The 60,948-nt window shown below is 36.8% G+C and overlaps 2 protein-coding genes and 1 long non-coding RNA gene across 3 annotated transcripts; 2 read left to right on the top strand and 1 right to left on the bottom strand.

The window, feature by feature from the left end:
- The first annotated feature begins 6,645 nt into the window (after nucleotides 1-6,645).
- LOC107791265 (uncharacterized) lies at nucleotides 6,646-7,402 on the top strand. Its single transcript, XR_001649214.2, has 2 exons — nucleotides 6,646-6,867; nucleotides 7,165-7,402. It is a non-coding gene; the product is annotated as an uncharacterized LOC107791265 (long non-coding RNA).
- A 753-nt stretch (nucleotides 7,403-8,155) lies between these two features.
- LOC107828257 (coatomer subunit zeta-1-like) lies at nucleotides 8,156-15,654 on the bottom strand. The gene is made up of 6 exons (XM_075231178.1): nucleotides 15,427-15,654; nucleotides 14,295-14,454; nucleotides 13,843-13,990; nucleotides 13,668-13,745; nucleotides 9,341-9,425; nucleotides 8,156-8,466 (listed from the first exon to the last, which is right to left on the bottom strand). Exons 1-6 carry the CDS (start codon nucleotides 15,445-15,447, stop codon nucleotides 8,407-8,409), a joined length of 552 nt encoding a protein of 183 aa, XP_075087279.1. The 5' UTR covers nucleotides 15,448-15,654; the 3' UTR covers nucleotides 8,156-8,406.
- Nucleotides 15,655-28,201: 12,547 nt separating this feature from the next.
- On the top strand, nucleotides 28,202-35,687 carry LOC107766833 (putative phospholipid-transporting ATPase 7). Its single transcript, XM_075231177.1, has 11 exons — nucleotides 28,202-29,032; nucleotides 29,694-31,624; nucleotides 31,729-31,839; nucleotides 32,191-32,467; nucleotides 32,791-32,879; nucleotides 32,977-33,064; nucleotides 33,151-33,360; nucleotides 33,457-33,582; nucleotides 34,229-34,327; nucleotides 34,488-34,679; nucleotides 34,762-35,687. The coding sequence occupies exons 2-11, from the start codon at nucleotides 29,841-29,843 to the stop codon at nucleotides 35,398-35,400; spliced, it is 3,615 nt and encodes a 1,204-aa protein (XP_075087278.1). The 5' UTR covers nucleotides 28,202-29,032; nucleotides 29,694-29,840; the 3' UTR covers nucleotides 35,401-35,687.
- Nucleotides 35,688-60,948: the final 25,261 nt, after the last annotated feature.

Here is a 60,948-nt window from a genome sequence, read left to right as displayed (position 1 = left end):
CAGCCGTCACCGAAAAGGGATTATACGAGCTAGAAAATCAAGATGGAGTCAAATTGCCGAGCACCTAGAACGTGACTCATCTCAAAAGGTATTACTGCTGATGGGCACCGCTTGTACTAAAAGTATGTGCTACACTCTTTTTCCCTTCGCCTAATTTTTCTCCCGATTAGGTTTTTCTGGCAAGATTTTATAACAAGGCAACAACGAAAAACATACTACAAAGAAAACGTCATCAGCAAAGATAAGACCTTTAAATGACAAGTCATTGAAGCAACAAACCATTACGGGGTGGTTAAATAGTCTTTGACTCAGTGGCGAATTTCTAATGGGAAGCAAAACTTGTCATCGGACCAAAAGTTATTCAACCGTTCATAAATATTTTCCCTACAAGCTACTGGGGTGGTTATATAATCTTTGGCTCGATAGAAAAGTTTCTAAAGGGAAAATAAGCTTGCTATCGAACCAAAGATTATCCAACCATTCACTATTGTTTTTCCTTAAAGGAGCAAGACTTTCAGTATTCCAATTCACATTCTTCGCATTCGAACACTAGGGGGAATAGTATGAGAATACGACAACCTGATTGCCACGAAAATCGGTACTACAAGACCCCGGAACAAAAATGTCTCACAGGGACCGGGGATTACACAGCCAGCCCCGTAGAAACAAGTTGTACAAATTAGCCATATATAATGACAATTTCTTTTCTTTCAGCAAACGAATGCTTATGTACTTTTGAAGATAGAAGGAATAAAATAAAGTCCTTTTATTTTTATCTTGTTTCTTGTCCAAACGATGAATTGATTTTATCATTTAAAAGTTAACTAAGTACTTCAAATGCTAGTGCCGGAATGAACAGGATACGTCCTCTTCAAGAGCACCATAAACATAAGAGGGCCCTCTCTTATGAAACTCTCATAGTAAATAGTTGGTTCCAAAAGAGTTTATGCCCGGAACCCAAATACTATTGGGGAAAATTACACCTGAAGCCTTGTCTAATTTTACACAAAAAGAATAAATTTTGTGCAATGCTCAAACAAAAAGTACTTTTATTTATTAAACGTTCCAAGCAGCACAAGTACAAAAACACAAAAGGAAAACAACAAAGGAAAAGAAAGCAAAAAGCTAAACTACACAGCCACCAGAATTCAGGGGAAGAGAAACATTTGCGCCCTCGGGAGAAGTAGGCAGATTTGCCGCCGGTTTAGGATCTTGGCCTTCATCGTTATTAGGGATGGGCATAAAATCCGAAAAACTAAATTTCGAACCGGACCGAATTAATTCAGTATTTTGGTTTCAGTTTTTTCGGTATTTTTGTATAATTCAGTATTAAATTTTTGGTATTTTGGTATAACGGTATGGTCCTCGGTATTAAGATATTAAAATTTCGGTATACCGGAATACCGAATTTATAAAGAATTTAATATGCTTCCTAATTTCTATCCTAGTCCTATACTACCCTAGCCTAACCCAACATTTTAAGTTTGTGTCTCTAGCTCAATAAGACTAGGCCCAAATCCCTTACTCTCTTAGTTTCTTTCCCTAGTTTCACTATAGGAATTAGAATTAGGTTTCTCTCCACTCTCAACTCTCAAGTGTCAAAGAAAGAAGTGAACATATCGGCTGTGACTTGTGAGCCTGTGACTGCATCTGCGACTACGGTCTGGGAGTGCGATAGAGATGGCGTCACGGCGTCACAATGTGACTGAGCAAAATAGTGAAGTCACCACGTGATTCAGGGTATTTGCTCTGCTCATTCATCACGAACCTTGTTATGGTCATCAAATCAGTCCTATGAGCATCCGCTGCTTGATCCATGGCTAGCTAACTCTTCCTTTATTGATTAAAGTATTATCTGTTGATTGGTATTGGGGTTTTAAGATTATGGGAAGCATTAAAAATGTGTTACTGCACTCAGTTTTCTTTAAGGCGTATGTTTATTTTTATGTTTATTCAAAAAGTATAATTTTTTAGTGGAAAACATCCTCAGCTAAGTTGCAATGCTTTTATTTTTCAAAAAACTAGATCCTTGATGCTTAAATGTATACTTAATTCCTATTGAGAGTTTCATCTTTTGCAGCTTTCTAGATGATAAATTGGAGAGTAAATCTCACAAGTTGAGATAAAGGAATCTTAAACGATTAAAGACATCGGTGTAGATTTCTTGTGCTATCCTTTAATTTTTTATATCCTTATTTGCTACTTCAAATATATTCCTCGGACTTGCGATCTGCTGAATTGTCTTTGAAGAAGAACTATAAAGTCTTCATTGTGTCATGAATCGTGGAGTCTTCATATGTACAGTTCATACTTGTTTATTTGAAGAAGAACTGTAAAGTCTTCATATGTCTTTGAATAAGAAATGTAAAATCTTCATACTTGTTTATTTGTATGACATATTTGGTCGAATTATCTTTAGATATGGAAAATAATGGAAGCACTACTAGCATTGTTTGATGTATAGTTGTAACTTGCAACTTGAGTCGTAAGTTTATTTTTGTTTGCTTAATACTTAGGCTCTTAGCACTTAGCAGTACGTGACACATGAATATGTATTAAACCGAAACCGTACTGAAACCGTACCGAACCAAACAAAGAAATACCGAACCGTACCGAACTACTTTGGTACGGTATTTGGTATACACAATTGATAAACCGAATACCGAACCAAAATTTTTAAATACCGAACCGAAAACCGAATGCCCACACCTAATCGTTATTCTTTTCAAGTTCCTCCTCGGTTTCTGAGTAATCAGAACCGAAACTAGAAGAGTTTGTTGCATCAGGCTGAGCTGGAGGCGTTCTCGAGCAGTCAACTCCAGCGCTTGGGCCTTGGCGATCTCATCATCAATATCAATGACTCCTACTTTCGCCTATTTCAAGGTTTAACTCCTCATATGATATATAGAATGTGTTTTTTTGATGATGAGGGAATCCCCTCGGCACTGAAGTTCTGATTAAGCCGATCAACCTCCGTCAAAAGGCCATCTCGCTAGACTCATGGCGCTAAGGCTAAGATCGAGATCACAGATAGTGGTTATATGAACCTTATTATGTTCCATGATCTTCCTATGCCTATCCTTCATCTGGGAACGCTTCTCATCGGAGCAGCAGCCTCTTCAACCTTGGAATTCAAGGTTGCCTCTAAGTTATTCACTCTCTCAATGGAGGCAGTCTCGCGCTCGGTAGCGGCAAGCACGGCATCTTGAACTTCAGACCACTTAGCCTTAGCTTCTTGGAATTGAACATTTAATTGAGAAGCTTCTTGACTAAGGGCCACTACCTCCTATTTGCTAAGTTGTAGTTGGGCCTCAAGATCACTCACTTCAGCGGCCTTTGTTGGTCCTTCTCGGCCAACAATTGATCCCGCTCGGAATTAAGTCCCTTTTTTATCGAGGATCAATTTCTGAAGACCCTCAGAAGCAAGGAAGCTGGAATGCAAAGCAAATACCCAAGTTAGAAACCCTGTCATAGCAAGTCAGGCAGTAAAGAGAGCAAGTACAATACCGTTGTTGCGTTGTGCATTGTATTATTTATCATATACTCCCCCGAAAGAGAGTGTATTTTCTTCTTATCTTTCTCTTAAGCTAGCTCTTCAGATAATTGGCGAGTTCCACCGACCTGGACAGTAGATGGCACTCTGTGGACACTGAGAGAGAGACACTCCTCCCCTGGGGATCTGCAAAAGGGGGCGAGTAGTTGTGCCCCAAATTCTCGTGGTCAGGGGACTAGGGAGGAGAGATCTTCCTCTCGGGCGTCTATGGCCGATGGGGGAGATGTAGCAGTTGCTGGTGATGAAGGTACAATCGGCATGGAAGGAGATGAAGACAATGTTGTTGCAGGTTGAGAAGCAGTTGTGGCAGAGGCAATGCTATTTGTTAATTTCTCACCAACCGAAGGTGGAAGAGGCCTGGTACTCGGCCTCATAGTACCGGGAGTAGCAATTGGGGCCGAAAAGGGAGAATTAACATTCTCCACTAAGTCAAATTCCCCTAGAGCGCTCGGGCAACGTCCTCGGTTGGGGTTCTAAGCTCTTCAGATTGAGCATTCGGTTGAGCTGATGAAGATAGTTGTCTCCTTTGAAGGGAAGCCTATTCATCACTAGCTTCCCCATCATCATCAATAACCATAGTGGTTGTGGCTGGCTCGGGTGCGACTTTCTTCATTTTCTTATTTTTCCCTTGACCGAGGAAGAACGCCATCTTTTTGGTTTCTTGTTCTCTGGTCGTGGACTCTAAGAAGAAGCACCTACTACCGGAAGCAGACCCGAGGGCACCCGTTCAGGTGAGAGCCTCATTCAACAGCCTCGTAGCCTCTGCGGGATCGACCAAAACATCCTCCTCAAGGATGGAGACAGAACCCTGAGGGAGACCTGAATTAAACAAAAAGGTATGGTTAGATAGTTTTCTTATGTACAAAGATGGAATGAAGGTTGAATCAGTTTACAGTGGTTCTTGGACCTCCACCCGTATTTGGGGTCCAATTCCTTCCACCGGTGGGTCTCTGGCATGGTGATATCCAGAATCTTTTGAATCCACCGGTCAAGGCCTTCAACCCTCGGAGGTGTCCACTGAGTTGTTAAAATTATTAATGAATAAGGGTTAACAATGACATAGTGTGCGTTTGGACATAAGAATTGTAAAATTCCAAAAACAAAGTGAAAATGGTATTTGAAAATTAGAGTTGTGTTTGGACATAAATATAATTTTGGGTTGTTTTTGAAATTTTGTGAGTAATTTGAGTGAAAATTTTGAAAAACAGCTTTTGGAGTTTTTCAAATTTTCAAAAAATTCCAAAATTTATTTTCAAGTGAAAATTGGAAATTTTATGTCCAAACACTGATTTCGAAAAAAAGTAAAAAAATTTTTATGTCCAAACGGGCTCATAAATCAGCCTATTTTCAGAGAATAAGATAAAATGTGAACTTAAGTGAATGAGTCCAGGACTCGGGGAAGGATGGAGTTGTAACCGTGATGATATCCCTGGTAGCAACGACGACAAACCACTACATCCATCCATGGTGATTGTCATCATCCATGTTGGTAAGCAATGCATGTCGGCAACGCTTACTGAAGTTTATTACTCCTCCGCAAAAGATTTTGGGGGAGTAGAGATTCATCGTATGAGCCAAGGTGAGGGGATCCTACATCTCCTAGAACAACCGCCACAGACAGGCCACCGTTTGCCACACCGAGGGGCCCACCTGAGCCAAACAGACTTGGTACCAGTGGCATAATTCCAAAATCAGAGGGTCAAGTCCCCTGCGCAAAGAAAACACACCCAAAGTGAAGGGGTACGTGTAAACGTAAGTGAGGCCCTTCTTAGTGAAGGTTACTCGCTCCACCAGATCGGGAGCAATGATGTTTAGGTCGTGGCAATCAGAGTCCTCCTTCACAGTAGGAATACTGGAAGGGCGAATAGAAGAAGGATATTTACCAACAGCCCAAGTTCGAGAGTTTGAAGTGGGAAACTTCTCTTCGAAGTCCTTGGCTGTGTTGAGATACTTGGGGATGATGGTGCTCACCGTGGGAGGGTCAGCATCAACATCAACCTCTCTCTTTGCTCCTCTTCGGGCCCCCACCGAAAAGAAGACCAGAGTTCTTAGAAGAGTTAGCATAAGAAACCATAATGATAAGAAGGTGATAAGAGTTTTTTAGAAGAAGATCAAAGAAAGATAAGGAAGTTAAAAGCAAAGAAGTTGAGAGAGTTTATGAAGATTGTTAGGAGTGAAAGAGGTAGAATGAGACGTAAAAGTAAAGTTATACGCGGCGGAAATCGTGGCCATGATTACCTCAAGAACCAGCGAAAATATTGCTAAATCGTGGAATAACATATGTCCGGAGTATTAAATGCGAGGAGACGTGCGCCTCATCAAGCGTCCGAAACTTTTCAGAAAGGTTCAAAAACTTTCCCGCCAAGAAAGGAATCTTTACTAACTTCCAGGTGACACAAAGATGTGCCACCAGAAAGCAAGGGACTATCCGTATAGGGTAAAATCAGTTCATATTAAATGCTCGAATGAGAGAGTGACATGTGGAACCGGAGGGTAGACGGAAGATGAAGAACGTGGAAACCAAGACCGAGGACAGCGACTTCGGTTGGCACCAGGTAGATCCCGAAGGGAACATTATCAGCGGGAGCAAACAAATATTTGCCACCAGATGACATTCAATAAAGAATATTCCTCAGTATTAAATATGCAACTGTTACAGAGAATTTTAGCATTCAAGATTTGTCGTTATATATTCATCAATAGCCCCATTATTGTCATTTAAGAGGGGCTTGATCCTATAACTTTGTTCCCTAGGTATAACTATAAATAGTGGCTTCAACAACCATTGTAACTAGGGGTGAGCATAAAATCCGAAAAATCGAATTCTGAACCGAATTTAATTCGGTATTTCGATTTCGGTTAATTCGGTATTTTGGTACTACTTCGGTATAAATATTTCAGCAATTCAGTATTTCGGTACGGTTCTCGATATTGAGGTTTCGATATTCCGGTATACCAAAATATCGAAATATTAGGTTTAATAGTTTATCCCAATTTCAAATAGTCCAGGGCAGCCCAACACAAAGATGATACCGTTGAGCCCAAATCTAATTTGTTACCCTTAGGCCCAAGTCCAACCTCATTTAGACTAACGATAGAAAATTAGGAATTAGCATACCTAGGGCTGGATAGGAATTTTCAATTTCTCACCTTTCTCTCAATTCTCAAAAGCTCTGTTGCTGACCCGCTGTGACCTGTGAGTTCGAGTTCGAGCCTTCGACTGCCGATTGTGCGACAGAGACCTCGGCGATGACGACTTCTCAGTTCTCTCATCGGCGACTGACAGTCATTGTTCAATCTTCATTCTTCAACAGGTTTACAACTTCTCGCCTTCTTCATTCTTCAACTTCTTTATTTTTTCTTGAAATTTTGATAGTGATTTTATTGCCCTTGTAAGCAGCAGTTGAGGTGTTGAAATTTTGATAGTGATTTTCTCAGTAAGCAGTAATATAAGGCTACTTTATATCTTTCTCTTTAATGGACCAGACGTCTTGAATATTTTCAATTAAGTTGTTCTTCTTCATTTATTCAGGTGGGTAGAATTAAATACCAACTGGATTTGTTATCCTTAAAAGAGATGTGTAGTTACTTATAGTTATTTGGTCTTGTAGTTGCAGAGGATGGAGGAGTCATTTGGGAGTTCGACAAATGAATCCTTGAATATTTTGCACTTGCTTCGTTTGCTCCATAGTTTTCCATTTTCTCTTTTCACGGCGAGTAGTTCACATTGGCCTCTATAGTTCAAAATTTTGTATATAGGATAATACACAATTTATTTTCTAGCTGTACATTTGAGGAGCAGTGACTACATTGATGTAGTTAATTAATTTTAGTTACATATTCCTCTTTTATTATAGCATCATATCCTAACACATTGTTGTTACTACATTTTAGAAGCTTGAACAACTTGATCGAAGTAAGATTTAGCTCAAGAAGAGACGTTTCACGTTAGGCATAATCTTAATTCTTGGGAGATTTGAAAGACTTTGGTATGATACAGAATCGTACCGAACCAAATAAGAAAATACCGAACTACTTTGGTACGGTATTTAGTACGCACAATTGATATATCGAATACCGAAGTACCGAACTACAGTTATTAAATACTGAACCGAAGTACCGAACACCCATCCCTAATTGTAACATTCGAAAATTCTGACAAACTTATGCTACACATTGTTCCCAAGCTAAATAATACTTTATTTTCTGTCTAACGTTATTCTTATTGTTGTCTTCGGAAGCCTTGCTCCCGGAACCAAGCTATCTGTTATTTATCTCGATTTCAACTCTAAGTCTTGCATTTTATTTAATTTATTTATCATTTTGAGATCAAATCGATTCGCTTGTCTATAAATCACGTTATAAATTAAACTGTACCGTTCTGCTATTTATCTCGATTTCAATACTATGTCTTGCATTTTATTTAATTTATTTATCATTTTGGGATCAAATCGATTCGCTTGTCTATAAATCACGCTATAAATTCAACTGTACCGTTTTACGGACAAACAGAATCAGCCGTTGGCATTAGGTAGCAATGTAGCATGGTTCTATCACAAGAACTAAGAAACGGAAAAGAAAATCCTGGACCGCACAGTAACGAGCACAAAAATTTAAAAATTGTCAAAACCTCTATCACTATTGGCTGGCCTACTGCAAGTGCCTAAATGACATTTGGAGTAAAAGGCTTAAAACTAACAGAAATAAGATATTCTATATGAACTTAAAACATGAATCGACTTAAAAGGATGGACAATATTTCCATCCCGAGGAAAAACCAACTAAAAATTTTGGGGACAAACACTTCTAAAGAATGAAGTCAATTAATCTCTTTTCACAAGCATTGAGATGCTTCATCTGAGAAGCGATCTTGTAAAATGCTCACGAGCCGTTGCCAAAGCTTGACTGATTGTCTGAAAATTATAGAACACACCAAACATGCAGGTTAATAGCTACGCAACATGAGAATAAATGCCTCCGAAGTATAATGAACGCTGTAGCTCTTTTAATATGTAATAAGTAGGTTCCCTTTTAGGTACTTACAACAGTAGAAACCAAAAGAATAAAGAGGTAATGAGGTTTTCAACTAGAATATGTGAGAAGCTTCAGAAACTGAGAGTTCACTTGCCAAATAAACAACTCAACAGAACAATGTTTTGCATGAGATTTTCAAATAAAGTTACCCATTCAACAATTTTAGAACAAAGAACACTTTGCATGAGATTTGGGTTTGTCAAGATTTTATCCAAGCAAAGAAGATGAAATGCTTTTATTTTTAATTTCTCTAAGGGTTTTGCTACAGAAAAATTAGATTAGCCTCCCAAGAAAAAGAATCAGATATAACGGATATAACCTATGTTCCAGACAAAGGGATAGTTGATTGATTAAACGAATACAACCTAAAGAATTGTCTCACTTTTATTTGTTCTTCTGGCAATTAGAATTATACATATGGCTCATGCAATTGACATGATTCGGACGTTCTAAAATAACCCTTTAGAAAGGGTTGCCTCCTAAAAGGTTCTAACTGAGTTCAGTGAATCAGATGTCTTAAACCATCGCCCAACCAGCAAAACAATGTTTCAATCTTGAAAACCAGGGTCCATAGAGGAACCTGGTTTCTAGACCCTCAAAGGAAGGGGGTGTCATTCTATTGGTCCAAGAGGCCTAATATCATACTTTTACGATCATCCATCATATTCCTGAGGTCCTCTCATAACCTAAATCTCCAAAAGATTGAATATTGTCTAAAATATGATTCAGCAAATATAAAGAATTGTTGCTTACCTGCTCGGAAATGGGTGACCCATCATCCATATTATGACTAGCAACTTTGCCAGCAATGACACTACCATCTGTTTCAAGAATCATCCTGCCAAATTATTTAATAACACCAAAAGTTTTAGGTAAAAGTTCTCCCATGTAAAGAGTTTCTGGCCTTCTGGGTAAAAAAGAGGAATTAGCTTACGTGATTCACAGAATATGAACTTTAAGCAAACTAATTGTTAATTGTTTACTTATATTAGCTTTATCTAATAAGAGGACTATGCCTCTATCAAAAAACTTGAGGTATGCTTTCTGAATTTCCTATCAGGATGAAGAGTATTTGAACCAAAATGCTTCTACTACAGTTCTGATATGTACTTTTAGTTTATGCAAACCACTAACATCACATTAGTCCGTTGGCTTAAAGAGGAAACAGAAACAAAAAGGGGGGGGGGGGGCGGTTGGGAGGCTAAAACTTCAGTTTTGGCACAAGGGATGCAGTTGTATTGGGCACATGCATTATATGAGAATAGCTTAACCTTTAGTAGCCAAAACCTATATACATCCTCCAACTGATTCAGTTTTCGCTTAAAGAAAACTTTCTGCTTGATCCAATTTCTATGAAGTTGTGATGACACAATATGTCATCTTTAAATTTAACATTCAATTATGTGCTCCAAGACCTCGAATAGCAATATCCAGCATTCCTCGACTTGTGTGCGCAGTCCGTATACTCATTTAAGTTGACTTCGGTCAACGTTTTGAGCAAACGGAACCGGATCAGTATTATGACGGGCCCGGTGAGTTTGTATCATGATTTGGGACTTGGGCGTATGCCCAGAATCAAATTTGGAAGTCCCTAACTCGAATTATCGCCATTTGACGGAAACTAGAAACCTAAAGGTTAAAGATTTCCAAAGTTTGACCGTAAATTTGACTTTGTCGATATCGGACTCGGATTGAGATTCCGGTAGTTGGAATAGCTCCGTTATATCATTTGGAACTTACCTGCAAAATTTGAGGTTATTCCAGATTGATTTGACATGCTTCGACGCGAGTTATAAAATTGAAAATTTCATAAACTTATAAGTTTGAATCGAGGTGTGATTTGTAGTTTCGACGTTGTTTGACGTGATTTGAGACCTCGATTACGTCCTCGTTATGTTACAGGACTGGTTGGTATATTTGGACGGGGTTCCGAGTGGCTCGGGTGAGCTTCGGACGTGATTCGGATCGTTTAGAGCATGTTGAATGAAGCTGGTTCTGGGCAGTACCTGGTGTCGCACCTGTGAAATTGTGACCGCAGATGCGCGTCCGCTTCTGCGAGAAGTTGGTCGCTTCTGCGACGTTTGAACATGTCCAGTGGAGTCGCTTTTGCGGAAGGAGGACCGCAGTCACGCGATCGCATCTGCGGAAGGCCTATCGCACATGCGATATTGAGGCTCCAGGTCGTCCACTTCTACGATATTGTGGTCGCTTCTGCGGAATCGCTGAAGCGATAGAAGGCTCGCAGGTGCGAAGCCTGGACTGGGCAGTGAAGGCCGCAGATGCGGTAAACAGCCGCAGATGCGAGATTCGCAGAAGCGAAAATTGAGTCCGCAGATACGAAAATGCTGGACAGAATGCATAAATTCGGGAGTTCAACATTTTTGCTCATTTTTGAATTTTAAGTCTCGGATTTGGACGATTTCAGAGAGGTTTTTCACAAGATTGAACTGGGTAAGTATTTTTTATCCTAAATCATTTATATTTCATGATTCCATACTTATTTACATCATGAATACGTGAATTTAATTGAAGAAAATGAGATATTTATAAAATCTTCCAAAAATATAAAATGAAGATTTGAAAGGCAATCCGATGTCGGAATTCGATAATTTTTGTATGGTTGAACTCGTACCGGAATGGGTGTTCGGATTCCGTAATTTTTCGTCGGATTCTGAAAAGTGGGACTTTTCCGAAAATGACTTAAATTAAGTCTCTTTCGAATTGTGAATAATTTCTAAAGCTCAAATTGAATTGTTGGTAAATAAATTGCTAGGTTTGGTTGGTTTAGAGACTAATTCGAAAGGAAAGGTCGTGGTCGAGTGATCACTTGAATTGCGAAACAAGGTAAGTGTCGTGACTAACCTTGACTTGAGGGAATAGAACCCTTGAACTATGTGTTCGTGAATTTCATGTGTAGCGGCGTATAGACAAGGTGACGAGTGTCTATATGTCGTCAAATTACTTGTTTCCATGTTTTTACGCATTTCACCAATTGTCTTATTTCATGAATTAATTGTTATATTAATTGATTTCCTTATTTCCATTGCCTACTATTATGCCATGATTTCATGCCTTAATTGCTACCTGCTTATTTGACTTTGGCGTCATAATTGCTACTTGACATTTAGCATTTTATATATTAAATTGTCTATCTCCTCCTTGATTCTACACTTATTTATTACTTGTCCCTACTTGTTTCCTGCATAAAACATAATTGTTGTATACCTTGTTGTCTTATAGTTTCATATTAATTATGGCATTTATTGAAGTAGTCTTACGTATAAGAATTGGTAATTATATTATTGAGGAGCGGGTTGCACGCCGCAACAGAATTTATTTAAAGCTTATATTGTGGGATCGGGTTGCATGCCGCAACAGAATTAATTGAAAGTTTATATTGTGGGATCGGGTTGCATGCCGCAACAGAATTAATTGAAGGTTTATATTGAGGGATCGGGTTGCACGCCGCAACATAATTTAATTGAAAGATTATATTGTGGGAACGGGTTGCACGCCACAACAGAATAATAAAAGAAATAATTGATTGTGACTGTCGAATTGGCTTCGAATGTTGATATGAGTAACATGTTTTACCTCTATTTCTGTTATTATTATTATTATTATTATTATTATTATTATTATTATTATTATTATTATTATTATTATTATTATTATTATTATTATTATTATTGTGTACAGGTTAATGTAAGCGACCTGCCTTAGCCTCGTCACTACTTCGTCGAGGTTAGGCTCAGCACTTACAGAGTACATGGGGTCGGTTGTACTCATACTACACTCTGCACTTCTTGTGCAGATACCGGAGTTGGTCCCGGCAGCGTACCATAGACTTGCTCGGATTCAGCTGCTAAAGGAGACTTGAGGTATAACTGCACGACGTTCGCAGCTCTGAAGTCCCCATCCATTTTATCTTAGCTGTGTATTTTCTTTCAGACATCTTTATTTTTATTCAGACCCTTATTTGTATAATTACACGACGTTCGCAGCTCTGAAGTCCCCATCTATTTTATCTTAGCTGTGTATTTTCTTTCGGACAGCTTTATTTTTATTCAGACCCTTATCTGTATTATTCTAGAAGCTCGTGCACTTGTGACACCAGTTCTGGGATGGTATTTAGACATCGCTATTAATTTGGCTTATTCACTTATTTTCAGACATTATTTTTGCATTTGTTTCTTTGTTATTAATTAGTTTAAAATTATGTTAAAATGGCTAATATTATTCTATCGTTGGCTTACCTAGCAAGTGAAATGTTAGGCACCATCACGGTCCCGAAGGTGGGAATTTCGGGTCGTGACACTTTGCATTTTTTTGAAATCTAGGGTTTACCAGAAAGCAATGGAGCAAGAGTATGACAGTCAAGTCTGATAAAGTAAAAGCCCTCGCGAACTATATTCAGTTGTACTACCCCTTCCCCTTGTTTCCATCTCTTCTCTTTTTTGGGGGGGGTGAGGGGTGGGGGTGGGGGTGGGGGTTAAATAAAAGAAGAAAAGGAAATGCAAACTATTGAAAGCAGTAAGACTCTTTGGCAATACACCACAGGATATTGGAAGAACACTATCTTCCACTGGCCTAGATAAGCATTTTGATCTGTGTCATTAACCATCATCTAGTATTCAAGAGACGACTTTCTCCTGGCTCAGCATACCATCTGAGCCATGGATGAAGCGGTGTTGAACAGAGTACGGTAGCCTCAAAAGTCAAAAAGTGCCTCCATAGAACAAATTACTGCTAAAGGTAGAAAAGCATAACCACCCAAATGCTTAAGTATGAAAGCTAGTTACCTCGAGCATATTGTACTGTTGTTCAACCTAAACTTATATGCATCCCTCTATACAGCAAGAACAACTTTTGAAGCAAAGACTTACTTGCAGAGGATGTAGTACTTAAGTAGCACGAGATGACAGAAATAAATTGCTAAAGGATGACTGTAAGAGCTTCTAGCAGTACAAAATGGAAAGAGAGAAACGGAAAAGAAAAAATGAAAAAGAGATGCTAAGTAGAAAGAAAACACTGTAATGTAAATTCTGTTAGGACATCATTAGAGAACCACATCACTTACCCTCCATCCACAATCTCATCTAGGCACAAAAGCACCAAATCTAAGTTCTCAAGAGCCTCTCTCTGCTCAACATTACTCCTGCAACAATTGAATGATCGTTTAGACAGCAAGTGTGCACATCTGAAAAGATTACAGTACAAGACTCAAGATAGTTTAAGGATTTGGCCCATTGTACCTGAGAAGAACGGTAACTGCATCAAAGAAGCCCTGGAGAACAGTGGCTAGAATTAGTTCATTTTCATCATCACCTCCCGTTACAAAGAAGTGAAGGTCTTGCACAAACTTATAGACAACAACGCTATTATCAAACATTGCTATCTCAGCTGCAGATCAATACTTCAAAAAGTAAGCAAAAAGAATGAAAATTAGAGAATCCTACTAAAATGAGATCCAGAATACAAGTATATAAAGAACTGGCTTTATTCCTTATTTACAAAGTAAACTAGAACACAGAAAAAGAAGGTCCAATAAACATAAAACCCCATTTCTCATGGTTAAAGAAAATCAATTAAGCAAATACAATTTCAGCACCAGATCATTTGGTAATGGAGCAAAAGAATGACTTTGCATAAGCATACAAATATGCAGCCATAAAGATTAAAGAGAAACCATAAGGTTGAGCGGTACCTTCAGTGCGAGCGTTTGTCTTTTGAGTCTTGGTAAAAATAGCCTTCTCAAAAGCAAGCTTGGCACTATTTGCCGGCCAGTCATCGCAGTAGTACTTAACAGCTACACGCTTTCCTTCCGAATCCAAAAGAAGTATATTCTTGACCACAGGGCAAGAACCCTACAGCAATCATATGATCATTCTACCATGAGTAACCATTAAGCCATTGTACGCAAGGGGGGGCTAGTAAGGAGCAAGGACGTTCAACTGAATTCACTTCAGCGAAAAAATATATTGTGAAAATAGGGTAAAAATAATATTATTTTTTTAGCATTATAAACTGTTGAATCCTCTTTGACTTAAAGAAAATTCTAGTACAGTGATAAGGGGTTTCCAAAATTGCGTTATGTCAGAAATTTGTCCCAACTATGACATTCTAGCATGTTTTGAACACTCACACACACACACACACACACACACACACACACACACACACACACACACACACACACACACACACACACACACACACACACACACACACACACACACACACACACACACACACACACACACACACATATATATATATATATATATATATATATATATATATATATATATATATATATATATATATATATATATATATATATATATATATATATATATATATATATATACACACACTAAGTTCACACACGTTTTCACAAATACATAGTGAGTGCAGTGTTACTTCGCATCAAGTTAAGAATGATGGGATCAAATCGTTCAAAACCCGTTTTGGACCAGATTTGATCAAATAAATGACACGTAACAAATACATGAGTGTATGTCGCGAGTGATACCTGAACTATGCAATGATTATAAAATGATGAGCTAGATCAGCTAATATTACCCCAAGATTTTATTATTATTTTCTCTTTTGATGATTAATCAACCAACGATTAGCTAAATCCAATCAATTATACACAGATCAGATATGTAATACGAGTGAACAGAAACATGCAGAAATATTTCGAGAATCGCGCATCGTGATCGACTAATAAATAGATTATTAGATCTTTGAACTTAATTGAAGAAATTAAAGCGTTTTTAAGGGGAAATGAAACTGCAAAAGTAAGTTAAGAGGGGAAAAGGAAGAAGACGTACGTAATGGAGAGGAAACGCCATTGATGGAAGAAGTGATTCACAGAAGAAATTGTTCCGTCTTGATTTGGAAGCTTAACTGTTGGCTGGTAAACAGGTATTGTATTTTTATTTTTAGTAAACAGGAAATTACATCTAATTTTTAGCCTTAATTCTTTTTACCTTCACTTGTTCTAAGGATAAACTTTTAAGATCAAAATTAAAAGTATTACTCATAAATAGAAGTGTAAAATGAGCGGCATGAGTTTATTTTGAGCGGTCAAGATAGATCTATATATCTATAATAGAGGTACTTTGGCACGGTGACGTAGCACTCTCCTAAACAAGGATTTCAAATTATCTTTTTTCTCCATTTTTTCACATTTCTAAAACTCATTCTTTTTATTGTAATAATAATTTAATAATTATATAGGAGTTCAAACGTCATGTCTTTTGAAAAAGAATTTCAAAAGTCATTACTATTAATAAACAACCGTTTTCTTACATAAGAGAACCCAAGGGCAAAATTTTGAAGGACTTATGGCAATTATATATAGAATCTAATGCCTGTCATAATGGTGAGGAATTTCTACATCATGTATGTTGAAAAGGCAACTGAAAATATTTTTCGGATTGGGCTTTAATAACCATTTGTCATCTTCAAAGCTTTTGTCCATCTCTATGGAGTGGATGCATCATCTCTTTTTAAAAGTTATGTTTTCCTTCCTTCGTTCATACATATGTATTTTTGTTTTTCCTTTACTCACTTATCCCATACGAATGGATCACGGCGTTTGAATTTCATCATTCTGGAAAAATGACTTCTAAAGGAGATACAAGGGTCACGACCTTTCCACCAACATCACCGTTTGCATATTCTCATTTGACATCTTATTTTCTTCATATTTCATATCTCTCCATCTAATATCAAAAAAACAAATTCCCTAAAATGTAGCGAAAGCCATGGTAATACCTTAAACTCGGCCTATAGTTTTTTTTCAACTAGTACAAATTGAAGAAGTGAGTACTTTTTGGAATTTTTTAGGTAGCAATCGTTGTTGCACAGATTTTACAAACACATCTTGAAAATTCTTGGTTATTTTCAGGTTTAAAAGACAAGCATGAAATTTGGGCGCTATGACAAAGAGCATTTCTCGAAGTAGCATTCCCATAAGTAGAGGATGAAACCCTTGCTTGTTTATCCCGACTAGGGTTTATGAATCACTCAAACGAGCCTTTCTAGCCGCATCTGAATCGGCATCCCTATCCATATGTTTATGCGCAGGGGCATCCAAATCCGAATCTGTAGAATCTATTGGGGAATCCCCATCCGCACCCGAATTGGCTAAATCTAGTATAGTGGGTCTTGTTCCGATGCGGGAAAAAATCTTTTTAAAGGGCATCTCGGCGAAAGAGGACTGAGAACCATAAGGCGAGCGCCAAAACGCTAGCACAAACTGCTCCCACAGACACGCATGATAAGGGGGTGTGGGGACAACCAGGCCACCACTTTTACCAGATATGGGTCCGGACGACCCAAGAGCCCGCCATGCTAACTCGTATCTTAATGCTGAGTGTTAGATTATCATTTGAATCATGCAAGATATATTATTATGAATTTATGACTATCCATTGAAGTTATTATTAAATTTAAATATAAAATAAATCCAAGTAAACCACCTAATATAAAAATAAGAAAAATGAACTTTTTCAAAAAGTATTTTCTCTTCTTTCCATTTCCAGAAAATCAAAGAAATGACAAAAATTTAGAAACCTATATAGATTGTAAGACCTAAAAAAGCTAATAAAATTATTTAGTTAAGTTTATAATTTCTAATCGAGGAAAAAATAAAACATATCTACAATTGATACTAAAAAAAATTATAATACTTAAAAGTATAAAAATGATTAAAATGAGCGAGAAGGTAAAACATTTACGTGTCTAAAAAAAAGTTGTTTGTATGAAACCATAAAAATAAAAACAAAAATAATATTTTACCTAACCATTACTTGGAATGTAGACATTTTGAGTGAAGTGTGATTATCATTGGGATTGTGTTCATATATCCTTTATTATGGGATTACCTTCATATCCTTAATTATATATGAATCGCATCACACTCATGTAAAGAGTGATTATAGTGAGTAAATTTTTCCTTTCTTGTTTTAGTAATGGAGAAGAAAGAGATAAATTATTGACGGTGCTTCGATGGAGAAGTATAGTGATATATGGTGGATATAAAAATTTCTATGATCGTTAATTTAGATATTAATTAATGTACAGAAGGAAATAAAGCTTCATAATTGTCGGAATATAATTAATGACAACATGATTTTAATAAGGATGAAGAACGATAAAGTTTTATCATTTTTGTTACTTCTAAAAAGTAACTTTATCATTTTTGTTACTTCTAAAAAGAATTATTTGTTACTATGTGGTTGTATATGTAAAGTTATTACCCCTCCGATAAAATAAGAATAACCCCATGTTCAACCCCTTTTTACCAGTAATATCGTCGTGGTAGTAATATCACTTTTCTTTTGCCTTCAATTTATTTTTTTATGAAACTGATTATACGAAGTGTGTTGGAGCAACCGAAAAACATAAATATGTCCTATAATTTATTCAACTAATAGAACTAAAACCATAAAGAATTTTTTAAAATTGCAGTAATTTAGTTTTATTTCACGCTGCTAAGTCATTAGTTTTTAAATAAAAAGCAGGGACATAAAAAGCTGATGTGGCATTCCCAATGACCAGCAATTAGATTGATCTTTTTTCTCCTTTTTTTTGCAATATTTTCCTTTACCTTACTTAAAGAAAATACAAAACAAAACAAAAACACTAACAAACTTGCGTCGTTTCCCTTGATTGTAGCTACATGATAAATAAGGAAAAATAAATTTTACCGCCGTTTCTAAATTCTAATGGATGTGTTCATAACATATGCGACTTTTCCCTTTAGTTTCTAAGACAAATGCTTAATAATGTTTTTGTTAATTTGTATGGAATAAATGAATATTTTTGCTAATTTATATGGAATAAATGCTTACCGTTACAAGAAGGTTTAAGTGCTTACCGATGCTTGCCGTTATAAGAAGTCTTCGGCTTCTACAGAAAGGCAAATAACTTTGGCTCTCATGTGAATTCTCAAGAAACTAAACCAAAAATGGAGTTCCACTATTTTATTTGCTCATGTAGTACTCAACACTAAGTACCTCATGGCTTTCTTCGCTTCTTTTATTTTTTGCTCAAACATATCTAAGTTAATTATCAGATGATTTATTCAACGAAGGATTATATATGAATATCTTTTGTTTAAGTACCTTGAGTTCATTATTGACATATTATATTTCTCGTAGCCTTGGTGAATGTGATTCCCGTATAATATTCACTACTAAAAAACTGGCTAATTTCGTCCAGGAAAATCGATCGAAATCGGTCGGAAATTAAGAAAAAGTGACTGATTTCCGACCGCTTTTAACTAGTCGCAAAAATGATGGTCGCTAAGGTGTTTCGACCGAAATCGGTCGGAAATTTCAATGCGTTGACTGACAGTCAAACTATATTTACTGACTGAAATCGGTCAGTATTAATTAAATTTTATTTATTTATTTTTCAAAATACCGACCGAAATCGGTCGGTATTAATTAAATTTTTTTTTAAAACTTTTTAAAATACCGACCCAAATCGGTCGGAATTTTAAATATATAATAATTTTAGAAATCTTCCAGATATATACTTTTTATATTGCATGTATACTCTCCAACCCAAGATATCATAGCACCACAATATTATATCTTATTACTATATTACTAATTAGTACTAGTATATATTATCATTATTATTTTATTGAATTCTAATTCTAAATATAGAATATTAAATCTTATTACTAACCATTAACTACAACCCTTCCTATATTTACTTATTTTTTGTTAGTCCACAAATGTTGGACTCTATGCATCAAAGCTCAACTTATAATATGGAAAAGCTCACATCTATTCGCCGATGTGGGACAAGAGTATTTTCTAATTTTTGACGGAAATCGGTCGGAAGTTTTGAAAAATTTTAATAAAAAATTATTTTTCCATTTCAGCTGATGTGGGACAAGAAAATAATTTCAAATTCCAACCGAAATCGGTCGGAATTTTTGAAACATGTTAATAAAAAATTATTTTCCCATGAAAAAACCCACTACTTCTCTTCCCATGGAATATTTATTTACTAATCTATCCATTTTATTATTTGTTTCTTTCTTTCTTTTTTATGAAAAAAAGAGTGCATTAAATAAGGATTCCATAAATCAATAAAAAAATATTTCAAGTGAATAAATTTATGATGACATTTTAATGTAAAAATATGCTTAGTGATTTTTTCTAAAATTTCATTTAATACACTCACGCGCGCAAAATTAATTGATTTAACATCCTAAATTTTAATATTCAAGATTTAATTATATATAAGTGAGTTAAATCGTATTAATACAACTTAACATAATTGGATACAACTTAATATTGGTTATAGATACAATTATATTGAGTTGTATCCAATTATATTAAGTTGTATTAATACAATTTAATTCAATTATAGTAAGTTTTAATCGAACATAATTGAATTTTCAATTGATCCACCGATCAAGCATTCGTGTATATATATAGTATATATAAGGTCATTTCTTGTTACTACTAAAAAGTATATATATACTAAGTGTATAGTATATAAGCTATATAAGATGTACATATAGTATAGTATAGTATATATATATCGATATATATATATAAGCTATATTCGATATTAAATATTGAACACACACACACACACACACACACACACACACACACACACACACACACACACACACACACACACACACACACACACACACATATATATATATATATATATATATATATATATATATATATATATATATATATATATATATATATATATATATATCAAATAAGTATTAAATATTATTTATTTAAAAGTTCTTTATTATTTACAGTGACAAAAACCGACCGACTTCGGTCGGTAATATTATTAAATTTATATTTTAATTATTTTAAAATCATTTTTTCCGACCGAAGTCGGTCGGAAATATATTATTGAATTTACATTTTAATTTGTATAAAAGCGTTTTTCCGACTGAATTCGGTCAAAAATATTAAATTATAATTACTTTGGCTGGTTAATTAAATATATATAATTTTTGTCTTGTGCAGGAAACAAAAAATTCAAACTTTCCGACCGAATTCGGTCGGAAATTTGGAAATTTTTTAATAAATAATTATTTTTGTACATAATTTACAGGTATGACCAAATATTTGACCATTTTCTGACCGAATTTGGTCGGAAATTTTATTTTTTTTGTTGTCAGGTACATTTTGTTGACTTTTGCAACCAAATACTCTTATTTCCATTTATATATGGATATATCTTTTGTTTAAGTACCTTGATTGACATATTATATTTCTCGTAGCCATGTGAATGCGATTCCCGTATAATATTGTATGTTGTCAATGGGCAAGAATTGAGACTGTAGAAGGTGTGTAGTCTATAGCTTTTGTTGGAGAATGTAAAAAACTAGAAAGTTTTGTGCTTGATCTTTTCTTTTATCTTTTGCAAAGTTAGAGAATGTGGCAGTGTGGCAGATCCCGTTTTCTTCTTTAAAGAGCCTTACACGGCTTGGCGGCAAAAATACAAATTAGTCCAATCAATAGTTATTAGATAATGAATAATTATACAAGTAAAATACTAATAATATGTTCAGATGTTATTTTTATTTTATTGTTATATCAATTTCGGGACTTTCATGTTTTTCTTATTGTGTATGAGATTCTTATGAATGCATTATCAATTTGTGTTTCATTTTAAGATTTTCTTTCTTCATTTGGACTAAAGTTACCTATTTCTTTTGAGATCAAATGTCTCTTATTATGAATAATAGTTACCTCTAAATTATACATTTATTAATAATAAATGATATTGTTTACAATAATTAAAATTATTTGTGGACAAATATAAATCAAGGACATGCTAGAAGAGTTATCATGTTACGTCTTCTTTTTCTCTGTAGAATGAAGGTTAACTTCTCCCTATGTGACACTTTTATTCCTTTTTTGTTTTTTTATCTGTATTTTTTTTTTACATTTGATTTACATTTTGCGTATGTCTTTTATTATATTTTAATCATAAGGCTTTATATAAACTTTTATCTTTTCTGTATCAACTAAATTTATAAAGATACATGTCTTACCGCGCGAAACCCGGACAACTTAACTAGTTTAATCAATAAATGGGTAAATCAATGGCTGAAACAAAAATTACTGTGAAAATTCAAAAATAGTCCGATTTATAAGTGGTAATTGAAAAATAGTCATAGTTTCAAAAGTAATCGAAATTTAGTCACTTTTCATGTAAAGATAAATCTGAAGAAAAACACTTTTTAAAATCCGGAAAATATTCCAGCATAATATTTTTTACATGTAAACTTCGAGCATAACATGCTGGATTTTCATAATGTGCTAGAGTTTCAACATAATATATTAGAAGTTCATACACAGGTGCTCTAATCTCCAGTATATTATGCTGGAACTTTTTGTGTGTTGGAGTTCCAGCATAATATGCTGGAAGTTCATACACAGGTGCTCCAATCTCCATTATATTATGCTGGAACTTTCCGTGTGCTGGAGTTCCAACATAATATCTGGAAGTTCATACACAAGTGCTCCAATCTCCAGTATATTATGCTGGAACTTTCCGTGTGCTGGAGTTCCAACATAATATCTGGAAGTTCATACACAAGTGCTCCAATCTCCAGTATATTATGCTGGAACTTTCCGTGTTGCAGCAAAATAGTGGCTATTTTTCAATGACTTTGCAATCTATTTTTTAATTATCAGTCCGAAAACTGGCTAGCCCGTGCTATTTTAACAAAAAATACTTGGGTTGAGATGAGATGGGTCAAGATGAACTTAAATTTGGGTCATAACCCAACTCTCCCAACTTTTATCAAGTTTTAATTAAGGGATTTTTACACAAATAATCGGTCATATTCATTATTTACTTTTTTTAGCCATATACATAGATTATACACAATTATACATTATATAATATATAAATTATATATTTATTATACCTTCACTGGCTATTTTTAGTTTAAGCAATTTAGTGGACGGTTATTTGGGTTAATTCTTTTTTAATTAATGTGTATTATTTTCTTATAAATTTTTTATTATCAAATAAAACTTTTTTATTTTTTATAATCATATATTACATATCAAATAATTTTAATAATATTTTGGTAAAGTTACTCATGAATTAATTTGGGTTAAAAATCAACCCAACTTTAGATGGACTGGGTCAACATGGGCTGAGTTCAACAAATGGACAGGTTAGGCGGGTCATATTTTTCTAGGTCAATGTTGACACCTCTACCCATAGAGAAAGCGAGTGATAACACTTATTAAACTTGAAGTTTTGTGAACGAGATAAAAAAATGAATAGTAACACCGAAATATCCTATTTGTACAAATCAGGGGGGAAGTGCACAGTTAGCCACTAATTAGAGATGTCTTTACTATTTGGCCATTGTTTAAAATATATTTACTTTTTAGCCAGTGCTTAATAAATTTTTACCCGCCCGGATGAAAATACTCATGTGCTAAACATGGGTGTTGTGTAAATATTAAGGACATGGTGTCCTTAACTTCATGAATGATGTGTAAATATTAAGGACAAAGTGCCCTATATTTGCACCTTCCGTTGTTAAACTTTAGGACATCATGTCCTTAACTTCATATGTGCAGGGTAAATATTAAGAACATTACGTCCTTAATTTCATGTGTGCAGTGTAAATGTTAAGGACATAATGTCCTTAACCTGTATTTGCACCTTTTGTTGTTAAACTTTAGGATCTCATGTCCTTAACTTCATATGTGCAGTGTAAATGTTAAGGACATGGTGTTCTTAACTTCATGTGTGTAGTGTAAATGTTAAGGACATAATATCTTTAACTTTATGAGTGTTGTGTAAATATTAAGGACATGATGCCCTTAACTTCATGACTGTTGTGTAAATATTAAGGACAAAGTGTCCTGTATTTGCACCTTCTGTTGTTAAATTTTAGGACATCATGTCCTTAACTTCATATGTGCAGTGTAAATGATAAGGACATGTCGTCCTTAACTTCATGTGTGCAGTGTAAATGTTAAGGACACCATGTCCTTAATATTTACACAGCACTCATGAAGAAAGGGTAAAAATATCTTTTCGTAATAATTTTAATAGAGTAGTGGCTATTTTTGGTCAGCATTAAAAATACTGAATAAAAATTAAATACCAATGTTAAAAAGTGATTATCCCACGCCATTTCTACTACAAATCACTCTTTAGTAAAAGGCATAAATGGGCTATCCACGACTTACGAGTTACATGGACCAAGCCCACTCCATTTTCACGGATAGTATTAGAGCCCATCTTGATTAGTTGATCAAATTTGACAAATGATCGGTTTTTAGACCGCTAATTAAGTGTTAGCCAGCGGTTTCAAACTATACAATGTTTAGTCATTTATAATGCGAAAATAAAATTTTAACAAAAATATATCTAGTTAAAATACGAAAAAACTCCAAAATCTTTTACTAGAGTTTGGATATTTATCAGCTCAAACTCCAGGAATAATTTCTACTGTTTGAAATGTGCAATTTGAACTCAATAAAAAATTCATGAAGTTTGAAGTTTTACTAGTTCGAACTTCACGAACTATTCTTAGAATTTAAGTTCACTATGTTTCCAAATGGGCAATCACTTATTTCACTAATTGTGTATTGCCAATTTTCTATGTGAATCATAAATAACGAGAAAATTATCAGAATGGTCCTTTATGTGCGGAGGTTGGACTACATTTGTCCTTAATGTATATCATTAACAAAAATAATCCTTAATATATTGAAATAGTGGATATTTTTAGCCGAAAACACTAAACCTAACACAAATTCTAGTTTCCAAAGACCAGCCAAATTTTTTTATTACCATATGTATAACCCAAAGGTAGATTTCCACAAACATTAACACAAATTCTCTCCAAAAATATTTTTCTCAAAGATTAATCTAAATACACAAATTTATTTCTAAAAGTTGTTTTTCAAATGTACACAAAAACCAAAATCCAAACACCAATTTATAGTAGATAAGCAAAATAAATAAATCTTCAAAACACACAGGAGTATATGATTTTTCGGATCAAAGGTAAAAGATACTGTATACAGTATACATAATCAACCAATACATACAAAAAAAATAAACCAACATTCAATTTCTAATGGGATATGAATCATAAAGACAGACTTAACTTAGATTTGGGCAATTAAACCATCTTCGTCGTGTCCTAGGAAGTGAGGCTTTTATATAACACCATTAATGGACAGGGACTTAACGTAGAATTGGGCAATAAATACCTAAAACCTATTTTTAAAAATAATTTGAAATTAAGACTAAAAATTAATTTGTGTATGTTTATTTTTAGGAAATAACTCTACATATGATACTATAGTGGCCGTTTGGACATAAGAATTATGAAATTTAGAAGAAAAAAGTGAAAAAAAATTTCAAGTGAAAATAATATTTGAAAATTAGAGTTGTGTTTGGACATGAATACAATTTGAAAATATTTTTTAACTTTTATGAGTGATTTGAAGTGAAAATTTTGAAAACAATTTTTTGGAGTTTTTAAAAAATTTTAAAAATTAATTTTAAGTGAAATTTGAAAATTTTATGATCAAACACTAATTAAACAAAAATGAAAATTTTTAGACGATTTGTTTTTTTTTAAAATAACCAAACGGGCCTATATGTCAATTTTCCAAAAGTGGACACATCGATCCGAAAGTAGAAGAATCAAATACATACAAACACACGCACGCGTAAAGTGAACAACGTCCAAAAGTGAAATGAGAAGTGGAAAAGCCAAAAACAGAAAAAATAGAGAGAAAAGAAAGACTTTTTCTGATAGCCAATGGCCAATAGACAGGAGTTCAATTTTAATGAATAAGATTTCGCATTTTTTCACACTGTGTGTCAGAGGCCTCATCTTTAGGTCCCACACTCTTCCACTCTCAAATTACCCAACAAACTCCATTAATATTGTTATATATAGTGGGCTTTTGGATATAAGAATGGTAAATTTTCGGAAAAAAATTCGAAAATGATATTTGAAAATTAGAATTGCGTTTGGACATGAATATAAGTTTGGGTTGTTTTTGAATTTTTATGAGTGATCTGAGTGAAAATTTTTAAAAAATAGCTTTTTGGAATTTTTCAAATTTTAAAAAAATTCAAAAATTCATCTTCAAGTGAAAATTAAAATTTTTATGGCCAAACACTAATTTCGAAAAAAAAAATTAAAAATTCATGGCCAAATGGGCTCATAGTATTAGTACTTGAAAATTTATACATTACTTTTATACGGCGTATTTGATTGAGTACAATTAGTGGTGGCAAAATGGTTAAAAAAAAATCAGTTATCCATCCATATTACCATTAAAAAGGGGGTTAAACAATGGACTTTTTAAAAATGGGTCAAATATGGATAAGAACCATATTATCCACTTTAAAAAATGAATAACCAATGGATAACTAATGGGTTTAACTTTTACATTTGTAAAGCCTTAGATTGGGGGTTTCTCAAGTTTAGGAGACTGGGAATTCTCCCAAAAGTGATCATATTCAAGAAGCCATGGATAATATGGATATCCATATTATCTGCCAGTTAATCTATTTTTTATTCATATTAAATATGGGTTAGTTTAAATAATTTATCTGTTTTTGCATTACCCATTTTCGACCCGCCTATATCTGACCTGACCCACCCGTTTGTCACCCCTAAATACAATGTTAAAAATTGAAAGAAATCGTTTGATTTTAAATATATACTCCTTTCGTTTCAACTTATGGATCTTATTATTTTTTTTAGTCTGTTTCAAAAAGAATATTTTTTTTATATTTAGTAACTCTTTAACTCTAACTTCCAACCTGACATATTTAAAACTACAAGTTTTAAGGATATTTTGGTAATTTATACAAATTTTTAATTTAAAATCACAAGATTTAATAATTTTTCTTATTTTCTTAAACTTTGTGCTAAGTCAAACTAATATACATAAATTCAATACCAAGTACTTCCTCCGTTCAATTTTACTTGTCCACGATAGATTTTGCACACCCTTTCAAGAAATAATAGACGAAATGCATATTTTACCATAGTGCCCATAATAATAATGATAAAATTAATTAATTTACAGATATGAGAATATATATATACTATATTAAAAGTATGAAAGCCATTAGCGAAATATCGTTCGCTTTTTTTACCCTTTAAAAATAGAGCTAACACTGGATAAAATAGTCATTTGATTATTTTTCTAATATTTAGAAATAGTCATTTAATTAATTCCCTAACATTTAGGAGTTTGCATAATAATTATTTTCCTTGTTTGAACTGTATTAAATATTCTAACATTTAAAACTTTAAAATCACTAATATTTTACCTTATATAAATTTTACACTTAAATTATATATAAATAATAAATAAAATAAATAAAGGAGAGAATAAGAACATTAAAGAAGAGGAAGTACGTTTGGCTTTGGATAATATGGAAGTTTCTTTAAATTTCTTTAAATCTCTTCTATATTAGAATACTTACAATATATAGAAGACTAATCCACTAATAATAGTATTCTATATTATATTAGTTTTCAAAGCTTTTAAATTAGTAATTGCAATTGTTTGGAATATTTAGCATAAATTAATAACCAACTCCAAAATTATCAATTATTCCAACAAGATAGTTTATGAGATCTTTTAATTTCTCTAGATAGTATTAAATTTAGCCGAATATAATCAAGTTTCTTGATTATAATTATGTCTTTTAAAGGGCATTTTAATTGTAGACTTTATTTATGGTATAAAGTGATTCTTAAATTTTTGAGATTTACAAAGAATTATCATTTCTTTTTTCGTGGATGATTTTTCACCTAATCGACTTTTTACTATTTGAAAAAAATTGTTATCGAATAAAAATATAATTGCAATTAAATACTTAAAATTTGGTATGAGCTAGCTAATTAGTATTATTTAAATACTAATCTCACTTGAAAAATGATACTTCCAAACTAAATACACACTTCCCGTTCTAACTTCAATCATTCTTTGAAATGCATTTTAAGTTGAATTATTTGACTGATGATTGAGTATTTTCGTGGAACAGTTTTATTTTTTATTAGTTATATATGACCAACATTCATTATTTTCAAGAGCTTGTATTTTTATTTTATATCTCAAAGATAAATTTTAAATAATTTTTTTATTGGGTTAGGCACACGCGCAAAGCGCGTACGCTAATACTAGTTAATGATAAAGACAAAGGAGGAAAAAAAATATGATCTTCTCTTGATTTGCTAAAATGGACAAATAAAAGTAAAAATATATTTTTAGCACAATGAACAAGTATAAAATATAACATTAGGAATAACTACTTATAGAAATGCTGTTTAAAATATAACATTCGTTTAATAGTTGGAAATTATCACGAACTTATAAAAAATATAAGAAACCTCCTAAAAGTTTGAAATGCACGCTATTTGATGATGTAATAGTTCTTGCAATCATCAGTGTATAAACCTTAAGGCTTAAGTTTATAGGAGTACTGTAGTATTTGGGGTTGAATAATTCTTTTTTGTAAAGCAATTGTCCAAAAAGCAACTGCTATAAACTTAAATTACACGAAGTGTAGCGTGTACAAAATATTCCATCCGCTCACTTTTAATTCTCAGTATAAAGACAATTTTTTTCTCATATTTTTTCCTTAATTTATTAAACAATATTTCTTGAATAAATAATGGTTAATTATAGCTTTTTAATACTCAATATTAAAATTCACATAGAACTCAATATTAAAATTCACATAGAACTCTTTGTAATCAACCCTTCGTTAAACACAAAAGTCCACTAAAGTATCTTTTATTCTCTTGTTTTATGAATTATTTTTTTCTTCAGAGGTTATTTAAGAATTTGAGTTCAATTATTGAGTATCAATTAATAAGATTATTATAGTAAAATTATCATGTCATTCATTATTTTTTAACGGTAAAGTCAAAATGTGTACGAGTGATCGGAGCGAGTAATTCATTTTATGCGTCAGTTTTTCTCAAGAAACAAGAAAAAGGACGGTGAATATTTGGAGAAGTGAATGCAACTGAAGTTCCGAGAAAGAAGCAGTGAATCCCATGTCTGTAAAGAGGATAGGAGGGAGAAAACACACAAACAAACAACATGTTTATGTTATGTTATGTTACACATTGCACTCCATAAAGAGAGAGAGAGAGGGGTTGTGTTGTGTCCTAAAATACTGGCATTGCTTCGGACTTTGGGACAGAGAGAGAGAGAAAGGACTCTTTCTTCTTTCTCTCCTGAACCCATCATCGTCCTTGTCTCTCTCTCTTCTTTCTCTCTCTTACGTTGTACATTTTGATTTTCAAGAAAACTGCTGCATTCTTCTATTTCAGGGTCTTTTTTTGCAGTTATATCAATTGCCACTTCCTTATTTCTTTATCCTTTCCCTTTTCAGGTACCCTTTTTTCCCCCTTAATATTTTGCTTTTTGTGGCCTGTGTCTTGTTTTTTCTTTTAATCACAAGAAAATGTGCTGCCCCTTTTTTTTCTTCTGTGAAACTTTGCCTGTTGTAATTTGGTAAATGAATTTTCTTTCTGAAGGATTATGTATTTTGTGTTGTGGTTGTTGTGTTTGTTATGTTTAAAATGCTGGCAAAATAGCTGCAGCTTAGCTGAAATGTTTTGTGATTTCCTCTCAAAGAAAGTTAAATCTGTTGTAAAAATTGAATCTTTATTGGATATATGCAGGGGCCTTTTCCCAAATTTAAGGCTCAGATAAACTCAAATTTGTTTAAATAAAATATAGTAATTTTCAAGAAAAGTTAGATTGAACCCGTGGAAACAGGCACTTGCAGAAATGCAGGTTAATGCTGCTTGCAATAGACCCTTACAAAAGTTAGATCACGGGTTCAACCCGTGGAAACGTGCTCTTGCAGAAATGCAGCGTAAGGCTGCATACAATAGACCCTTATGGTTCGGCCCTTCTCCTGACCCTGCGCATAGCAGGAGCTTAGTTTACCGGGCTATCTTTTTTTTTTTGGATCTTGATGTTATTTGGATGAGCTGTGATTAATTTATATATTTGAGGTTAATGTATCACCCCCCTTTGCGTTACAGGCCTGGCCTAATTCCTCTGGGTATCCCAATTCACATAAAAAGGAATGCTTGCATGAGGATGCCCTTTAATTCATGTCTTTTTCCTCTTAGGAAAGTTATCATGTTGTGGTGCAACTGATTTAGGCTTTCCTTGAGAGGAAAAAAGAAATGGCGCGAGGCAGGATAAGGGCAAAGATCCGAAGGAGCAGTTTGTACTCATTTGCTTGCTATCGGTCGCATGCCAAGGAAGATGGTCCCCATCAGTTAGGCCCCGGGTTCTCGCGAGTTGTACATTGTAACCAGCCCCATCTCCATGAAAAGAAACCTCTTAAGTATTGCAGCAATCACATATCCACCACAAAGTATAACATCATCACATTCCTACCCAAGGCCTTATTCGAGCAATTCAGGCGTGTTGCTAACTTGTATTTTCTCATGGCTGCAATTGTGTCGGCCACAACAAATCTGTCCCCGTTCTCAGCTTTCAGTATGGTAGCTCCGTTGGTCTTTGTGGTCGGGTTGAGTATGGCGAAGGAAGCCTTAGAAGACTCGCGGAGGTTCATACAAGATACAAAGGTCAATCATCGGAAAGCTAGTGTCCACAAGGAAGATGGTGTGTTTAGTCATAAGCCGTGGATGAAGATTTCGGTTGGAGACATCGTGAAAGTGGAAAAGGATCAATTTTTCCCGGCAGATTTACTTCTTTTATCGTCTAGTTATGAAGATGGAATCTGTTATGTGGAAACTATGAACTTGGATGGAGAGACAAACTTGAAGGTAAAACGAGCGTTGGAGGTTACTCTATCTTTGGAGGATGATGAGGCTTTCAAGCAATTCAGTGCAACCATAAAATGTGAAGATCCTAATCCTAGTCTTTACACTTTTGTGGGCAACCTCGAGTATGATCGTCAGGTTTATCCTCTTGATCCGAGTCAGATTCTTCTCAGGGATTCAAAGCTTAGGAATACAGCTTATGTTTATGGAGTTGCTATATTTACTGGTCATGATAGCAAAGTTATGCAGAATTCTACAAAGTCTCCTTCTAAAAGGAGTAGGATCGAACTACAGATGGACAAGATTATTTACCTCCTTTTTACTGTCCTTCTCTCGATCTCATTTGTCAGTTCAATCGGCTTTGCCATATATGCAAAATTTCAATTGCCAAGCTGGTGGTATATGCAACCTATGAACGAAGTAAATAATGTGGTCGATCCAAGACAGCCTGAGTTGTCAGGCCTTTTGCATCTGGTCACTGCACTTATACTATATGGTTATTTAATTCCTATATCCCTCTATGTTTCCATTGAAGTTGTGAAGGTCCTACAGGCATTGTTCATAAACCAGGATATTAGTATGTATGATGACGAGTCTGGAACTCCTGCTCAAGCGCGAACATCAAACTTAAATGAGGAGTTGGGGCAGGTCGATACTATCCTCTCAGACAAAACCGGCACTTTGACATGCAACCAAATGGACTTCTTAAAATGCTCCATTGCTGGTACGGCATATGGAATGCGTGCAAGTGATGTAGAACTTGCAGCCGCAAAGCAGATGGCTGAGGACCTTGGTGGGCAAGATCCTGATTCACCGAGACGCGAGTATGAGAATGGTTCATCAGAAATTGAATTAGAGAGTGTCATCACTTCTAAAGACGATTTTAAAGCTGCAATAAAGGGGTTCAGTTTTGAGGATAGCCGCCTTATGAAAGGAAATTGGATGAAAGAGCCAAATGCAGAAGTCATCTTGTTATTCTTTAGGATACTTTCAGTTTGTCATTCTGCTATTCCCGAGCTAAATGAGGAGACTGGCAACTTTAACTATGAAGCGGAGTCGCCAGATGAAGGAGCATTTCTTGTTGCAGCTAGGGAATTTGGCTTTGAGTTTTGTAAAAGAACTCAATCAAGCATTTTTGTACGGGAGAGATATCCTTCTTTTCAAGAGCCAATTGAAAGGTGAGATAAACTCACATACTCGTAAGTTGCTTTCAACAACAATTGCACACCACTTGTAGTATGTCACTATTTTCTAAGGTTACATGTTGTTGCTATTCGTTTAGGGAATTCAAAGTTCTCAATCTATTGGAGTTCACTAGCAAGCGGAAGAGAATGTCTGTTATAATTCGCGATGAGAGTGGCCAGATTCTTTTCTTGTGTAAAGGAGCAGACAGGTGTTTCTTTGAATGTCCTTTTTATTACGATGAACTATGCATCCTTAAAGTAGGTGATCTAAGTGACTATTTTGCTATCAAACACGCTGTTAAATTGTCTGTCAATTACAATATGCTTATTCGTTGATTACTCTATTACCCCTTTCCTCCTATATCTTTCCTTTGTTTGGTTTGGGGTGGGGGGTGGGGGGTGGGGGGGGGTGGGGGTGGGGTGTGAAGACGGGATGTGGTTTTGCTAAAATTATTAGTATAAGTTATGATACCTCTCTCGGCTATTTCGTAAGTTGTACAGAAATGATTTATGGCTATGTTCTTAATATATAATTTCAAACCTTTTCTTTAATTATGCAGCATCATCTACGATAGATTATCAAAGAATGGAGGAAGGTTTCAAGAAGCTATGACAAAGCATTTAAATGATTATGGGGAAGCAGGGTTGCGTACACTTGTGCTTGCCTACAAAAAGCTCGATGAGGCGGAGTACTTAGCCTGGAATGAAGAGTTTGCTAAAGCAAAATCTTACATTGGCGGTGACAGAGATGCCATGCTTGAAAGAGTATCTGATATGATGGAAAGGGACTTGATCCTTGTTGGTGCAACTGCTGTGGAGGATAAACTACAGAAGGGAGTATGTAACTTATACAACAACTACGCCTCAGTCCCAAACAAGTTAGGGTCGGCTATATGAATCCTCGTCGACCATGTTACTCCATTTAAACTCATCTCAGGCCAATATTTTAAAAATAAAAATAAAAAAGTACTAGAAGTTCTATATATTCTCTACTTACATCCTAAGAAAGCAAAGGACGTAAAGTAAAAGTGCTAACATGACTTAAACATATTCTCAACTAATAGGTATCGCAGGAGTATGAGCTTACTTAAAAATTCAAAGTATATTTTCTTGCACATAATCGCACTTTCTGACTAATTCATTATTTATCTTTTCACCAGGTTCCTCAGTGCATAGATAAACTGGCGCAAGCTGGTCTCAAAATCTGGGTACTGACAGGTGATAAGATGGAAACAGCCATCAACATAGGGTCCGTCTCCTAAAGAGAGAAATGCCTTCCAACATTATAATACTTATTCAGTCAATGGTTTATAACTGCTAAAGGACAAATTCCTGTTTCCTTGCAGCTATGCTTGTAGTTTGCTTCGACAAGGAATGAAACAGATAAGCATAACGACAATGAATGCAGACTCAGTGGCTCAAGATTCTAAACAGGTAGGCCATTCTAAACCAAGTATACAAAGTTTGTAGGAGATTTGTTACAAGTGATGGAGCCTCCATTTCTGTTTTTTACTGGTCAGGCTATGAAGGAGGACATTTTGAAACAAATCACAAATGCTTCTCAAATGATCAAACTTGAAAAGGATCCACATGCTGCGTTTGCGTTGATTATTGATGGGAAAACTCTAGCTTATGCTTTGGAGAATGATATGAAGCAACACTTTTTGAACTTAGCAGTTAATTGTTCATCTGTCATCTGCTGTCGTGTATCTCCTAAGCAGAAGGCCTTGGTAAGATAAACCAGATTGGCTTTTGTAATTCTACCCCAATTATTCAGCCATGAAATTGGTCATATTTATATTTCCTTCGTAATTGATTTGGATCAGGTTACTAGGTTAGTAAAAGATGGAACTGGAAAAATCACCTTAGCAATTGGCGATGGTGCAAATGATGTTGGGATGATTCAAGAAGCGGACATCGGAGTTGGTATCAGTGGTGCAGAAGGAATGCAGGTTAGTGGTGCATCTATGTGGCATACAGGTACAGAAGTGGCTACAACGGAGCAGCTTACTCCTGAGATGGATTTACCGATTGAACTAGATTTACCCGCCTTTTTCACCCAAGCGGATTTCCCCGTGCTACCAAGTTTTGAGCAGACTACGGATCCATTCGACGATCTTTTTGATAATATATGTGAACAAATAATAGCTATAGTCCAACCATTTCCCGAATTTCAAGGGTGGGATTTGTATTTGTTGGACGAAGTTATTTCATTGTCCCTTTTTTCCCTGATGGATGAATATTATTTTTCCATTGAATGCCTCCAAGGCATATACTTAGATTTAATCACCAATGGTGCTTCTTCAGCCTTTTTAACCTTTTTTCTTAATTATTGAATTGAAGTTATATAAAAAATGAACTGACAAAGCATCTGTTCACGGAGGTTGTTGTAGTTTTCGTAGTTGCAAGAATTTTTTTCTCACGATTGGGTTAGTGTTCAGTGTACCGCTTGTCTAGCCTATGCTTCGCATGATCATCTCAATGTTCAAGCTCTAGATTTTTATGCACATAATTCCAGTCCCACTTTCTCAAACTTTGAATTGCGAATTGTCATGTTTGTTACAATATCACGTAACATCAGCCTTTATTATGTTGCAGGCTGTGATGGCGAGTGACTTTGCTATTGCGCAGTTCCGGTACCTGGAGAGACTTCTTGTTGTACATGGGCATTGGTGCTATAAACGAATTGCTCAGATGGTAATGACTGTACATAATGTTTCAATTTGTGGATAGAAGATCAAATACATATGGCCAGTGACATAAAATGCCTAAGCAGATAAATATGTGATTATATTCGTGATCTAACTGGATCTTTCTCCTATACTTTTCTGACTTGCATTTTATCTTCTGCGTTCAGATATGTTATTTCTTCTACAAAAACATCTGTTTTGGCCTCACACTCTTTTACTTCGAGGCTTTTGCTGGCTTTTCGGGACAGTCTGTCTATGATGATTCGTATATGATGCTATTCAACGTCATTCTTACTTCATTGCCTGTAATTGCACTTGGAGTATTCGAGCAGGATGTGCCTTCTGATGTTTGTTTAAAGGTATTCCTCCGGTTACTATCTTACTTCTCATAGTTTCAATAAAATCGACTTACACAGACATCTCTGCTAAATTGCTCCGCAGTTTCCAGCACTGTACCAACAAGGGCCGAAAAACTTGTTCTTTGACTGGTATAGAATTCTCGGGTGGCTTGGCAATGGTATCTACACGTCCCTCATTATTTTCTTCCTCAACATTATCATCTTTTACGATCAAGCCTTCCGTTCTGGAGGCCAGACGGCTGACTTGACAGCTTTGGGTACTACGATGTTTACCTGTGTCATATGGGCTGTGAACTGCCAAATTGCACTTACTATGAGTCATTTCACATGGATACAACATATTCTTATTTGGGGAAGCATTGCTACTTGGTACATAGTTCTCTTGATATATGGTAGGTTAGCACCAGTTTATTCTAAATACGCGTTCGGGATACTCGAGGAAGCTCTAGCTCCTGCTCCAATCTACTGGTGTACCACTCTTTTAGTAACTATGGTATGCACTCTGCCTTACTTAGCTCACATAGCTTTTCAACGATCGTTTAGTCCGATGGATCATCACATTATTCAAGAAATCAAATATTATAAGAAAGACATAGAAGATCGTCATATGTGGAAGAGAGAAGGATCTAAAGCAAGGCAGAAGACCAAGATTGGGTTCACAGCAAGAGTAGATGCTAAAATTCGGCTGTTGAGAGGGAGACTGCAGAAAAAGAAATTATAACTGTGAATGGTTGATTTTCTTTTAATTTTTTTGGGGGAGTAATTTTTCCCTTTCAATTACTACACAGAACTTAGGGGGTTAGGCCATTTACAATTTTTCTTCTTTGGCCTATTTGTAACTCATTTGTAAATTTCTTTTTGTCCAGTATAGTGAGAAATCAAATGAGGTCATTCATTTGTTCCCAACTACTGTGGCAGTCTGTATTGTACAATACTTGCACGATTTACTTGTAGTTTGAGAAGGTAGCTATATGTGTTTATATAAATCGTGGTCATGTTCATTGTTTACTTTTTCTAGCCATGTACATAAATTATATATTGATTATACATAATTATATACATATAATACATAAATTATGCATATATTATATCCCCGCCGGCTATTTTTAGTTTAAATGGTTGGATAGGCGGCTAATTAACCATAACTTGACCTGTGACTCTTGGACTAATACCAAATCCTAAATTGACTCGTGTACTGTGTATAAGCTTCATTCTCAGCTGCCAGACAGTTTTTTTTCGTGAAAAATGTTAATAGGTCCTTTCCTATAAATTATAATGGGATTTAGTATTATACAACTATGCCTCAATCTCAAAGTAATCATATAATTTTCATTAATCATGTCACTCCACTTATACCATAGTAATTTAATTTTTGAATAATTAGGTTTTCTAGCATTATAATATCTTTATACTTTTTACTAGCATACAAATCTCTAACAAAACTAACAGACTTTAAACGCTAAACCTTAATTTAAACTAATTGGTATAAGTCTATATGGATCTTATGCTTCTATTCTATCCTTCTTTGTGCTAAGTCTGTATGGATTCTAAGATTGTACGTCTTCGACACAATTCCTCCTTGTGATTTTAGGTAACCTTCAATCATCACGGTTACACACTTACAAACTAGTGCGTCGAGAAGTCGACGTAAGACACCAAATAATCTCTAGCTGTTCTCTTATTTTATCCTTTAAGTGTGTTACTTGCACCTTTTGACGAACATAATCATTTTTAGTTTTATCTAATTTTGTATGATTATACTTTGTTTACCCTTATAATCGGATAACAATTAAATCTGTAAATAGTTTTAAGGATATGTGATTTCACTTGGCACAAACTGAGAAATATAGGAATTGAAGTCAGAAATTAACTGTAAAATGAAGCAAGCCAATGTAACGTGCAACTTTGGCCCTCGAGCTAGATCGTCCTCGAACCAACTGAGTATAATATTGAAAAGCAAGAACTGAACAACTGAATAAGAGAGCTTAAGAGAGAAAACGTAATATATTGTTTTGTTATGCGTGTCCCCCCTTACAAAATGATTGGAACCCCATTTATATAGTAGAGGAGTTCTACATATGGTACAATTCTAAATACAGAAGAAAATCTTCTGATTGGCTAATCAACCGGTCTTGACTTGATATATGCCGAGATCTCCGCCACAATCCTCGTCCGGTCACGGATTCCTCGGCTTTCTGTTATTCGACCTAGCAGGCTTCCTTCGATCTTGCTAGATCCCTATCCTTCTCGGTCTCGACCTTAGCTGGTCTCGATCTCGATCTCGATCGATCCCTGAATCACGAGCTAGGCAATATTTACTGATGTAACGATCCAATATAACTTGGGATTGAACCTCGGTCTGCCACCCCGGTCTCGATTAACCATACAAAATCGGGCACGATTTTGACTGTATACAGATAGTCCCCTCGTTTTTTGGAGAGTAATAACAAGAAACGATTTGAGCCTTCGATCATGATGTAATCGTCGTGACATAAGTAGCAGAAATGACAGAAACGTCTCGTCGGTACAGTTTCCTAGGTATTTAATGTGCGTCAGTCGACGGTCGGCCACTACCAGTTTTGAACCGTCGTTGTGAAAACGATAAATAGCCCCCTCTTCATTATTTCAAACTTTACTTTCAAATCTTTTTCATTCCAATCTCCATAGTTCTTTGCCTTCTTCAAAGCTTCCTATCTTCAAATCTTTGAGTTTCTTTGCTTGTTCTTCCTGAAACACCAAGTACTTCAGTCTCCATTCTTCTTTTCCCACAAAAACTAAATGGCTAAAACATCTAAAACTGTTCCGCAGAAAGAGGTTGCTTCCTCATCTCGGCCGGCCGGTGAGAAACCAGTGGTGGAGCCACGCCCTGAAGAACTTATTCTCGGGGTGTGTGTCATAGATTCCGACTTGAAGGTTGAGAAAACCTAATCGGTTCCTGGTCGATGCAAGTCGATATCGAGATACATATGCTCGATACCCAAAAGTCTTCTTGATCCGGTGAAGAAAGATTATAACTGGGAAAACAAAGAGGTTATGATACCGACACCGGAGGAAGCGATCACTACCCACGTGGAAGGGTACCTGAGTGTTTACACTTATCCTTTCACGCCGGGTCCCCTCGATCCGATCATCGTTGATTTTTGCAAGAAATACCAGCTGATTCTCAACCAAATTCACCCTTCTTTCTAGAGGATCGTGATACTGCTCTGTTTCTTTGTGAACAAAATTGACGGGCTTCCCTTCACCCTTGACCACCTCGTAAGATTATATAGCCCTCGACTCTACCGAGGTGGGCTGATAAAGCTTCAACGCCGGGCCACCAAGGCGTTAACCTCGAGTATAGATGAAGACAAAGATCGAGGCTGGATGGGCCGGTTTGTTCGGGTGAAGACCTCGGACCTAATCCCGGCTGAGAGTATGCCATTTCCTAAGAAATAAAAGATGAAATGTAAGTATGATCCCGTTTTTAGTTTTTGTTATTTTTACTTCTTCATCTTTTCTTATCACTATTTTTCTCGATGCAGCCGTTGCTTGGATGCCGGGTGCGGTTCCCCACCTCGAGAACTGGGTCAGGAGCCTGGTTTTGACGTCAACATACGCCAAGCGTGCGTGGCGCAATTTGTCAAAGAGCCGGTAGGAGGCTCGTAATCATGGTAAGACTTCTTCTTGGCTTGCCGATTTGCCTATCGTTCAAGCATATTTTCCTCAAGTATGAGTTTATTTACTTTCTCCTTTTGTAGGTCTCGGAAAGGATGCGTCTATGAGACCCCTGTCCGGTGATGAAGAAGCTTTACTGCCTATCTCAAAACCAGCGATGGTGATTAAGAGAAAAAGGGCCTCGGACTCCGAGGGTCAAAAACCCAAGAAGAGAGTGGCCCGTAAACCCAAGGGGAACACAATCCCACTGACTATGGAGTCAGTCCAAAGACTAAGGGATGAAGAAGAAGAAGAAGAAGAAGAAGAAGAAGAAGAAGAAGGTGGTTCTGGGCTGGTGGCCCCTGTACGAGCTGGCACCGATATTCAGAAAACTTCGGGACCAGTGGGAGCTGATACTGCTCCATCTAGGCTCGATGAGGTCGAGTAGGAGACTCTGGCCCAAATTCTCGGGCCGAGGAGAATCGAAGATGCTTTACCTCGGGGCGAAGGGACCGTTGAGGAAGTGGTGGATGCCGATGTAGAAACCAGGCTTGAGGCTCGTCAAGACGGAGGCGGCGCCCCAAAAAACCTACTCGGGGCAATAGAGATCGGGGATTCTCCCTCGTTTCCTTCATTTTACCAATCGATGATACATGATGCTCAGGCGGTGGAGACTTGTCACGGGGAGGGATCCCATGGAGAGGAAGATCCTTTCCGTGGTTATTTTGTTGGGGTAGAATATGTCACCGGTATGAGTGACTTGGAGGCTCCGAAGAAAAGCTCGGGCGAGGTGGGATTTTCTTGTCTTTTCAACGAAGCTCAACATGCCCTGAATCGGGTAAGTTCATTTTCTCTTTGTTAATTTTCATACTTGTATTTTTCTTTCCTTATAATTCCTTCTTTCTATTTTTGTAGGCCTCTGTGCTTCATCACAAGGTATTTCTCCGATCCCGAGGGGAGCTGAGCAGGTACAAAGCCGAAATTCGAGGGCTTATTGAGGAGAGAGATGCCTTCAAGCTTCTGAGTTAGCAGAGAGAAGGAGAAGCAAAGTGACTTCGGGCTGAGCTAGAAGCAGCTCGGAGAGAACAAGCCAATTTTTCCGAGCAGGTAAAAATAATCTTTGAAGTTAATGACACTAACTCGGGTGTGATGGCTAACAGTTCGGTCCCACAGGTCCAGCAAAAGCTCAATGTGATCAGGCGGCTTCGTGTTGAAGTGGACGCCGTGAAAGTGGAGGCCGAGGAGTGGAAAAAGAACATGGACCACCTTGCCTCAGAAAAGGAGGCTGCCCGAACTCAACTGGCCTAGGCTGAGACCCAACTCTAAAGCTTGAAAGAGAAGGCCTTGGTGCAAGCCAAGAAAATCGAGGAGTTCCAGTCTCGCTTGGGCTCAACAACTTCTGATCGAGAGAGACTGGCTACAGAACTTGTAGCGGCTCCGAAGCTTGAAAGAGAAGTCCTTGGTGCAAGCCAAGAAAATCGAGGAGTTCCAGTCTTGGTTGGGCTCAGCTACTTCTGATCGAGAGAGACTGGCTATAGAACTTGCAGCGGCCAAATCGGAGGTCGAAATAGCCACGGCTAATGCTGATGCAATGGTGGCCATCTACTGGTCCGATGCTGAAGCTGCTCAGGTTCAAGCAAAGGAGGTTGTTGAGGCTACTTAAGCTCGAGCAAACTGGGTTGCCGAGCATGCTAAATGCCAGTCTCGGAGGGAGACTCTCGAGGAGATCCATGCTCGTGGCTTCGATCTAACAGCCGAGATCGAGAATGCTAAGGAGCTTGAAGCCAAAGCCAGAATGTTGGCCTTTCCTGATGATGATGATACCGGGAGTATGAGCGTATCTGAAAGCGAAGGAGGTCTCGAGGGCGGGGATGCTGCTCCCAGATAGGACTAAGTCCTTTAGTATTTTTTGTGTTTCTTTTAAGACCATTTCGGTCTTTTGTAGAGAAATTTGATCGGGCCCTGTTGCCTTTGTAAATGATTTTTGACGTGTATATATATAAAAACTTTCTTCCTTTCTACCTTATAAAATTATGAAGTTGTATTCTAAGGTCTGAGGTTTAGACAATTTGATTGAAACCGAACTAGTATAGCCCTTAGGCTTTACGATCGAGTGAGTGCTTGCTCAAACTCAAAGTAAGGTAACCCTTAGGTTTTTTATTTGAGCGAGGATGGTCTCTCGAACTCAAAGCAAAAATAACCCTTAGGCTTTTGTATTAGGCCGATATAGCCTTTGTAAAAAGATTTCTCCCCTTTTCGGCTTGAAAAAGTTTTTTATTATTTGTATTTGCAAAACTTATAATGCCTTAGCATGCAATAAGGAACTGTTCGGGAGTTCGAACAATTTTAAACTCATTAGAGTTTTCGAGGCTTGATATTATCGAAGTCTTTTATGATTTTGCTGGGGTAGCCCTTTTAATCGGCTTATGGGGGAATTCGAAGGCCTATTTTGTTACGGAATTCGGACGTCTCCGAACCGTGTTAATTTGGCCGTAGCCTTTTTAGTTCGGAATTTTCCCCTTGGGCTTATTTTCTCGTTTTACTTCAAGCTTGCCCGAAGTGTCACGAGTGGGGTGGCCTTGGCCTATAAAAATCGAGGGTTGCCTAAAAGGTCTTATGATCTCGGAGTTTTAATGATTCAATCTCGTTTATTTTTCGGATGGCAGTTCCCGAGCGTAGGGGTAATTATCCGAACTCTGGTTATGGTCGGCCCTTAAGCCTGTTTACATAATAGATCGAGAGTATGAAACTATAAAGTAGAAAAAATTTTCTAAGGCATGAGATATCGACAAAGAAAAATACTTCTCTTTATAAATGATTATACATGCGTACATGTTCTGTGCCAAGGCTCGAACAAACTACGCGGGCACGGTTCGTTTGACCGTTTGGCCTTTACAAATTTTTTCTATAGAGACCCTGCTGCCATGAAGTAATTTCTTCACATCAAAGTTGACATTCGATGGCAATGCCCCCAGTATTCGAGGTTGATTATAAAGAAACCTCGGATACTGTTGAATTGTTCTAAGTTAGCACGATCAATGGTTGCCTCATTAAAAACCTCATCGAAAAACCCATTTGGGACAAAACCGATCTAAGGAAAAAAGAGTGCAACGCGTGCTTTCAGACCTAAAGGCTTCATGTCGAAGAATCCATCGTTGTTTCTAGTCGAACACTTGCAAGGGTCATTTTAAAATATAAATGAAAATGGAAGGGGGCGTACCTTAGCAGTAGTATCGTTTTAGGTGTGATACGTTCCAATTGCTCGGCCGTTGTTCGCCATTCATCGTGCCGAGCTTGTAGGATCCTTTTCCGATGATTTCGAGAACCTGGTACGGTCCTTCCCAGTTCAGACCCAATTTCCCTTTATTCGAATTTCGGGTGTTGAGGGTAACATTTCTTAGCATCAAGTCCCCGATGTTAAAATGTCGAAGGTTAGCTCTTCTATTGTAGTACCTTTCGACCGCTGTTTTTGAGTGGCCAATCGGACGAGAGAGGCTTCGCGTCTTTCATCTAACAATTCTAGGCTTGTATTCATGGTCTCGTTATTCGAATCCTCTGTTGCATATCGAAACCTGATGCTAGGTTCTCCGATCTCGACCGGGATTAGAGCTTTGACGCCATAAACTAACGAGAACGGTGTTGCTTCGGTGCTAGATTTCAATGTTGTGCGGTATGCCCATAGAACCTCGGGTAGTATTTCTCTCCATTTTCCTTTGGCATCGGTCAATCTCTTCTTAAGATTTTGGATGATGGTTTTGTTGGTCGATTCGGCTTGTCCGTTCCCGCTGGGATGATAAGGTGTTGATAGGATCCTTTTGATCTTGTGATCCTCGAGAAATTTAGTTACTTTGCTACCGATGAATTGTTTTCCATTATCACATATAGTTTTGGAGGGCATCCCGGATCGACATATGATGTGGTCCCAAATGAAGTCTATGACTTCCTTTTCTCTGACTTTCTCGAAAGCTTATGCTTCAACGCATTTAGAGAAATAATCAGTCATAAACAAAATAAATTGAACTTTACCTGGGGCCGACGGGAGAGGGCCAACGATATCCATTCCTCATTTCATGAAGGGCCATAGGGACATGACTAAGTGGAGTAGTTCCCCGGGTTGATGAATCATGGGCGCATGCCTTTGGCATTTGTCGCATTTTCGAACGAACTCCCTTGCATCCTTCCCCATATCAGTCCAATAGTAACCTGCTCTGATTACTTTGTGGACTAGCGATTCGGCACCGGAATGATTTCCACAAGTGCCCTCGTGAACTTCCCGTAAGATGTAGTCGGTATATCCCGATCCCAAACATATTGCCAACGGTCCATCGAACGTCTTTCTAAACAGCGTTCCATCTTCGGACAAAGTGAACCGTGCTGCCTTTGTGAGTAGAGCTCTCGACTCCTTTGGATCTGATGGAAGCTTCTCGTTCTTTAAGTACTCTATGTACTTATTTTTCCAATCCCAGGTTAAACTTGTGAAGTTTATCTTGGCGTGACCTTCTTCGATTACCAATCTTATGAGTTGTACGACAGTCCCCGAGTTGAGTTTGTCGTCTTCGACCGATGAACCTAAGTTTGCAAGAGCATCGGCCTCGTTGTTCTGTTCCGAGGTACATGCTGCAAGGTCCATTCTCTAAACCGATGTAGAGTCACCTGTAGTTTATCCAAGTACCTCTGCATTCAGTCTTCTCGGACTTCAAAAGTCCCGTTCACTTGGTTTATCACGAGGAGGGAATCACACTTAGCCTCTATGACCTCCTCCCCAAGCTTCTAGCTAGTTCGAGACCTGCAAATGGCCTCATACTCGGCCTCATTGTTAGTCAATTTTGTAGTTCTGATAGACTGTCTAACTATATTACCTGTGGGTGATTTTAGTACGATGCCTAATTCGGACCCCTTCACGTTCGAAGCACTGTCCGTAAAGAGGGTCCAGACTCCCGAAGATGTACCCGATTTTATTAGTAGTTCTTTTTTAACCTCGGGTACGAGGGTCGGCGTAAAGTCATCCATGAAGTCCGCCAAGATTTGAGACTTGATGGCGGTTCGGGGTCAATACTCAATATCGTACCCACTGATTTCTACGACCCATTTGGCCAATCGACCCGAAAGCTCGGGTTTGTGCAAAATATTTCAAAGAGGATAAGTTGTTACAACACATATTGCATGACATTGGAAATATGATTTTAGTTTTCTTGAGGCGCTTATTAAAGCAAGCGCTAATTTTTCTAAGTATGGATATCTAGTTTCGGCCTCACCTAAGGTCCGACTAACATAATAGACAGGGAATTGCGTACCTTGTTCTTCTAGGACCAGGACTCCACTTACTGCTATCTCCGAGACTGCCAAGTACAGGTAAAGCTGTTCGTCCACTTTCGGGGTGTGAAGCAGTGGCGGGCTCGATAAATACCACTTCAGTTCCTCCAAGGCTTGCTAGCATTCCGGAGTCCATGCAAAATTGCTCTTCTTCTTAAGCAGCGAGAAGAATCGGTGGCTCCTATCTGAGGATCTCAAAATGAATCATCCTAGGGCGGCTATCCGCCCCGTCAGCCTCTACTTGGCCTTTACATTATCCATTACCGTGATATCCTCGATAACTTTGATTTTATCGGGGTTGATCTCGATTCCCCGATTGGACACCATGAAACCAAGAAACTTGCCCGAGCCAACCCCGAATGCACACTTTTCGGGTTGAGCTTCATATTGTACTTCCTCAGTATATCGAAAGTCTCATGCAAATGCTTTAAATTATCCTCTGCTCGGAGGGACTTAACTAACATGTCATTAATATAAACTTCCATTGATTTTCCTATTTGTTCTTCGAACATTCGATTTATTAGGCGTTAATAAGTTGCACCAGCATTTTTTTAGTCCGAATGGCACTACATTATAACAATAGATACCGTACTTAGTGATAAATGAGGTCTTTTCCTGATCCTCCGGGTTCATCTGTATCTAGTTGTACCCGGAGTAGGCATCGAGAAAACTGAGAGTCTCGTGGCCGGCCGTGGTATCGATCATACGATCGATATTATAAAAAGGAAAAGAATCCTTGGGGCATGCTTTATTCAGGTCTTTATAATCTACACACATTCTAAGTTTGTTTCCCTTCTTAGGGACTACCACTACGTTTGCTAACCATTCAGTATACTTTACTTCCCGAATGGATCCTATTTTGAGAAGTTTGGTTACCTCGTCCTTGATGAAGACATGTTTGACCTCGGACTGGGGCCTTCTTTTTTGCTTCACCTGGTTGAATTTAGGGTCCAACCTCAGTTTGTGAGTGGTAATTTCTGGTGGGATCCCTGTCATATCGAGGTGGGACTAAGCAAAGCAATCCATGTTAGCTTTAAGAAAATGAATAAGTTTTTTCCTAAGCTCTAGGGTTAGCCCCGTGCCCAGGCATACCTTTCGTTCGGGCTGATGCTTGGCCAGTGTGACTTGTTCCAGCTCTTCGACCATCGATTTGGTGGCGTTGGAGTCATCGGGAATTATGAAGGATCAAGGGATCCAGTAGTCGTCATCCTCGTCGATCCCTTGGTTCTGTAATTGGGTCGAGGCCGGTGTCTGTGGTTGCTATTTGGCCTCCTGCTTTCCCTTCGAATCCGATCCCTTTATTGATGAGAGCGTCGATACCGGTATCACTTCATCGATTGCAAACATCTCCTTGGCAGCAGGTTGTTCCCCGTACACTGTTTTGACTCCCTCCGATGTCGGGAACTTCAGAACTTGGTAAAGGGTCGAGGGTACTGCCCTCATGTTATGGATCCATGGCCTTCCGAGCAGGGCGTTATACCTCATGTCACCCTCGATCACATGGAACTTTGTTTCTTGGATGGTCCCGGCCACATTCACTGGAAAAGTAATTTCACCTTTGCTGGTTTCGCTTGCCATGTTAAAGCCGTTAAGTACTCTGGTTGCGGGCAAAATTTGATCTTGTAGGCCGAGTTGTTCTACGACCCTCGATCGAATAATGTTGGCCGAGCTACCTGGATCAATCAAAAGACGTTTAACTTGAATTTTATTCATAAGGACAGATATTACCAGTGCGTCATTGTGGGGTTGTACGATCCCCTCTGCATCCTCGTCATTGAAAGACAGGGTCCCTTCCGGTACGTAGTCTCGAGTCCGCTTTTCCCTCGTGATCGACACCTTGGTGCGTTTGAATACGGGCCCCTGAGGAGTATCGACCCCTCCAACAATTATGTGGATCACGTGTTGCGACTCTTCTTGCTCACTCTGACAGTTTGAATCTCTGTTCTTGAAGTGGTTTTTAGCCCGATCGCTTAAGAATTCTCGAAGATGCCCTTCGTTGAACAAATAGGCTACCTCCTCCCTCAACTGTCTATAATCTTCTGTTCTATGACCGTGGGTGCCATGATATTTGCACATTTGATTAGGATTTCTCTGGGCCGGATCAGTCTGCAGAGGTCGGGGCCACCTGGTGTCTTTGATGCGCCCAATGGCCGATACAATAGCTGATGCATCAATGTTGAAGTTGTATTCCTATAGTCACGGTACTTCTTTGGGTTCGACATTTTTGTCGAAACTACTATTATTCATGAGTCCTTGAGAGCTCTGTCCTCGATCATTTCTTCTATCAATTCGAACGGGGTTGCGTCCAGGCCCGTTATTTTTCCGATCTCCACCGTATGGCTGATATCGATCTCTGTTTGACCGTGGTTCCTGGTCAATATCCCTTTTAACTCTGTCGATGGTCCTGTTTGGATAAACGGACCCGGAAGGAGCCCCCAACTGGTCATCCTTGACCCTAATCTTTGACTGTACCGATTTTGCACATCGGCCTAGGTTACAGTTAGATATTCGATCAAGTTCTGCTTTAACTGTTGTGAGGCTACCGAACTTCGTACGTTTAGGCCTTGAGTAAAAGCATGAATGGCCTAATTGTCGGTGACCGGGGGCAGATCCATACGCTCTATTTGGAACCGAGATACGAACTCTCTGAGTATCTCGTTGTCTTTCTATTTTACTTTGAAGAGGTCCGACTTTCTAGTCTCGACATTTATCGCTCCGACGTGTGCTTTGACGAAAGAATGTGCGAGCATGGCAAAAAAATCAATGGAGTTAGGTGGCAAATTATGGTACCATATCATCGCCCCCTTTGATAAAGTTTCTCCAAATTTCTTCAGTAGTACAGACTCAATCTCATCGTCCTCTAGATCATTCCCCTTTATTGCGCATGTGCAAGAAGTGACATGCTCGTTGGGGTCGGTAGTTCCATTATACTTGGGAATTTCTGGCATGTAGAATTTCTTCGGAATGGGCTTAGGAGCCGCGCTCGGGGGGGGGGGGGGGGGGGGGGCGAGGGCTTTTGTACGAAATTCTTTGAATCCAAACCCTTCAAAATCGGTGGTGCCCCCGAAATTTGATCAACTTGGGAGTTATATGTTTCCACTTTTTTGTCATTCGCTTCAATCTTCTTCTCCTCTGATTCAATTCGCTTTGTCATCTCCTCGAACAGTTTCAAGATAGCGGGGTCGGTCCCTGACTCATTCACATTTGATCTCCCCGGTACTGGTTCGGCCATGTGAATAACTTCCTGTGATGGCTCGGGTTCGACCCTACTCGGTGCGTGGTTCTGATTTTGAAGTTGTGCTATTGCAACTTGTTGAGCCTGCAGCATTTTGAATATTATTCGAAGGCTGATTCCGCCTTCTTCGCCGCCCTGTGTGTCCTGACCGGCTGATCGAATGTCTCTGCGGATGCTATTTTCGGGGTCGACACCTAGATTTGCATTCAGGGCAACATGGGAACTGACGTTGATGTGGTCTGCAACTGGTACTCCCTCGAGATCAACTGGAGGTACTTCGTTTCCTGGGGCGGCTACGTTGTCGTTTTCGCCATGAAAACCAAGACCATTGTCGATGTGTGTGGGTATTGCTTGAGAGTTCGACATGCTGATCCTGGAATCAAAAATGCTTACAAGAATAAGTGTAAAGCAGTGTGTGTTATGAAAATTAGCACCAGACAATCACTATTATCCTTAGACCCACAGTGGGTTCCAAATTGTTTACCCTTAAAATCGGATAACAATTAAATTTGTAAGTAGTTTTAAGGATATGTGATTTCACTTGGCACAAACTGAGAAATATAAGAATTGAAGTTAAAAATTAACTGTAAAATGAAGCAAATCAATGTAACGTGCAACTTTAGCCCTCAAGCTAGGTTGCCCTCGAACCAACTGAGTATATTATTGAAAAGCAAGAATTGAACAACTAAATAAGAGAGCGTAAGAGAGAAAACGTAATATATTGCTTTGTTATGCGTGAATGTCCCCCTTACAAAATGATTGGAACCCCCTTTATATAGTAGAGGAGTTCTACATATGGTACAATTCTAAATACAGAAGAAAATCTTCTGATTGGCTAATCAACCGGTCTTGACTTGATATATGCCGAGATTTCCGTCACAATCCTCGCCCGGTCACGAATTCCTCGGCTTTCTGTTATTCGACCTAGCAGGCTTCCTTCGATCTTGTTAGATCCCTATCCTTCTCGGTCTCGACCTTAGCTGGTCTCGATCTCGATCGATCTCTGAATCACGAGCTAGACAATATTTATTCATGTAACGATCCAATATAACTTGGAATTGAACCTCGGTCTGCCACCCGGGTTTCGATTAACCATTGACCGTATACATACATATATCCATCTATGATCTATGACACTTATTTTGAGGATATATTAGACATTAGAAGTCTCAACATGCAATTCAATAGAACTTCGTCTTTTATTGAGGTTGGTATCCTCCTATCCCTTTGATTCTTTTGACATGAGACTGACTAGTTTTCCTTTACTAGCACTCCACTAAATTTTTTATTCATTTCAAGTTATCAGATATGTACCGGTGCAAATATGTTTTTTTTACTAACGAGATATAATAAACAACAGTCCCAATTTGAGATTTTAGCCGTTAAAAGACCTCTCACGAATAGAAGTGGGGTTTTGAAGACCATTGTAGCCAACTAAAAATTAAGACAACTGCTAACCTGGGGCGGACGGGCGGTACACCTTCTCTCGAGTTATGTCACATGACACCGTCTCATTAAAATTTTCAATTAAATTTATACATATAAATAATAAGCAAAATAAAAATATGAAATATAAATATAAAAAATAATACTACATGTACACTTGTTATTATAGTAATTTATCCATTTTAGTTTTTCAAATATTAACACCACTTACTAAAATTCCGAATAAGCAGTTGTTGCTAATGATTATCTATGAGTAAAGAGGTGAACTCTTTATCTCTCCCCACAATTTCGTTTTTACCTTTTCTTGTATATATTGTGAACAGCAAGTTTCTTTGGCATAATTTTAACTTTAGCAATGATGGAAGCTGCATTACCAGCTGTGCTTTGTCTCAATTCTCTCTTTGGGTAAATTTTTTGGCACAATACTGCAACTAGGAGATGTTTGATAGATAAAGTTGCTGGTAGAGAAAGCTATAAGCTTTTTTTTTTATGGGGGGCGCAATGAGGAGAGCCAAATTTTGAGATTCTTCGATATAAGTCTCTGTGTAACTTGTAGGTCACGGGTTCTAGTCGTGAAAGTAACTACTAATATTATATCTTTTGGGGTACATTCTTTCCTCGAACATTGTATAAACGTGGGATACTTTGTGCAACAACCAGCCCTTTGAGCATATATATATATGGGTAAAATAAAAATTGGTATCTTGCTAACATATGTAACTTATTCTAAACAGTTTGAGCTCTTTGAATTCCTTCTCCCTCTATTATTTTTTACCATTTTTTGTTGTCATGATATTATGAATTATGAAGATGATGGCCTATGAGTGCCGAGCAATTATTTGGTTTGCTATATCATGTTGATAACTAACTGTTCAATCTTTTAGCAGATTCCTTGTTTTGAGCATGAGAAACAATTGTTCAAAAGTACTTATTCTTTCATCCACCTATTGAGAAGGGAGATTCAATTATACTTCTCATATAGAGTAAAAACAACAAATTTTAGGTTCAGATCTCAAGTGTGTCATTCTTGTATTTTTGAATCCTCTAATTAGCAAAATTCCTGGCTAGCCCCGAAAAGCACAAACGGGTTCCTGTTAATAGGCGCACCAACATTAGGTTTAATGGCTCGACTGTTACAAAGCCGACGAGGCCAAGTATATATCACTCTTCAGTCTAAAAAGAATTTTTATATTATTAAGTCATTTAATCATATCATTTAAGTACTCACTTACGAAATAAATGACACACAAATGCCGTTAGTAAATACTCCCTCCGGTCCATAATAAGTGACTTTTTAGTCTTTTGCTTTTGCCAATCAAAGCCCCAAAACTTGTAAGGGCACTCGTGCCCCAGCAAGCCACCCCAAACCCTACCGCCAAAGCTTGACTTTACTAAACAAGCAATAAAGGCTCCTTCTATCTTATTAATCAAGCGCTAACGAGCAAGAAAACGGATATGCCCTAAGAAGCAACTTCGTCCAGCTGTTGCGCCCTTGCTTCTTGCTTTAGAAAGATTGCTCGTTAGATCGGCCGTTTTCAATAAGGCTCATGCTAGGCGCTCACCTTCTTTGGCTAAGCCTTATTGTATCTTGCTGGTAATGGATTGATTCTTGAATCTTGTTTGGTTTACGCAGGTAAGTGTTAAGAGGCTTTTCTTTCGGACATCCCATTCTGCAGCGGAGTATGAACACACGACAGCTCACGTTTGATTCCTATCTTCAGGAGCATGAAATCAAAGACCCTTGACACGTATTCTCCGCCGGAGTTCAGACCTCAACCTCTTGATCTGGAGATTTGACTTATTTTCCAAACTTTCTATATATTAAACTTAGAAAGATCTTAGGACTTCTCTCTAAGTAAAGAAAGGTCGGTTAAGTAAATCTAGATTGAGAGAGAGAATTGGCTTCTCGAGAATCCGCTTGAGTCAGATCAGTAGGGGATTGGTTGGATTAACTCACTTTTCTGTAGGTTATATATTCACTTATGCGGCTTTCTTGATTGCCTCTACGTCGGGCAAATTTGGTTAATATTTTTAATATGTGTATCCGCGTTGACCCATTTTTCTTTTCTTTGCTGATTTAGGCTTTGACCCAGTGAAAAATGGGGTTGATGGTATTGGCTAAAAAAGGGGGAGAGAGGAGAGCCTTAGGGTACGCTCACTTATGCATTTTTGTTTAGGTTCTCGAGATTCTCAATCGCTCTTTTTAGTGGGGAGGAATAGTATGTGAATGACGCTTCTCAGACACACGTGAAAAGGCTTACCCCGCAGGCTGACTCTTCCAATCCAACTCTATCGAAGGAGAAAAAAAGCTGGGACTACTCCTTAAGAAAATACAAACTTCTAGAGAAAAAAAAGATGTATTCACTAAATTACCCTTAATTAATTATTACATTGACACTTAGAGGATATGTAAATAAGGGCAAATTTTAAAAAAATAAAATTAATTCTTTCCTGATTATGTAAAAAGTCACTTATTTTGAACCAAAATAAAAAGGCCAAAAGGTCACTTATTATGGACCGAAGGGAGTATAGCATAATAACATATAAATTGCAGAAAACCATGAAATACAAAGTAAAAAAGAAGTAAAAGAAAAAACCTTTCTTCTTGACTTTAGTTAATATCATGGCTACTAAAAATAATTGTTCAATATACTTGTCATTTTAAAAAATCAAGAAAGCATTTTCATCTTTACCCTTACTCTAATAAATATAGAGAGGGATTCATTGATAGTAGCAAACCTGTTGTTGTATGCGAAATAAAGAAAAGTGGACAAAACAAAAGAAAGAAAAATCAAAAAGCGATGAACTTATGATGTAAGCGCTTACATCGGTATTCTTATGATGTATGCATTTACATCGGTATTCGTATGATGTAAGCGCTTACATCGGCATTCCTATGATATAAGCGCTTACCTCAGCAAGGCATTCAAATGCCTATAAAAGGGGTATGTATTTTCATTTGCAAATCATCCCTCAACTTCTTCTTTTTCTCTTCAATTAATAAAGAGCTATTCTTTGTGTGGCCGTGGAATAGGCAAAATTGCCGAACCACGTAAATCTTGTCTCGTCTTGTCTTGTGCAATTTATTGGTTTTCTCTTTCAAATATTTTTCTCTTCTATAAGCCTGACACGTTTTCCAACAACTGGTATCAGGGCACAAACAGTATAATTCTGGTAGAAAAGTATGGTACTAGTGCATGTACTATTCATAAGAATAGTGTGACACTATTGATCATCGTTACTATTCAAAGGCACTATTCACATAATTATTTTTGTGAAAAAATGGCATCGGAAGAAGGGAAGGTTAAGATTGACAAGTTCAATGGAAAAGATTTTGGATTCTGAAAAATGCAAATAGAGGATTATTTGTACCAAAAAAAATTACACTTACCTCTGACCGAGGTAAAACCAGAGAATATGGCAAAAGCGGATTGTGATCTATTAGATTGCTAAACTCTTGGTGTGATTCGTTTGATGCTGACACAAAATATGGCGTTTAACATTATTAACAAGAAGACCATTGCAGTCCTAATGAAGGCGTTACCAAATATGTACGAGAAACCATATGCTTCAAATAAAGTCTATTTGATGCGTCGATTGTTCAACTTAAAGATGACAGAAGGTGGATCTGTTACGGAATATATCAATGAGTTTAATGTAATATTAAATCAGTTGAGTTCTATTAATATATCATTCGATGACGAAGTCAGGGCATTGATTCTACTATCATCTCTACCGGAGAGTTGGTTTGCAATAGTAACTGCAGTTAACAGTTCATCGGGAAGTACCAAACTCAAATTGGATGATATTAGAGACTTGGTCCTAAGCAAAGATATTCACCGGAGAGAATTAAGTGATTCCCCAGGATTTGCTTTGAATACCGAAAGCAGGGGAAAAAACAACCAAAAAGGACAAAGTCATGGTCGCAGGCGATAAAAAGGGTCACTACAGTAGTCAGTGCAGAGAGCCAAAGAAGAAGAAGAACGATCAATAGAAGGATGATAATTCAGCAAATGCAATTGCTGAACAAGTTGGTGATGCACTAATTTGTTGTGTAGACAGTCCAGTCGAATCTTGGATTCTCGACTCGGGTGCATCATTTCACTCTACATCATGCAAAGAATTATTGCATAATTATATTGCTGGAAAATTTTTGAAAGTTTATCTAGCAGACGGCGAACCTCTGGACATTGTCGGAAAAGGTGAAGTTCATATAAAGACTTCACAAGGCACGCTATGGAAATTGTAAAATGTCCGACATATTATTGGCCTCAAGAAAAATCTGATATCTATGGGTCAGATTGACAATGAAGGATATACAACAACATTCGGTAACGGATCGTGGAAGATAACCAAAGAAAATTTGGTTGTGGCACGAGGCTTCAAGAAGGGAACACTGTATGCAACTGCAATACATCAAGATACTATAGCAACAGTTGATCATGGTCATGATACAACATTGTGGCACCGGAGGCTCGGGCATATGAGTGAGAAGGGAATAAAGTTGTTAGCATCCAAAGAAAAGTTGCCAAATCTAAAGCATGTTGAATTAGGTTTGTGCGAAGATTGAATTTACGGGAAACAAAAGAGAGTTAGTTTCTCAAAGGTGGGAAGGACGCCAAAGAAAGAGAAGCTGGAATTAGTGCATACATATGTGTGGGGACCAGCTCCTGTAACTTCTCTGGGAGGCTCACGCTATTATGTCACCTTCATTGATGATTCCACAAGAAAGGTATGAGTTTATTTTCTGAAAAATAAATCTGATGTGTTTGTTACCTTTAAAAGATGGAAAGCTGAAGTTGAAAATCTGACAAGTCTAAAGTTAAAATGTCTGAAGTCTGACAATGGAGGAGAGTATGATAGTCAAGAGTTTAAAGCATTCTGCTCTGAGAATGGGATCAGGATGATCAAGACAGTTCCTGGAACACCAGAACAAAATGGCATTGATGAGAGGATGAACAGAACCCTGAATGAACGAGCCAGAAGTATGAGAATATATTCTGGATTGCCGAAGTATTTTTGGGCTAAAGCTGTTAACACGGAAGCTTACCTCATAAACAAGGGACCCTCTATACCGCTGGATTTTGAAATTCCTGAGGAGGTATGGACAAGAAAGGAGGTAACTCTCTCACATCTGAAAATTTTTTGTTATGTTGCTTATGTGCATGTAAACTCTAATGATAGAGATAAGCTTGATCCTAAGGCCAAAAAATATTTCTTTATTGGCTATGGTGATGATAATTTTGGTATCGATTTTGGGATGATCAGAATAGAAAGATCCTAAGACACATGACTGTCACATTGAATAAAAATATGATGTACAAAGACAAGCTTGAAGTAGAACCAACCAACACTAGTAGACAGATATCTGAAACAGCTGAGTTAAAAGAAATCTCAGAAAATGAAGTGGCTAGAAAAACTACAACTGGATCTGAAATTGAAGATGCCGAACCAGAAGCCGATTATGGATCAGAATCAGAACCAGAACCAGAGATAGAATCAGATGGAGAACCAGATCTGGAGTCAAGACTTGAATCAAATTCGGGACCAGTTAATCCTGAACCTAATTAAAGAGATCTAAAAGAGTCATGAATGCTCCAGATAGGTTAACTCTCTCTCTCTCTCCACTATTTACTTTTGACTGATGCTGGAGAACCAGAGCATTTTGTTGAAGCAATGCAGGTGATAAGTTTTGATAAGTGGAAGCTAGCCATGAAAGAAGAGATGATTCTCTTCAAAAGAATAAAACATGGATACTTACAGAATTACCAAAAGGAAAGAAGGCATTGCAAAACAAGTGGGTGTACAGGGTCAAGGAAGAGCATGATGGTAAGAAGAGATACAAAGCACGATTAGTAGTAAAAGGCTTTCAGCAAAAGGAAGGGATTGACTACACCGAGATTTTCTCTCATGTAGTCAAATTAACTACTATCAGGTTGGTGCTAAGTATTGTAGCTGTAGAAAATTTGTATTTGATGCAGCTAGATGTTAAAACTGCTTTCTTGCATGGTGACCTTGAAGAAAACATCTACATGAAGCAACCTGAAGATTTTTAAATTTTTGGTAAAGAAAACCTTGTGTGTAAGTTGCAGAAGAGTTTGTATGGTTTGAAACAAGCACCCCGACAATGGTACAAGAAATTTGATGGATTCATATATAATAATGGTTTCACACGATATGAGATAGACCATTATTGTTATATAAAAAATCTTGATAAATCCTATATCATTTTACTGTTGTACGTTGATGATATGCTAATTGCAGGATCTAGCATAAATGAGATCAATAGGGTTAAGCAACAACTGGCGCAGGAGTTTGAAATAAAAAACTTAGGACCAGCTAGGCAAATGCTTGGGATGAGTATTAGCAGAAACAGGTCTGAAGGAACCTTAAAATTGTCTCAAGAAGAGTACATACAGAAGGTACTAAGCAGGTTCAATCTTCATGATGCAAAGACCAAAAGCACTTCATTCGAAAGTCATCTTAATCTGTCGAAGGACCAATCACCGAAGACATATGAAGAAAGGAAGTATATGTCCAAAGTTTCATATGCTTCAGCAGTAGAAAGTTTGATGTATGTTATGGTTTGCACTAGACCTGACATAGCCCATGCAGTTGGAGTTGTCAGTAGATACATGTCAAATACAGGAAAAGAGTATTGGGAAGGTGTAAAATGGATATTGCTATATCACAAAGGCACCTCAGGTATGACACTTTGTTTTAAAATGAGCAATATTATCTTACAAGGTTTTACTAATGCAAATTTAGGTGGTGATCTGGATAGTCAAAAAAGTACCACATGCTATGTATTCACCTTGGGTGGTACTGCTGTTAGCTGGATGTCTAGACTTCAGAAAAGTGTTGCTCTATCTACCACAGAAGCAGAGTACATGGCAATCTCATAAGCTGGAAAAGAGATGATTTGGCTCAAAAATTTTCTTAAAGAGGTAGGTAAAGAGCAAGACAATTGTGAGCTTTTCAGCGATAGCTAGAGTGCAATTCATCTTGCCAAGAATCCAGTGTTTCATGCAAGATCGAATCATATCCAATTGAGGTATCATCATATCCTAGAGTTGATAAGTAAAGAAACTATTTCCCTGCAGAAGATACCAGGATCAAAGAACCCGTCAGACATGTTGACCAAAGTTGTCGGTGTTGACAAACTGAGGCTGTGCACTGCCTCAGTTAGCCTTCAAGACTGATAGGGTGAAGGCGCCACCAGAGAATATCAAATATTTATTTTAATTTCTTTCTTGATGTAACATAGGTTTGAGGAGAAGATTGATAGTATCAAACCTGTTGTTGCATGTGAAAGAAAGAAAAGTGGACAAAACAAAAGAAAGAAAAATCAAAAAGAGATGAACTTATGATGTAAGCGCTTACATCGGCATTCTTATAATGCATACGCTTACATCGGCATTCGTATGATGTAAGCGTTTACATCGACATTTCTATGATGTAAGTGCTTATCTCGGCAGGACATTCAAATGCCTATAAAAGGGGTATTCATTTTCATTTGCAAATCATCTCTCAACTTCTTCTTTTTCTCTTCAATTAATAAAGAACTATTCTTTGTGTGGCCGTAGAGTAGGCAAAATTGCAAACCACCTAAATCTTGTCTTATCTTGTGCAATTTATTGCTTTCCTCTTTCAAATATTTTCCCTTCTACAAGCTTGACACGTTTTCCAACATTCATATAATAAAAGCGAAAGTAGTAGTAATAAATTGAGATCAAAGAAAAATATGGGTACCACTAAGAATTGTGGTAAACTTGTAATTAGTACTCCTTATTTATCACTAACCAGATGCATCGAATTCGAGCGCTCTGATTATAAAGTCACCTTTATTAAGTAGAATTTAAATCTCCCCCACCCAGTGTAGGACTTCACAGTGGGAATTCATATTTAGCCGGATCCTAATATCACTCTTTATAGTATTTCTGATACGTTAAAATGAAAAAAAGTATTTATTTATTCTAGCCAATTAATTGTACGGATAATACACTCGATGTATATAATTTAAATCCTTCAATTATACAAAAGTTAAACATAACCACTTAGTGATGGCTAACTAATTAATGACGATAATCTGGTTGAATGAAATTAGAAGTGTCGTATAATGGGCATATTTTGGAACTAATTGAAGCTTTCCTAGTAAATGCAAATACACATATTTTGAGAAGCCTATTGCTTCTCCCAAATTCCAATAGAGAGGAGGGAGAAAACTCGCTCACTGTCACCATTGCAAATCTTCAAAGATCTCTTTTTCACTTTCTGTCCGTTACTCTTTCTTTGAGCTAAAGACAACAGCTTCAATAGGCTTCTATAGTACATTGGTTTATCTTGATTTAAGTTATACTTCTTCTGTCTCAAATTATAATTTAAGATATTTAAAAATAAATATCTTAAATTATATCTAGTTCAAAATAAAATTAATTATTATTTTTTATTTTACTTTTAGTAGTAACTTTTTTTAAAGATTGAGATAACATATAAATAGAATAAATATTCATTTAAAAGAGATTATATCTTAAAATATAAATAAGGATAAAGTAGTCAAAAACTCATTCTAATTAACGTATTCTTAAGGAGCGTGTAAAACAATATGACAAATAATTTGAGACTGAGGGAGTATATATCGGCAGTTGAAAGAGCTGCTCGATTTTACATTATTAGGGATCGTTCGGTTATTGGGACTGGGATTATAATCTCGAAATAGAATTTAAGATTCTATTTATCTCGTATTTGATTATGGGTAGTGGCGTACGCATGATTTTACATAAGCGGTGTCATAATCTGAAGAAATTGACAAATGAGTAGATTACTATAATAACAAGCGGTGTCATTTTCTATACATATCCCCAATATTTTTATTTTTCTTAGAAATATCTAGTGAATTTTTTTGAACGAGCGGTGTCTCATGACACCGCATGTTATAATGTGCATACGCCCTTAATTGTGGGTATTAATGATATCAGTAAAAATTTTATACTAAAATGATGGTATTTTAACTCATATTGGAATGTTGGATATGGGATAACAATCCCAGGATTATAATTTTGAAATTATTTATCCCTAAATAACCCTCTTTGGAACCAAATAACCCCATGTAAATATCTTAATATGTGATAGTAAATTAATTAAGTACTATTTTGTCGATTACCAACTTATAATCAAAGAGATTATCCTGTATAAGTGATCTTATTTTGTTAGTAAAGAGAGTCATAGACTGAAGTATAAGAATTTACCGTTTATACAGTGTGAAACCTTTTAATATGTTCAGTAATTCGATCGGTTAAGATTACGGTTGGGATTAAAAGATTGGTGAATGGAAATGGAGGGAAGAAAGTAAAGGAAAAGTGAGTTCCCTTTTGCTTTGGAAAGAGCCCGTGTCCCTAGTTGCATGTAGAAAGAAAAGTGAGTGTGCTTGTATTGAGAAATCATTTCCCTTGGTGTTAAATGGGTTGGAAAGAAAGTAAGTCTCGCGCCGTCGTCGTCATCGCTCGCTCGGCTCGGCTTCGGCTTCGGTCAAGGATTGATTGATTAATCTTTTTGGACAAATTTCTTTCAATTATTTAATTAATTAACAAAAAGTTAAACCGGAATAACCTAGGACCCGCGATGTGACCCGGTCCGTTTCTTTCCCGAATTATTTTAAATTAATTTCACGGAATATTTTAAATGGGAATCGTTCCCGCATGTTCCAACAACCATGGTTGTTTCTGAAAGGTTGCAAACTTTTTCAGAAATAGTGCTAGAAAATGGCTATAAATATGCCTTGGTCCCATAATTTTTCCTTACGAAATTTTCTAATCTTCTTCTTCTTCTTCTTCTTCTTTTGCACAAAATTTTCAATGTGTTTTACAACCTTCAAGTGGTTCGCTATTTTACCGGCGTTTTTGGTACTAATACTCTAGTGAGTTAAATCGTTATATCCTAGGAGGATAATATTCCAACACCTCGGGTATTGAGGGGAATGATTTTCTTAAGGACACACTGTGCATTCAGTGGGCTTGATATTATTCCGAAATATATTTTCAGATTCTGCTTCTGATTATATACATTTCTACTATACTACTGTTTTTTCTATTTCTGTTTTTCTTGTTACAGAAATATTACTGTTTTTTTTATATTATAGCATTACAGTTTGACTAACAATCTTAAGGAAATTAATAATATATTGTAATCTATATTCTTCTTTGGAGATTAAAACCTTTGTGGTTTTTTACTCCGTCTGAATTTTTTTATTTCTGATTTGAAGATATAAAAACTTCATCGGAGTATTAAAATTCAGGAACCATTGGAAGAACATAAAAACTTCATCATTTTATTGTGAAATAGTATATACAAAACTTCGATTTTTGTTTATTAAACATTACAGTACTGTTTACTGTTCTATTTTCTGCCATTAGTTAAACTCTTCTGTTGTGGACAGTGAAAAATGGCAATTGATAATGAAAATTCTTCTGCGACTGTTGCGGCAACGACGATAGCCTCGTCAAGCCGAACTACTGTACCACCGGCCGAAAAATCGGTGAAATTTTCTGGAGCCAACTTCAAAGGGTGTTCTTTTGGCTTACCACACTTGGTATGCAAAAGTTCACCAGTGAAGATCCTCCAGTGCCTGCCGCTGACATGCCAGACAATGAGAAGTTTGTGATTGTTGAGACGTGGAAACTAGGGCTATACTTTTGGATTGGATATCCGAGAATCCGAACTGATCCACCCTATTCGGATTTTAGAATTTTGGATTTTGGATATTTGGATCGGATGAGTTAGGTTTTTTAAAAGTTCGGATATTCAGATCGAATTCGAATTGGTATAATTTTATTCTAATCCGATACGAAATCCGAATTATATGGATATGTATAAATATTAAACTTACATTTTAGGGTTAAGTCTTCTCATTTCATCCGCCTCTCTTTAGACTCTTCTTTTCTGAGTTTATATCGAAGTCTATCTCTAACGTCTCTTCAGATTGCTCTGTCCACTTCTCTTAAGTCTTACCATTGTGTCTCTCATTCTGAGTCTCTCCTTCCTATCAACAAACAACGACGCCTCTTCTTTATTAGACATTTGTTCGAAATTTCAGTATATTTTATTTTTCTATGAAATATTAATTTTTGTCTATTGCTATGAAAGATATTTGATCCCTTTCAATTTAATATAATGGTGAATAGCAGTAGCCTTAAAAAGTTCTATAGTCGATTAGATTGTTAGTAGCCTTAATAAGGCGTACAGTCTGATCCGAAAATCCGAAATATTTATCCGAACCAAACTTTAAAATTCGATCCGATCCAATTTAATTCGGATTGGATTCAGATTGTATTTTATAAAATCCGAAATCCGAATTTACAATCTGAAATATGCTAAATCCAATCCGATCCGACCGATGCACATCCCTAGTGGAAACATGCAGACTTTTTTTGCAAAGGCTACATCCTAAGTGCTTTAAAGGATGACTTGTACAATGTCTACAGTGCTATGAATACTTCGAAAGAGTTATGGGTTTCACGTGAGAAGAAGTACAAGACTGAAGATGCGTGCTTGAAAGAATTTGTGGTTGCCAAGTTTCTAGACTATAAAATGATAGACATCAAAACTGTTGGAACCCAAGTTCAAGAGTTTCAACTTATTTTTCATGACCTTATTACTGAAGGTAGGGTAGTGAATGAAGCATTTCAAGTGGCTGCAATGATTGAAAAGTTGCCTCATTCGTGGAGAGATTTCAAAAACTATCTAAAGTACAAGCGCAAAGAAATGAAGTTGGAAGATCTTGTGATTCGTCTCAAGACTGAGGAAGATAACAAAACAGTCGAGAAGAAGTCTCGTGGAAATTCAATGATTATGGGAGCTAATATCGTTGAGGAGACTGCTCCAACAAGTAAAAAGAAGAAGAATAAGTCTTCTGGACAGACTAAGGAGCAGACAAGAAGAAATTCAAGGGCAACTGCTACAATTGTGGAAAAGCTGGTCACAAAGCCCCTGATTGTCGTCTCCCAAAAAAGGACAAGAAAAAGGGACAGGCCAACATAGTGGAGAAAAATGATGACATTGAAGATCTGTGTGCAATGCTTTCGGAATGCAACTTAGTTAAAAATTCGAAGGAGTGGTGAATTGACTCTAGAGCCACTTGACATGTTTCTGCTGTCAAAGAAGCATTTGCAACTTACTCTACTGCTGGTCCCGAAGAAGAGCTTTCCATGAAAAATACTGCAATAGCCAAGATTGAGAGTTATGGAAGATATTCCTGAAGATGACTTCCGGCAAGGTGTTAACGCTCAACAATGTTCTTCATGTTCCTACTATTAGGAAAAATTTAGTTTCAACTTCTTTACTTGTTAAGAATGGATTTAAATGTGTATTTGTATCTGATAAAGTTGTTGTAAGCAAGAATGAAATGTATGTTGGAAAGGGCTACCTCACAGAAGGCCTTTTCAAACTCAATGTAATGGTTGTTGACAGTATTAATGAAATTTCAGCTTCTTCTTATTTATTGGAGTCAAATAATTTATGGCATATTCATTTAGAACATGTCAATTACAAAACCTTACGGAAGTTAATTAACTTAGAAGTATTGCCTAAATTTGAGTGTAATAAATCAAAATGTCAAATATGTGTTGAATCTAAGTTTGTAAA

This window comes from Nicotiana tabacum, chromosome 15, assembly GCF_000715075.1.
Source record: "Nicotiana tabacum cultivar K326 chromosome 15, ASM71507v2, whole genome shotgun sequence".
NCBI lineage: Eukaryota > Viridiplantae > Streptophyta > Magnoliopsida > Solanales > Solanaceae > Nicotiana > Nicotiana tabacum.
The sequence above is the reverse complement of the archived record's forward strand: the minus strand, read 5'-3'. Positions and strand labels throughout refer to the sequence as shown.

What these genes read in the sequence shown, in the direction of transcription:
- LOC107828257 (XM_075231178.1), bottom strand. Translation starts at nt 15,447, where the DNA reads ATGGCGTTTCCTCTCCATTAC. An exon ending in TGGCGTTTCCTCTCCATTAC is followed by an intron (nt 14,455 to 15,426) that starts GTACGTCTTCTT and finishes TGATTGCTGTAG; the next exon opens with GGTTCTTGCCCTGTGGTCAA. An exon ending in GATGAGATTGTGGATGGAGG is followed by an intron (nt 9,426 to 13,667) that starts GTAAGTGATGTG and finishes ATAATTTGGCAG; the next exon opens with GATGATTCTTGAAACAGATG.
- LOC107766833 (XM_075231177.1), top strand. Translation starts at nt 29,841, where the DNA reads ATGGCGCGAGGCAGGATAAGGGCAAAGATCCGAAGGAGCAGTTTGTAC. An exon ending in TTGTGTAAAGGAGCAGACAG is followed by an intron (nt 31,840 to 32,190) that starts GTGTTTCTTTGA and finishes TTAATTATGCAG; the next exon opens with CATCATCTACGATAGATTAT. An exon ending in CTCCTAAGCAGAAGGCCTTG is followed by an intron (nt 33,361 to 33,456) that starts GTAAGATAAACC and finishes GATTTGGATCAG; the next exon opens with GTTACTAGGTTAGTAAAAGA.